Source organism: Zea mays, chromosome 8 (assembly GCF_902167145.1).
Source record: "Zea mays cultivar B73 chromosome 8, Zm-B73-REFERENCE-NAM-5.0, whole genome shotgun sequence".
Classification (NCBI taxonomy): Eukaryota; Viridiplantae; Streptophyta; class Magnoliopsida; order Poales; family Poaceae; genus Zea; species Zea mays.
This window is the reverse complement of record NC_050103.1, coordinates 69,734,343-69,806,431: the sequence shown is the minus strand read 5'-3', so window position 1 is coordinate 69,806,431 and position 72,089 is coordinate 69,734,343. Positions and strand designations below refer to the sequence as shown.

Sequence of the window (72,089 nt, the reverse complement as noted above, 5' to 3'; positions counted from 1 at the left end):
GCAGGTCACACTACACCTGTGTTCGCATGGTTTCGTGCCAGGCTATAAGGTCTGGTATCTCCATGGTGAAGATGTTGAACGAGCAGCAGAAGTAGAAGTTGATGATGCTGAAGATGATGTTGATAGGATGGACCAGATGCTTGAGGATCTGCAGCCTGAACTGGCACCAGATCATCATGATTCACCTACACCGGAGGTTCAGAAGTTCTTCGACCTACTCAAAGCGTCAGAAGAGCCTCTTCACGGGCACACTGACGTGACCGTACTGGAATTCGTGACCCGGCTGATGTCAATCAAGTCCAAGTATGCATTCTCAATTAATTGTTACAAGGAGCTTGTGGATTTGATTAGCGAGGTTCTTCCTATGGGTCACAAGATGCCCAAAGACATGTACCAGTCCAAGAAATTGCTTGAAGGTCTTGGTATGGAGTATGAGAAGATTGATGTTTGCCAAGACAACTGTATGCTTTTTTGGAAGGAACATGGCAGAGAACAGAAATGCTTAAAATGTGGGAAGTCGAGGTACGTGGAGCTTGTAAATGAAGATGGGGAGAAGGTGGTGACAAAGGTTGCACATAAACAGCTTCGGTACATGCCTCTCACTCCTAGAGTGAAACGTTTGTTTCTCTCGAGGAAGACCGCTATGCACATGAGGTGGCATAAAGATTGTACGGACAGACAAGATGGGTTAATGGTGCACCCGTCAGATGGTGATGCATGGAAGGCTCTTGACAAATTTGATCCAGATTTTGCCAGCGATGCAAGAAACGTCCGTATCGGCTTGGCAACTGATGGTTTCACGCCGTTCAATATGACCGCTGCGTCGTATTCATGTTGGCCTGTCATTGCCATACCGTACAACCTTCCACCTGCTCTATGCATGAAATATGAGTTTATGTTCCTATGTCTTGTTATACCTGGGCCTGAGCATCCTGGCGTACGCCTCAATGTGATGCTTCAACCACTGATTGAAGAGTTAAAGAAGCTATGGCAAGGTGTGGAAGCCTATGACTGCTTCAAGAAGCAGAAATTCAATCTTCGTGTTGCATATCTGTTCTCGGTTCATGATTTTATGGCGTATGGTATTTTCTCTGGATGGAGCGTGCATGGTAGATTGACGTGTCCTTATTGTGCTAAAGATACAGATTGTTTTCGTCTTAGTGCTGGTGGCAAGATATGTTACTTTGATTGCCATAGATGTTTTCTACCCTTCAATCACCCCTTCAGAAGGCAGAGAAAGGAATTTAGGAAGGGCACCATTGTCACGAAGGGACCGCCCAAGCGACGTAGTGGGATAGAAATTACAGAAGAGCATATGAAACTTGTCCTAGACGAGAGTGGGAAAAGGTATCAAGGTTTTGGTGAGGAGCATAACTGGACTCACATATGTGGCTTGTGGGAGCTTCCTTATGCTAAGTCATTGATTTTGATGCACAACATCGACGTCATGCATCAAGAGAGTAACTTTTGCCAAGCCCTCATAAATACATGCATGGATTTCCTTGATAAAATGAAAGACAATGACAAGGCACACATGGACTTAGCAGTGATATGTGATCGTCCAACCCAAGTGCTTAGAGAAAACGGAGGCAAACCAAAAGCTGACTATTGTCTGAAATCTAAGCAACGGAAAGAAGTGATGAAGTGGATGAAGGATATTAAATTTCCCGATGGTTATGCCGCTGGTTTTAGAAGATCTGTGAACTTGAAGACAATGAAGATGAATGGACTTAAGAGCCATGACTTCCACATAATTATGGAGAGGCTCATGCCTGTAATGTTTCGTGGGTACATTTCCGAAGCTGTGTGGAAAACGTTAGCTGAAGTTAGCTATTTCTACAGACAGTTGTGTGCTAAAGAAATCAGAAGAGATGTGATGGAACAGCTAGAGAAAGAGGCACCGGTGCTTTTGTGCAAATTGGAAAAAATATTTCCACCGGGTTTCTTCAATCCTATGCAGCATCTCTTTATACATCTTCCATATGAGGCTAAGGTCGGTGGTCCTGTTCAGTATAGGTGGATGTTTCATATAGAAAGAGCATTAAAGAAGCTTAGAGCAATGGTGGGCAATAAGGCAAGAGTTGAAGGATGTATTGCGGAACAATTTAAACTAAAGGAGGTAGCACACTTCACAAGTTGTTACTTTGCAGAAGAACATAATGTATTTGCTCGAAAGAAAAGGTACCATGATGATGAACGAGAGATGCCTCCGTGTAGTGATCTTTCGATTTTTCAGACAAACGGCAAAGTCGTTGGTCCACCCAAGGCATATCACCTAAGTATGGAAGAACGGAAGTCTGCTTTACTGTACATGTTCACGAATATGCCTGAGGTGGAGAAATACTTTGTGTAAGACTTGTTTTCTTAAACTGTTCATATGTGAATTAGTTTATGTTATCAAATATCTCATGTCATACAATAATATTTGACAGCGAGTTTGATGAACAAAACATGAGGTGTCTCGGTAGGCCAACAGCGAGAGACATAGACAAATTGCGATGCGATGGTATGCATGGGCGACCTAATTTCATTATGTGGCTTCGGGACCGTGTAAGTCTTAATTATGTGGCTCCGAGAGCTAATTTAATTTAACTAATATTACAGAATTTGCTAATGCTTTGTGGCATGATTGACAGTTTGGGGAGGAAATGAATTTGAATGATGACTTACGTCAGTTATCTATTGGAAGTGTAACTGCCAAAAGCTATGGACGTTACGACGTCAATGGATATCGCTTTCGTTCAAGCATTTTCGAATCAAGTCATCCTATGGCCGCCACTCAAAATAGTGGAGTCGTTACTAGGGCAACCGACATGGAAGGACACGAAGCCTGCTATTACGGGAAAATCAAAAATATAATCGAGATTACATTTGCTGGAAATAAGCCTTTAGCGCTAGTTTTCTTTGAGCGTAAATGGTATGACCCGAAGTATTATAGGACCGAATTTGGGATGACACAGATCCAACCTGAGAAATTGCATCAAGGACACGACACGTATATCCTTGCCCATCAAGCAGACCAAGTTTATTTCTCGACATATCCATGCAAAAAGTTGTCTAAATAGAGGGTTGTGTACAATGTAAATCCCCGCGAACGCCTATACACTCCTGGTGAGGACAAATATCAAATTGGTCACCTTGAGCAGGTTGATGAGGTGTTTCAAGAAGAAGAGTTGCCAACTAGTTTTCATATTGATCCTGCACCGACATTAGATTCACTAGTTGCAGACATTAACGACTTAAATTTTCCCGAGAGACGGAGAAGACAACCTGTTAGGAGAAAAGTTACATGGCGACCTCTGCATAGAAGAGAACAAATAGATCCTGATTTTGATGATATTTAACAAGTAAAGTTGTTTTGTTATTTCATTTGTTTATATTTTAAGTATTATGTCATTTTTGATGCACTAATGAATAATTTCTTATTTTTTATGCAGGATGCCGCCAAAATCAAAGAAGTCAGTGAAGGGGTTGTTCAAGGGCCTGGGCCTTTTTCAGGGCAGTTCTTCGAGCAGCAGCAGACGTCGAGAGCTGTTGAGCGCGGTACATGGAGATGAGGTAACATATCTTGTACAAATAAATTTGTTTACATATTTACAAATAAATCTTGAGTTGTATGTACAAGGATGAGCAGCACACTGAGGAGCAGCACATTGAGGAGGAGGAGCACAATGAGGCTGAGCAGCACAATGAGGAGGTGGAGCACAATGAGGAGGTGGACCACGTGACATGGGACCAGGCCGCACAGCATCACCAGCCATGGGACCAGTGGGACCACCAGAGAGAGCAGCAACAAGCGTGGGACCAGTGGGGCCAACAGGGCGAACCGGCTGACAACCCGATGGATGATGGCTCGAGAGGCTCTTCAGCGACACGCACACGTCGCTCAAGAAAAAGCCACTCAGTAAAGCCTCGTCACGCGATAGAGCGAGAGGCTGATAGGACTTTAATCATGCCACATGGAGATCGGTGAGTGTAATATATTAACTTATCTAATATAACTATTATGTGTATTGTTAATGTTTTTGTGTAATGCAGGAATTGGGAGGACCTGTCCTTTGACGACAAGGGACACCACACTCAGGTTAACCTTACGTTGGGTTCTCTTTGCCGCCTTCACTACCCTGGTATAGTGAAGGTGTCAAACGGTGATACCGAGGATGAGGTGCTCGTCAGTACCTGGGATGAGTACAAGTTTAAAAAGGAACGAAACCACATCGACAGACAGGGACTTGTGCGTAATGACTTTTGGGTATGAATTCTTTATTATTTTTGTTATGTTTCTTAATATTGTAAATCTATGACTTATACCATTGTATTTGTATTCTTTATGTTGTAGCTTCGATATCGGTTGCCTGACGGAGAGGATTACATGGGGCACGCTGAACGTGTCTTGCAAAACAATGCAAAGAAGCTGGTGAAGGATGCCATATACTATGCGAGAATTCAGGCTACAAACCTGTATTTTCAAAAGCATCCGGAAGAAGCGGGCCCCTTGAATAAAAAGGAAGGGTCCTCAAAGATATATTTGACTGAGGATCAATATCGTGAGGTTAGTATTCAATTTGTTTTACCCTTTATATTTATTGTTGTGATTGATATAATATGTAACATTGTGTGTGTGCAGGTGATGGTTCCATGGATGGCGCCCGTGCCTGATGCGTACTATGCTTGGTGTCGATATTGGGCTTCCGAAGGCTTCCAGAAAGCGTCAGCGCATCACAGACAATGTCGAGGAACCAATCCTAACCACAAGTTTGGCGGTGACGACATGATACGAAAAGCTAAAAGAATGGTAAGTTTGATCTTTCTATGTCGATCAACAAATAATACGATTGCTTATGAATGTTTTTTGTTTATACAGGAAGCTACGAGTGGCCAAAAGCCTAGTGACATTGAGGTGTACCAGGAGGGCCACAAAGGACCAGACCCGAACAACCCTGACCAGCTCTGCAGCCAGACAGCCACGGATCGCTTGGTGAGTTTTGGCTCAAAAGTTCAAACGTTCAAAGTATATAAATTCCTGCATTTGTAAGGTTGTGAATGATGTATAGGCGGCATATGGGGAGGAGATGGTTCGTCGCCATGGCCCTGACTACGACTGGCGCCATGAACCGGTGGATCCCTCGGTGGTGTACGCAAGTGGTGGTGGCAAAGCGCATGGACGGTAAGCTCTAACTTATGAAATTATATGGTTGACACTAAATTGATTATGCAGTAATAACATTTTTTGAATCACTTATAGATACACACTCTTCGACGGATTCATTGACTCGTCGTCGGTGAGATCTCAGAGGACGGGTTCATCTTCCCGTAGCTCATGCTCTCGTCGACCGAACGAGCAGGAGTTGGAGATTATGAGGATGCGTGAAGAGATGAGACAACAACGCGAATTTATGGAGGCTTGCAATGCTCATAATCAAGCGATGTATCAAGTGAGTACACATAATCCGAACTCTAAATTATTATATTTCAATACAACATCTTCAGTAGTAACACATATGTGTTTAACAGTTAATGCAGCAACAGGGCATGACATCAAATTTTCCACCGCCACCACAATGGAGCCAATTTGCAAACACACCAGTTCCACCACCACAGTTCACCACCCCTCCGACACATATACCTGCACCTGGAGATAGGGTACGTTTGATAACTCTCCATTAATTTATACACTTGTATACTTTTTGATATTTGCATTTAACATGTTGATATTTGCTAACTTGCATAGGTTACGCCTGAAGCGGGTGGCAGTGGGTCTGATCCAGCAGTAGGGACTGGATTTGTTGACTCGCTCTTCGCGTTCCCTCCTCCTAGTGGTGAAGGCGGCAGCGGTCAAAGCTCTAACCACCCAAGTGGTGGTTATCTCTAAACACTTAAACTTATGTTTGAAATGTCGTACTCGTTGGTGGATGTTATGTTTCAATACTATGTCGTACTCGTTGTTTGATGTTGGTGGATGCTATGTTTGAATACTATGTCGTACATGTTGGTGGATGTTTTAATTATAAATGCAAGTGTTTATGTCTAAATGCATGTGTTTGTGGATGTCGTATCTCTATATGTGTTTGTAATGTGGCTGTTATATGTGATTATGTTTGATATATGTTATGTGTGCAGAAATAGTGACATAATTTAGTGCTGTTTTTGTAGCAGTATAGAGTAATTCCCGTCGGCCCAGTTAATTCCCGTCGGCTATGGTCGAACCGACGGGAATTAATTACTAACTCCCGTCGGCCCAGTTAATTCCCGTCGGCCACGCAGGGCCGACGGGAATTAATAACTCCCGTCGGCCTGGGGAACCGACGGGAATTAATTAATAACTCCCGTCGGCGAGCAGAACCGACGGGAATTAGCCGTAATTCCCGTCGGCCACTATCTAGCCGACGGGAATTAATTATTCCCGTCCGCCGCCGACGGGGATAACCTTATCCCCGACAAGGGACGCCCATCGGCCTGAAATCGACGGGAATAAGCCCTAAACCGACGGGAATTACTTATTCCCGTCGGTTTAGGGCTTATTCCCGTCGGTTTCAGGCCGACGGGAATTAAGTGAATTCCTGTAGTGACTCTGCGGCGCCTTGGAAGTCGGCGCGCACAGTTATGATTCCTTGCGGTCCTGGCATCTTCAGTATCATGTACGTGTAATGCGGAATGGCCATGAATTTGGCCAATCCTGGCCTTCCAATGATAGCGTTGTACCCGCAGTCGAAGTTCGCCACTTCGAACCTCAGGACTCGGTTCTGTAGTTCTCTGGAGTTCCGAAGGTGACAGGCATGTAGATGTGGCCCAGCGGGTATTACCCTTCAGTCGGCACAATGCCGAAGAAGGGAGTGTCCGACTCATGGAGCTCTTTGAGGTGAACTCCCAAGCCTTGGAATGTCCGGGGGAAGGTGACGTTGATGCTGCTTCCCCCGTCCACTAGCACCTTCTTCACCCGGCTCTCTCGGATCACCGGATCGACGAGGAGCGGGTATTTGCCTGGATGGTCGAAGTTGAGCCATTGATCCTCCCGAGTGAAAGTGATCGGGTGCTCCGACCACCGGTATGGGGCGGGAAGACCGATGGTCGCCACCAGTATCTGGCGGTCGTTGAGCTTTTGTTGTCGTTTGTTCTCCTGCGACTCGTGCCCGCCGAAGATGACGTTGACCTCCCTGTCAACGCGCGGGAAAGCTCCTCCTCCTCCCTCCTCCTGCTGATGGGGTTGTCGTGGTTCATCTGGTCCTCCCCTCGGCGGAGGAGGAGGTAGAGGTTGGAAGGGTCGGCCGTGCCCGATGGAGTGCTTGAAGTCCCGGCAGTTACGAAGAGTGTGGCGCATGTCCTTGTGGTACGGGCACTGGGCGTCGAGGATGTCATCCAGCGTGCGCTCGCCTCCGCGAGGTCCTCCTCGGGCGCGAGAGGCAGGTGGTCCGGCGGCGTGCACTTCTTCGCGAGGCCTCTTCTCCCAGCGTTTGTCGGGTTGCTGGTTCGCGTCGCGTTGTGGTGCTGCAGGTGTGGGCTTTGCTCCTCCGATGAGGTCCTGGGCTCGCTCGTCGGCGGTGATGTAGAGGTCGGCTTCCCGGAACAGCTCCTCGGAGGTAGTCGGTGCCTTCTGTAATATGGCTCGGACGAAGGCCGAGTCATTGGATCCTCTGTAGAAGTCCTCGATCACGGCTGCCTCCGTGACCTCGGGGATACGATTTCTCATGGTCTGGAACCTTTTGAGGTACGACCGGAGAGTTTCGTCTCCCCGGCGCTTGATGGATTTGAGGTCACACGGTTGCGCCGGTTTGTCAGAGAGGGACTGGAAATTGGCGGTGAAGCGCCGATTGAAGTCGCCCCAGTTGTCGATGCAGTGTCGGGGTAGATGTCGCAGCCATTACAGCGCGTCTTGCCCAAGGACAATGGGTAAGTACGCGGTCATCACGTCTTCGGATGCCCCGGCAGCTCGAGCAGCAGTGGTGTAGACGGCTAGCCAACCCCCTGGATCCTGCTTAGGTTCATATTTGTCAACATTGGATACCTTGAAGTTGGGAGGCCATTGGATGGCCCTAAGGCGTGGAGTAAGAGCAGACACTCCGCAGGTGTCCTCCTGTCGTCGGGGATGATGTCTGTCCCGGGGAGGGGAGTAGTTGTTGTGGTTCCTCGACCGACCCCGGGTAGTACCGCCAGTTGCGGCCGTTGCCGACTCAGTTCTGGTGGCCTAGCTCCGAGCTGGGATGCCATGATCCCTGTCGTACTCCTCCCAACGGCGGATCTCGTTCTCATGTTGTCGTTCACGCGAAGCATTGATGGAGCTTCGCGCGTCTCGGCGACTGTTGATGGGTGTCGTAGATCATTCGGCGAGTGAGCAAGCGGTAGGAGATGGTTGGCTGCCTGGGTGAACAGTCGTCGGTAGCCCTCGGCGTCGGGAGTCCGAGGGAGTCCATCATCTATCCGAGCTAGCACTCCTCCAACTTCGCTCGGCGTGTTCATGGCTCGGGCGAAGTCGGGGTTCAGGTTGCGCCCGAAGAATGGATTCTCCCGGCGTTGCCTTGCATCTTGCTCGGCTTGTTCCTGAGCCCAGCGGCGATCACGCCGTCGGGAGTTCCTTCGCTCTCTGAAGACACGTTCCTCCGGAGTTTCTCCTATCTCCGAGACCTCGTCCCGCGAGACAGGTTGCTCCGGGTCCCGTTCTCCGGCCGTGTGATGTCGTCGAACGTTCCTGCGCCGGTTTCTCTGTCGGCGGGATTCTCGTTGAGGTGGTTCTTCTCCGGGTGCGGTCGGCTCGTCGTCAGAGACGGTAGGCGACTCCACTCTCCCGATGAAGAGGACGTCGGGATAGAATGGCGCTGCTGTCGTGGCGACCTTCTTTCCGTTCTCCTTTGAGGGCGGAGGAACGGAAAGAACGACTTGCTTCTCCTTGGTCTCCTTCTTCCTCGCGATTTGTGTCCATTATTTTGTCGGGGAAGTAGACAGTGGAGTTCTCCGGGTCAGCGGGCCCTCGGCCCCTGACTTTCCGGAGACAATCTTTTTCCGGAGAGCTGGAGGTTGTGCTTCTCCGACATTTTCGAAGTTTGTTGGAGGAGACTTCTTTTCCGGCGGATCCACAATGCGGTGTAGAGTTCCTTCTTCATCTGCTACGGATGAGATTGTTCCGAAGCAGAATACGGATCCGGGACGGAGGGTGATCTTGCTGTGGAAGGTGACGACCATTGAGCTAGCTTGGATCGTCGACACACCCCCTACCTGGCGCGCCAGCTGTCGGTGTTTTGGGTCCGACCGCACACCCGAGGTTGCCCCTCAAGGTGTTTTTAGGAGTAGGACGGTGTCGACGACTGTAGCAAAATGGTTCGTGCCAGTTGCACGAGGGACAGTGGACAAGGTTTACAGGTTCGGGCCGCTTAGAGATGCGTAACACCCTACGTCCTGGTGAGTATGCTGAGTAAATGAGGTTACAAGAGAGCTCTCTGAATTGAGAATACAGAGAGTCGAAGTGGGTGGCTAAGTAATAGGGTCGATCGATCTGAAGGGGTGCCCCCTAGGCCTTATATACTCGACCGTGGGGCAATACACGTGGATGTGATAACAATGTGTAGCTAAAAGATGGTGAACTGTTTGAGTTTATCTCCCTATAGTTCTGCTCTGCCGACTTATCCTTGCACGGCTCCGCTGCATGGGGGCTCCAGCGCGGGAAAGTCGGATCTGTGTTGCGGTCGCTCGCTCGACATTGTGGGCCGTCCGGGTTTGCACCAATCCGGCCCCATGTCGATCTGCCTTTCTGGTTGACCCTCCCCAGGCCCACGAAAGAATGACCTTACGATTTATTGGGCCCTTGGGCCTTTCGTGAGGTCTTTTACTCTTTTAGTGGACCCGGGGGATATCTATCCCCCACAATATGAACTCCTCACCGGTAAAAAGCCCAATGTTTCTTATTTTAGAGTCTTTGGTAGCAAATGTTTGATTCTTGTTAAAAGAGGTAGAAAATCTAAATTTGCTCCTAAGGCTGTAGAAGGCTTTTTACTTGGTTATGACTCAAACACAAGGGCATATAGAGTCTTCAACAAATCCACTGGATTAGTTGAGGTTTCTTGTGACATTGTGTTTGATGAGACTAATGGCTCCCACGTGGAGCAAGTTGATCTTGATGAGCTAGATGATGAAGAGGCTTCGTGTGTCGCACTAAGGAACATGTCCATTGGGGATGTGTATCCTAAGGAATCCGAAGAGCCAATTCAAGCACAAGATCAACCGTCATCTTCCATGCAAGCATCTCCACCAACCCAAGATGAGGATCAAGCTCAAGATGATGAAAATGAAGATCAAGAGGATGAGCCACCTCAAGAGGAGGACAATGATCAAGGGGGAGATGACAATGATCAAGACAAGGAAGATGATCAAGAAGTACAGGGTCAAAGACCGCCACACCCAAGAGTCCACCAAGCGATTCAAAGAGATCACCCCGTGAACTCCATCCTCGGCGATATTCATAAGGGGAACCAAGTGGGTATTCTGCAACAAGCAAGATGAGCATGGTGTGGTGATAAGGAACAAAGCCTGACTTGTGGCCAAGGGATATTCACAAGTCGAAGGTTTAGATTTCGGTGAAACCTATGCACCCGTAGCTAGGCTTGAGTCGATTCACATATTACTTGCCTATACCATGTATTTAAGCTTTACCAAGTGGACGTGAAAAGTGCCTTCCTCAATGGACCAATCAAGGAAGAGGTATATGTTGAGCAACCTCCCGGCTTTGAAGAAAGTGAGTACCCTAACCATGTTTACAAACTCTCAAAGGCGCTTTATGGGCTCAAGCAAGCCCTAAGAGCATGGTATGAATGCCTAAGAGATTTCCTTATCACTAATGGCTTCAAAGTCGGCAAAGCCGATCCTACACTCTTTACTAAAACCATTGCAAAAGATTTGTTTGTATGCCAAATTTATGTTGATGATATCATATTTGGGTCTACTAACAAATCTACTTGTGAAGAGTTTAGTAGGATCATGATTCAAAAATTCGAGATGTCTATGATGGGGGAGTTGAAGTATTTTCTAGGATTTCAAGTCAAGCAACTCCAAGAGGGCACCTTCATCAGTCAAACGAAGTACATTCAAGACATACTCAATAAGTTTGGAATGAAGGATGCCAAGCCCATCAAGACACCCATGGGAACAAATGGGCATCTCGACCTCGACATGGGAGGTAAATCCGTAGATCAAAAGGTATACCGGTCGATGATAGGACCTTTACTCTATTTATGTGCATCTCGATTGGATATTATGCTTTCCGTATGCATGTGTGCAAGATTTCAAGCCGATCCTAAGGAGTTCACCTTAGGGCCATGAAAAGAATCATGAGATATTTAGTTTACACACCTAAGTTTGGTCTTTGGTACCCCAAGGGATCCACTTTTGATTTAATAGGATATTCATATGCTGATTGGGCAGGGTGTAAAATTGATAGGAAGAGCACATCAGGGACTTGTCAATTTTTGGGAAGATCCCTGGTGTCTTGGGCTTCAAAGAAACAAAACTCAGTAGCTCTTTCTACCGCCGAAGCCGAGTATATTGCCGCAGGCCATTGCTATGCACAATTACTTTGGATGGGACAAACACTCAGGGACTATGGCTACAAATTGAGCAAAGTCCCTCTCCTATGTGACAATGAGAGTGCAATCCGCGTGGCAGATAATCCCGTTGAACACAGCCGCACTAAGCCCATAGCGATTCGGTATCACCTTTTGAGGGATCACCAACAAAGGGGGGATATTGAGATAGCTTATGTTAGCACCAAAGAACAATTAGCCGATATCTTTACCAAACCACTAGATGAGAAAACCTTTACCAAACTTAGGAATGAGCTAAACATTCTTGATTCTCGGAATTTTGATTTAAACATTGCACACATAGCTCATTTATATACCTTTGATCACATCTCTTTCACTTTGGTACAAATGCATAATTCTTATTATTTATGTACCGAGGCTATGACTAATGTGTATTCAAGTGTATTTCTACTAAGTCATAGATCGAAAGGGAAATGGAGTCCTCGGCGAAGACAAGGCTTCCACTCCACTCTATCGGTATCATTTTGTGGCGGAACTGCCCGAATTATTCCAACTTAAGTGCCTAAGTCCCGCCTTAGAGGCTAGACCACACTTAAATGGGAATAACACGTCAATCCCTCGGATCTAGTCCGACCAGGCCACTGACAGGATCAAGTACCACATACTCACTCGATGGTGAGGCACAGAGCAAATACAATAAAGCATAAAACCATACATTTAGGAGTATTTAAAGTTATTACATCATCATCGGAGTTTTAGCAAAAGTAATCATCATTGTTCGGAATGCAGCGGAATAAAACTAACGATAAATAAACAGAGAGATGGGGAAGCCTGTCCCATCACTCCTCATGCTCCTCCTCAGCCGAGGCAGGGTCCCACTCGACTGTCCATCCCTGTGGCAAGATGGACGGCCAAGTCACTCCAGCAACCATGTCCTCCAGAGAACCTGTAAAATTATGCCACAAGCAAGGCTGAGTATACTAATACTCAGCTAGACTTACCCGGTGTGAGGAGTCTACTCCTCTACCTCTAGACATGCAATTGTTTGGCTGAGGGGTTTGGTTGCCAAAAGCACTAGCTGAGTCTATAAACCAAGTTTTAGCTTTGTCAAGTTTTAGTGTGACTCTCTTAAGACTAAATGTATACCTATCTAATCATACATGGTATCAAACATTTAGCAATCAACAACTTTTGCCAAGTCATCACATTTCCACTTGTTACTCAATGTAGCAGCATGGATCAAGCAGTCTCATTAGCTGCGAGAAGCAGACAATTCGAATCGAGTTTTTAAACCTTGCAAGGTAAACCTAAACACACGACGTGGCGAGGCACTCCGTCCCCACACACATCAACCGTCCCCGTCGATTCCCTGGCAACAGATCAGGGCTCACCGCCTTGGCATACAATGCCTCACTGACCCCGACTGCCGTCGTGCAGTGACCGCACTTGTACCCACCATAACCGGAATGGGAGACCACGTCTCAGGTTGCGTGAGGGGATATGTCTGCTGGTAGGTTCAATCAGGTACTAGGCTTACCGATTTACCATATTTCTCAGTATGTGCTTAGTACATTCAAACGCTTGACACACGGTACCGCACCTTAATCCTTATTCCAATTTCCGTCTCGTAGACAACGCATCCCCATGGACCGTTGTCCACAGACCACCATCATTATGATATCAAAATGGATACAACCAATTTCTTGACCTCGCACGAGTGCTACAAAAATCACTCGACTTCTACCGAGATCCCTGATTAATAAAGCAGCTACTCGCCCTAGCATACTAGTATCCATCTCAAAAGGTATCCTGAGTTCATGCAACTAAGGTTTCAGTCAACTCCTACACTTAAGTGCACAGTACAAGCCTGCAAACGTTAAGTGTAGTAAAATAGCATAATAAATAGGTTATGCATAAAACCGGGGCTTGCCTTCCAAAGCTGGGGCAGGCAGATCCTCTAGGGCAGGCTCTGGTGCTGGATCCGGGGCTACCTCCTGAGCAACTCCTTGCTCCGGCACGAGGATGTATTCTCCGTCAGCGAGGTTGCAATCTATCGAATGCAATGAGTAAGAAACATGTATGCTATGATTATGCAGGATTTAGAAAACATTATGCTAAATGAAGAAAACTAAGTTAGTGAATAACTTAGGGTTTCCTGGTTATAAGAGGCTCTTAGTGGTTTATGCTTACCAATTTAGGTTTGAGATTTTACCTAAGCATAATGAATTAAGACTTGGATTGCCTCTTAAATGTTTTAGTAGGCACTCAAGGGGTTTTGCTGGTTTGGTTAGGGTAACATTAGTCTCCACTATTAATTCCCCTTTTCATTTTCTATTTATGAATTTTAGTGTGGGTTTGAACTACAACAGTGATTTAACTTTTTCCAAAAATTCTGTAAAAATTACAGTGGGTTACTATTTGTCACTGTAGTCTGTCGTATAAATTTGAGGTTCAGAATAAATAGAATATGCCCTGGACAAAAATAACAAAAGTTGGGGCAAAGGGGTCACTTTGCACCACAACTCTTATCTAGGGGTGGGTTCTGTACTAAGAGTCATTTTTGCTGGTATCAATAGGTAATAACATGCTTTTGTGCCAAAAATCACTGAAGGTTACTTAGTGGTTATTTAGTTATGATTTTCTAAAGTTTAGTGCTAAAAAGATACTTATAACTAATTTGTTATTTGAAAAAATGTCAAACAACAGAACTCATAACTTTTAAATGTTTACAATAACAAAACATTAGTTATCCCAAGGTTTGGGGTGTTTTCTCCCCAGTGTTATTTTTCTAGGGTTTTCTAAGTTTTCCTTGTTTTTCTAATTTAAAAGGTATCTCCTTTCTTTTGTACTAAACAAAGGTATAATAAATTTTTCTAGTGAACTACACTCAATAAGGGAGCCAACAAAAATGTGGATGCTCCCTGGTTCTTATTTTAAACTACCTTTTATAATTTCTCTAACTTTAGGCTAAAAATGATTTAAATGGCAAACTCTACCTTAATTTGGTGTACAGAGGGGTTTATTATTTTTAAACAGGTTAGGAAGTGATTAAGTACTTCTCTGAATTTTCTTAACCCCAGTCTAATAGTGTAGCTATTCTTCCTTATTTTCTTTAGCTTTTGACCAGATAATCAATTAAATCATAACTCTAAAGTTTTCTGCAACACTTAGGGGTTTTATATTTTTCCTAAGTAGTTTATATTATTTAGGATCTGGCAAAATTGGTTTGACTTGATTTGGATGAACCAAACTGAAGTTATGAATTTCTCAAGTTCTGGTTGCATTTAAATCAGAATATTAAAAAGGTTTTGTGGGAATCTACTTTGCATCGAAGACCCTGGGTTCTTTCTAAACTAATCCCTTCAGTTATACCCCTGCGCCACTATTCCCTTGAGTCGCTGACAGCGCACAAAACCCCCTGGCCTTTTCTTCTTCTCCCCGAGGTCCCTCCCCTTATGAAAACAATAACCGCGGAAGGAAAAGGGGTGGCACGGCTTACCGGCGGCGAGAGAGGTCCGGCGAGGGGCGGGGTTGGCTCCAGGAGGTCCTGGCGGTCACAGCAAGGTACGGCTCGACGGTGATGGTGGTCGGAATCGGCCGGTCCACGTGCGCAGGCGGGTGAACTCGTCGGCGGCGAGTGTTCCGGCCTAACCACGGCGATTCCGGTCAAACCAAGTGCACGGGGAGCTTCATAGGGTGTTGATGAGTCGACACGTGCAAGGAATTGAAGAATAACTCACCGTGGAGCTCGGTCTACGTTCACCGGCAGTCGGGTGAAGTCCGGCGACCGTGGACTGGCTTCTCCGGCGAGGCAAAGTTTGATTCCTTGCTCGGGGAGCTTCACTGAGGCATGCACGGTCTACTCCGAGGGTCGGACGTGGCTGGGAGAGGCTCTGCTGGCTGGTCTATGGTGGCGGGGGATCGGGTGGCCGCGGGCACGCCGTGCGCGGGGCAATGCCGGTGATCTGGTGCTCCGGTGAGGTCGAGCGCGTGCGGAGGAGTACGGTCGAAGTCCCTGGGGGCTTTATAGGCGCGGGCGCGGGCAACGGCACCGGCTTGGCTTTGGCGCGATGCGGGGCACGCGGGGGCGGGCGTCGGGCGTGCTCTGGCGAGCTCAGAGCGCGTCGAACACGTGGCTCTTTGCTTCTGTTCTTGTTCTACCCTCTGCTGAGCGGCCAAAACATGCGAATCTTGCCCTAAGACCTGTGAGAGATCTCTTCCCTGCACCTAGGGCTACCTAGTTCATGTGAGTTCCAAGGGGAGATGTGGTCGAGTTAGAAAGATATGGGGGTGGGAAGTTGTCTTTGTCCTAGCTGTCCAAACCGATACAAATCTTGTGCCAAGTCGTGTCAAACGACTTAGGGTTGGGTTCAAACTTTTCCAGGGTGTTCTAGAGGTATTTTGGCGCCACTTTGTCAATTGGGCCAAGTGGTTTTGAGTTTGGGGTCAATGTGAACATGTTTGATCCTTGCAAAGGGTTTGGTTTTTGGACTTAGAAAATTCTGATTTTCCTTTTATGCTCATCCCTTTGGTGAACCTTTTGGGGTTTTTCTGAAATCTTTTTGGGGTCACTTTCTTACTATCATTTGTAGGGTATCAAGTGTACTACAACTTTTATAATTGGTCCAAGTCATGACCATGTGGTTTTCATAGCCTTTTGATCATACTTACTTCTAGTGCTCCACTTGTCCAAAGGGGATTGAATTAGGGTTTGGGCAATTCTCCCCATTATATGTGCATGATAAGCCAAGGTATGACTTCTAGGATGGGTTGCACTTTCTTAGGATCTTGAGCTCCAAATTTGGTGTACTTTTCCCAACTTAAGTCACATGTGATGATGGGCTTACTTGTGTAGTCTTGAGTGAAAAACTCTAAGTAACACCTGAGGTGTTACAGCCCTCCCCCCTTAAAGGAATCTCGTCCCGAGATTTTAGGTAGAGTCCTTTGGAGGGGTGCCAAGAAGGTGTGCTGGTGTGTTGTTCCTTCCTTTATCCAAGTTTCTCTAGTTAACTGCTCTTCGAATGTCATTCTCTTTGCGACTTCAAAAGGAAGTTTTAGATTCAAAGGGCAGGTGGGGGTGGGGTTTTGGATTACGTACCGACTCCTTTGGGCAGAAAGTCAGGGAAGCGAGAACGTAGAAAATCCTCAGTCTCCCATGTAGCCTCTTCTACTGAATGGTGACTCCACTGAACCTTATACATTCTGATCGACCTTGCCCGCGTTGATCTCTCCTTTTGGTCCAATACCTTTACGGGGTGCTCTTGATAAGACATGTCTGGTTCTATCTCAATTTCTGGTTCAGGTAGCACTTCAGTGGGTAAGCGGACACATTTCCGCAGCTGGGATACATGGAACACATCATGAACTGCAGACATGTGGGGTGGCAACTTCAATTGATATGCTACAGGTCCACAAGTTTCCTTGATCTCATAGGGTCCAATGTAGCGAGGAGCTAACTTGCCCTTGATTCCAAATCTCTGCACACCTTTGGTGGGTGACACCTTAAGATAAACATGATCTCCCACTCCATACTGTAGAGGCTTCCTTCTCTTGTCATGATAGCTCTTTTGCCTAGCCTGAGAAGCTTCTAGGTTCTTCTTAATGACTCTGACCTTTTCATCTGCTTCAAGTACCAAGTCTGGTCCAAATATTTCCCTCTCCCTAGCTTGTGACCAATTTAGTGGTGTCCTACACCTTCTCCCATACAAGACCTCAAAAGGTGCCATCTTTAGGCTGGACTGATAGCTGTTATTATAAGAGAACTCTGCCAAAGGAAGACACTTGTCCCAATCCTTTCCATAGTGTAGCACACATGCCCTCAACATGTCTTCCAAGATCTGATTCACCCTTTCTGTCTGACCATCTGTTTGAGGATGGTATGCTGAGCTTCTTACCACATGGGTCCCAAGTGACTCCTGCAATTGCTCCCAAAATCGTGCCACGAACGGTGCTCCTCTGTCAGATACTATAGTCCTTGGTATTCCATGCAAGCGGATTATCTGGTCAATGTAAATTTCAGCATACTTTTTCGTCCTGTGGGTGGTGTGTAACTGCAAGAAATGAGCTGTCTTGGTCAATCTGTCCACAATGACCCAAATGGAATCATGGTGCCGGGAGGTATTGGGCAATCCCACGATAAAATCCATGCAAATGTCCTCTCATTTCCAAGATGGTATGGGAAGGGGTTGCAAAGTGCCTGCTACCTTCAAATGACTGGCCTTGACTCTCTGGCAGGTGTCACATTCGGAGATATACTTAGCAATTTCCCTCTTCATTCTGGTCCACCAGTATAAGGATCTGAGGTCATGATACATCTTATTACTGCCGGGGTGCATGGAGAATTTTGAAAGGTGATCCTCATCCAATATCTTCTTTCTGAGCTCAGGGTTCTTGGGAACAACCAATCGGTCTCCAAACCATAGGATTCCTTTGCTGTCCTAACAGAAGCATTTGTATTTGTCCACCTTTTGTTTGATCATTTCCTTGATAACTTGAACACCCTTGTCACCAATCTGTGCCATGATTATTTGCTCATGTAAGGTGGGCTCTACTGAAATATAACTTAAAGCACCGGAGGAAACGACTTCTATGCTCAACTTGCACAACTCATCACATAAGGTGGTGACTCTTGCATCCATGTTCATACAATTGCACTGGGCTTTCCTGCTTAAGGCATCTGCCACAACATTGGCTTTGCCAGGATGGTAATGCACCTCCAAATCATAGTCCTTGATTAGCTCTAACCATCTTCTCTGCCTCATATTAAGATCAGCCTGGGTGAAGATATATTTGAGACACTTATGATCAGTGTAAATGTTACAGTGAGCTCCCATCAAGTAATGTCTCCATATCTTGAGAGCATGAACCACAGCTGCTAACTCCAGATCATGTGTGGGGTAGTTCTGCTCATGGGGTCTGAGTGCTCGGGAGGCATAAGCAATGACTCCGTTGTCTTGCATTAAGACACATCCCAATCCAGTACCGGAAGCATCACAATAAACTTCAAAGGGCTTGGTGTTGTCAGGTTGAGCTAGAACTGGTGCTGTTGTCAAGTGCTGCCTCAGTGTATGAAAGGCATCCTCACACTTCTGGCTCCATTCATACTTGACTCCCTTCTTCAACAGTTCAGCCATTGGCTTCGCAATTCTGGAGAAATCCGGAATAAATTGTCGATAATACCCTGCCAATCCCAGAAAACTCCGAATCTGCCGCACTGTGGTAGGAGGTTTCCAATCCATTACTTCTTGTACCTTCTCAGGATCAACTGATATCCCATCCTGAGAAATCGTGTGACCCAGAAATTTTATCTCCTTCAGCCAGAAATCACATTTGGACAATTTAGCATACAACTGATGGTCACGCAGTCTCTGAAGTACGATATGTAAATGCTTAGTGTGCTCGACTTCATTTTTGGAATACACCAGAATGTCATCAATGAAAACCACCACAAATTTGTCTAGTTCTGGCATGAACACTGAGTTCATCAGATACATGAAATAAGCCGGGGCATTGGTCAGCCCAAAAGACATCACCAAAAACTCATAAAGCCCATATCTGGTAGAGAAAGCTGTCTTGGGAATATCACTGGCACAGATCTTGATCTAATGGTAACCCGAGCGAAGGTCTATCTTGGAGAACACTTTGGCTCCCACCAACTGATCAAACAAAACATCAATGCAGGGCAGTGGGTATTTGTTCTTGATGGTCACCGCATTGAGAGGGCGGTAATCGACACACATTCTCAAACTCTCATGCTTTTTCTTCACAAATAAGGTCGGACATCCCCAGGGTGAAATACTTGGGCGAATGAATCCCTTGTCCAACAATTCTTGTAGTTGCTTTTTCAACTCTGCTAATTCCGCGGGAGGCATCCTATAGGGTCTCTTGGATATAGGAGCAGTCCCAGGTTGCAATTCAATCGCGAACTCTATGTCTCTGTCGGGTGGCATTCCCGGCAATTCGTCAGGAAAGAAATCTGGGTAGTCGCAGACTACGGAGATTCTCTCAACCGGGGATTCTATCATAACGAAGGCACAGGAACGGGTACAACCCTGAGTGGGCAGATATAATGTGGTTTCACCATAAGTAGGCGAGTGCACCTCAATGGCCCTTGCTGCAATATCAATTACTGCCTGATTTCTGGTTAACCAGTTAGTTCCCAATATGATATCCACGCTATCCAAACCCAAAATGAGGAGGTTGGTTTTGATTATCGGACTACCAAACTTTATAGGCACATTCTTGTTGATTTGGTAGGTGGCAACCCTGCCTCCTGGTGTTGAAATTGTAATACCCCCATTGGTGTGGTGAAAAGGTAATTGGCACTTGGCACTAAATTTGGTACTGATAAAACTGTGTGATGCACCAGAATCAAAAAGAATAATAGCAAGATAATTCAAAACTGAAAAGGTACCAGTCATGACGGGTGCTCCCTCTGGAATATCAGCCATGGTGGTGAAGTTCCGCCTGCCTTGCCTTACTTGCACCTTCTGCCTTTTGCCTTGGTTCTGGTTGGCATTCTGTCCCTGTCTCTGCTGGTTTCTGGGGCAATTCTTAGCATAATGTTCGGTGTTACCACAAGTGAAACACCTGTTGTCATTTGCCTGACGGTACTGCTGCTGCTGATTGTTCCTCTGCACTGGGGGCTGAGAGCGGGTGGGTGCCTGCTGCTGCTATTGGGGTCGAATCACCCAACATCCTTGCTGCTGCTGGGGTCCCCTGTTCTGAGTGTCAGAGACAATCCTGAAGCGCTGTGGCTGAGCTGAAGGTCCTGCCACAGGGGTCTTCCTCTTCTTCTCTGCTTGACGAGCTGTGATACAGTCCTCCTAAGAAATGGCCATGTTGACTAACTCATTATAGCTGTTGGCCCTGACTGTGTTGAGACAGTTGTGGAGCTTAGTGCTGAGCCCCCTCTGGAATCTGTCCCTCTTCTTCTCATCAGTATCTGCATGATACCCGGCATACTGGCATAGGTCATTGAAGGCCTGAGCATATTGTAACACTGTCCGGTTCCCTTGAGTGAGTGCCAGAAACTCATTGAGCTTTCGGTCCATAATGCCTGCTGGTATATGATGTCCCCTGAAAGCTGCCTTGAACTCTCTCCATTCTACTTCATGGTCAACTGGCTGCATAGCAAGATAGTGGTCCCACCATGTCCGCACGGGTCCGCGAAGCTGCTGGGTGGCGAACCTAACCTTAGTCGCCTCTGAACAAACTCCATTGAGTAGTGGGAATTTGGATTCCACCACTCTTAGCCATACATCAGCATCAAGTGGGTCCTCTGCCCTGGTGAACAACGGTGGCTGGGTACTGAGGAACTCCTGATAAGTGGCTGCTGCGGGGTGACACTGATGATCACCACCACCATAATGCTGAGGTGGCGGCTGACGCTGCGCCAACTGTCACAGAATCTCGTTCTGCTGAGCCATCAGCTCTTGCAGAGTAGGAGGCGGTGGCGGTGGCGGAGGAATGCGCTCATTCTGTCCACGACGCGCTCTCCCTGCCATCTGAAAAATCATGTATATTCTCAATATCACATTTCTGAGGTTCAAGGTTCAATCGTGGTGAAAGAGTCAAAAGGGTAAAACCAATATATTCTTGCATAATTATAAAAGATTCCACATGGCATAAACTTTTCTTCTTAAATTAAGGCTGACATCATTCATCAACCATGCTTCCAAAAGAGTTTGTCATGATTACATAAATAACTCAAAAGACTCAACTCTATCTAGCCTAGTACCCCAAGGGTGCAAAAGCTAAGCTAGCCTCGAGGAGTTTTACCGCCACAGACTTCTAACTCTATCTCCGCGACCTAGTGAGCAAACGAGGCAACGCTCGACTCGGGGGAAGGTGGTCTCCCTGAGCCAGCAGTGTCCAAGCTGGAGGCAGGCTCCTCTCCTCCTTCGATGTCGACATCCTCGTTGGCCTCCATGTCCTAGATCTCCTAGTGGTGCATATCCAGGTGCTGGTTAGCCTCCGCAAGCTGCTGCTGAGTGTTGATTAGCTGATCCTCGAGAACTTCAATGGTGTTCTCCCTGGTGCCCACTAGCTCCTCAAGCTCTTGGATTTCATTTGACAATTGTTCCACTTGCAAGTCTTTTTCCACCATCTCAGTGGACAAATCTACCACAAGTTCCTCCCTGTTATCCAAGGTGATCTTGGTAGCCTCCAACAGTGCCATCAGATGAGACATGGTCTCTCCTCGCATCACTTGTAGACGATACAGGGCATTCATGCACCGCACCGTCAAGTGAGCAGTCTGACCTGGGTAGATAGCCCATATATCCTTGGCATGCTCCACTCGATCCTTCCACATTGGGTCGTCCTCCTTTTCCGCAGGGAACAAACCAATGGGGTGAGTGGACAGCTCCAAGGGGTGGAATCCGCAGAAGGTGGTCAGTCCGTGAAGAGCAATTGCCTCGATAGTATCCTCGGCCCTGTATCCAAAGACTCAGAGTCCAGCGAACGCTAGCCTGGCTGTAGGGGATGAGGCTCTAGGGTCATCCTCACCCTACAACGGGGCACTCGGTGCTTCTCGAACAGCTGCACCGCATACTGGGGAGGCGTCGTCTAACCAGCTCCCTGAAGTACCTCCCACAAGATACGGGGAAACCCTCTCGTGCAAGTCCATCCGTGTGGGACTGTGCATTCCCTTCGTCTGAGGATCCGTGAGAAGTCATCTGTGTACGTTTCAGCGTAAGTGAAAAAGAAAAAGAAGTATAAAAGAAAAAGGAATCAAAACTTGGCCTCTCTCGGGTTATAACCATATTACATGGTGTAGTTTATCTTGTGCTATTATGCCTCGTATTGTTTTGAAATTCTTAATTAGTTACCAAGTCGTTTGATTACATGATGCATGCATGCTCGTCCTAAACGACCTCACATCAACTTAGAGGGAATAGGAAGGAACTCCCATCCCTTATTGTAGCATGTAGGGCTTACTCAATTAGCCACCTAGCTACCCCTCTATCATCCTAAGGCTCCACGTCCTAGGTCTATCCTGATCGTCCTACAATCTATCCAACATTTGTTTCTACTAAGTTTTACTTTGAAAAAGGATGGTATTTATAGTTTATTGATTCCTCTGTGATGGTACGAGCTCCGATACCAGCTGTGGCAGAACTACCCGAATTATTCCAACTTAAGTGCCTAAGTCCCGCCTTAGAGGCTAGACCACACTTAAATGGGAATAACACGTCAATCCCTCGGATCTAGTCCGACAAGGCCACTGACAGGATCAAGTACCACATACTCACTCGATGGTGAGGCACAGAGCAAATACAATAAAGCATAAAACCATACATTGAGGAGTATTTAAAGTTATTACATCATCATCGGAGTTTTAGCAAAAGTAGTCATCATTGTTCGGAATGCAGCGGAATAAAACTAACAATAAATAAACAGAGAGATGGGGAAGCCTGTCCCATCACTCCTCATGCTCCTCCTCAGCCGAGGCAGGGTCCCACTCGACTGTCCATCCCGGTGGCAAGATGGACGGCCAAGTCACTCCAGCAACCATGTCCTCCAGTGAACCTATAAAATTATGCCACAAGCAAGGCTGAGTATACTAATACTCAGCTAGACTTACCCGGTGTGCGGAGTCTACTCCTCTACCTCTAGACATGCAACTGTTTGGCTGAGGGGTTTGGTTGCCAAAAGCACTAGCTGAGTCTATAAACCAAGTTTTAGCTTTGTCAAGTTTTAGTGTGACTCTCTTAAGACTAAATGTATACCTATCTAATCATATATGGTATCAAACATTTAGCAATCAACAACTTTTGCCAAGTCATCACATTTCCACTTGTTACTCAATGTAGCAGCATGGATCAAGCAGTCTCATTAGCTGCGAGAAGCAGACGATTCGAATTGAGTTTTTAAACCTTGCAAGGTAAACCTAAATACACGACGTTGCGAGGCACTCCGTCCCCACACACATCAACCGTCCCCGTCGATTCCCTCGCAACAGATCAGGGCTCACCGCCTTGGCGTACAATGCCTCACTGACCCCGACTGCCGTCGTGCAGTGACCGCACTTGTACCCACCATAACCAAAATGGGAGACCACGTCTCAGGTCGCGTGAGGGGATATGTCTGCTGGCAGGTTCAATCAGGTACTAGGCTTACCGATTTACCATATTTCTCGGTATGTGCTTAGTACATTCAAACGCTTGACACACGGTACCACACCTTAATCCTTATTCCAATTTCTGTCTCGTAGAAAACGCATCCCCATGGACCGTTGTCCACAGACCACCATCATTACGATATCAAAATGGATACAACCAATTTCTTGACCTCGCGCGAGTGCTACAAAAATCACTCGACTTCTACCGAGATCCCTGATTAATAAAGCAGCTACTCGCCCTAGCATACTAGTATCCATCTCAAAAGGTATCCTGAGTTCATGCAACTAAGGTTTCAGTCAACTCCTACACTTAAGTGCACAGTACAAGCCTACAAACGTTAAGTGTAGTAAAATAGCATAATAAATAGGTTATGCATAAAACCGGGGCTTGCCTTCCAAAGCTGGGGCAGGCAGATCCTCTGGGGCAGGCTCTAGTGCTGGATCCGGGGCTACCTCCTGAGCAACTCCTTGCTCCGGCACGAGGATGTATTCTCCGTCAGCGAGGTTGCAATCTATCGAATGCAATGAGTAAGAAACATGTATGCTATGATTATGCAGGATTTAGAAATCATTATGCTAAATGAAGAAAACTAAGTTAGTGAATAACTTAGGGTTTCCTGGTTATAAGAGGCTCTTAGTGGTTTATGCTTACCAATTTAGGTTTGAGATTTTACCTAAGCATAATGAATTAAGACTTGGATTGCCTCTTAAATGTTTTAGTAGGCACTTAAGGGGTTTTGCTGGTTTGGTTAGGGTAACATTAGTCTCCACTATTAATTCCCCTTTTCATTTTCTATTTATGAATTTTAGTGTGGGTTTGAACTACAACAGTGATTTAAATTTTTCCAAAAATTCTGTAAAAATTACAGTGGGTTACTATTTGTCACTGTAGTCTGTCCTATAAATTTGAGGTTCAGAATAAATAGAATATGCCCTGGACAAAAATAACAAAAGTTGGGGCAAAGGGGCACTTTGCACCACAACTCTTACCTAGGGGTGGGTTCTGTACTAAGAGTCATTTTTGCTGGTATCAATAGGTAATAACTTGCTTCTGTGCCAAAAATCACAGAAGGTTACTTAGTGGTAATTTAGTTATGATTTTCTAAAGTTTAATGCTAAAAAGATACTTATAACTAACTTGTTATTTGAAAAAATGTCAAACAACAGAACTCATAATTTTTCTATGTTTACAATAACAAAACATTAGTTATCCCAAGGTTTGGGGTGTTTTCTCCTTAGTGTTATTTTTTTAGGGTTTTTCTAAGTTTTCCTTGTTTTTCTAATTTAAAAGATATCTCCTTTCTTTTGTACTAAACAAAGGTATAATAAATTTTTCTAGTGAACTACACTAAATAAGGGAGCCAACAAAAATGTGAGTGCTCCCTGGTTCTTATTTTAAACTACCTTTTATAATATCTCTAACTTTAGGCTAAAAAGGCTTTAAATGGCAAACTCTACCTTAATTTGGTGTACAGAGGGGTTTATTATTTTTAACAGGTTAGAAAGTGATTAAGTACTTCTCTGAATTTTCTTAACCCCAGTCTAATAGTGTAGCTATTTTTCCTTATTTTCTTTAGCTTTTGACCAGATAATCAATTAAATCATAACTCTAAAGTTTTCTGCAACACTTAGGGGTTTTATATTTTTCCTAAGTAGTTTTTATTATTTAGGATCTAGCAAAATTGGTTTGACTTGATTTGGATGAACCAAACTGAAGTTATGAATTTCTCAAGTTCTGGTTGCATTTAAATCAGAATATTAAAAAGGTTTTGTGGGAATCTACTTTGCATCGAAGACCCTGGGTTCTTTCTAAACTAATCCCTTGAGTTATACCCCTATGCCACTATTCCCTTGAGTCGCTGACAGCGCACAAAACCCCCTGGCCTTTTCTTCTTCTCCCTCGAGGTCCCTCCCCTTATGAAAACAGTAACCGCGGAAGGAAAAGGGGTGGCGCGGCTTACCGGCGGCGAGAGAGGTCCGGCAAGGGGCGGGGTTGGCTCCGGGAGGTCCTGGCGGTCACAGCGAGGTACGGCTCAACGGCGGTGGTGGTCGGAATCGACCGGTCCACGTGCGCAGGCGGGTGAACTCGTCGGCGGCGAGTGTTCCGGCCTAACCACGGCGATTCCGGTGAAACCAAGCGCACGGGGAGCTTCACAGGGTGTTGATGAGTCGACACTTGCAAGGAATTGAAGAATAACTCACCATGGAGCTCGGTCTACGTTCACCGACGGTCGGGTGAAGTCCGGCGACCGTGGACTGGCTTCTCCGGCGAGGCAAAGTTTGATTCCTTGCTCGGGGAGCTTCACTGAGGCATGCACGGTCTACTCCGAGGGTCGGATGTGGCTAGGAGAGGCTCTGCTGGCTGGTCTATGGTGGCGGGGGATCGGGTGGCCGCGGGCACGCCATGCGCGGGGCAATGCCGGTGATCTGGTGCTCCGGTGAGGTAGAGCGTGTGCAGAGGAGTACGGTCGAAGTCCCTAGGGGCTTTATAGGCGCGGGCAACGGCGCCGGCTCGGCTTTGGCGCGACGCGGGGCATGCGGGGGCGGGCGTCGGGCGTGCTCTGGGAGCTCAGAGCGCGTCGAACACGTGGCTCTTTGCTTCTATTCTTGTTCTACCCTCTGCTAAGCGGCCAAAACGTGCGAATCTTGCCCTACGACCTGTGAGAGATCTCTTCCCCGCACCTAGAGCTACCTAGTTCATATGAGTTCCAAGGGGAGATGTGGTCGGGTTAGAGAGATATGGGGGTGGGAAGTTGTCTTTGTCCTAGCTATCCAAACCGAGACAAATCTTGTGCCAAGTCGTGTCAAACGACTTAGGGTTGGGTTCAAACTTTTCCAGGGTGTCTAGAGGTATTTTGGTGCCACTTTGTCAATTGGGCCAAGTGGTTTTGAGTTTGGGATCAAGGTGAACATGTTTGATCCTTGCAAAGGGTTTGATTTTTGGACTTAGAAAATTCTGATTTTCCTTTTATGCTCATCCCTTTGGTGAACCTTTTGGGGTTTTTCTGAAATCTTTTTGGGGTCACTTTCTTACTATCATTTGTAGGGTATCAAGTGTACTACAACTTTTATAATTGGCCCAAGTCATGACCATGTGGTTTTCATAGCCTTTTGATCATACTTACTTCTAGTGCTCCACTTGTCCAAAGGGGATTGAATTAGGGTTTGGGCAATTCTCCCCATTATATGTGCATGATAAGCCAAGGTATGACTTCTAGGATGGGTTGCACTTTCTTAGGATCTTGAGCTCCAAATTTGGTGTACTTTTCCCAACTTAAGTCACATGTGATGATGGGCTTACTTGTGTAGTCTTGAGTGAAAACTCTAAGTAACACCTGAGGTGTTACACATTTATCCTTCACCGTCACTCCACACCACTCATCGATTGGTATAATCTTCACTCATATTCTATTCACCAATGGAGGAGAAAGTAAAAAGGGCTCTCAAAAGTCTCTGTTTTTTGCGGTTCATGCCAAAGGGGGAGAGAGTATTAGCCCAAAGCAAAAGGATCGCACCACCATAAATTTCAAAACTTTAGTTTTCAATTGGTATCTTGTTATTGATATATTTCAAATGGGTATGACATTTTCAATTGGAATAAGTTTTATCTAGCATCTCAAATATATTTCCAATTGGTAAAACCCTCTTGAAAACTAAGAGGAGAATTTCATTCAGGGGGAGTTTTTGGTTAAGTCAAAGAAAAAGCATTTGAAACAGGGGGAGAAATTTCAAATCTTATTCATCTACCTTTGACTATTTGCAAAATACTTTGAAAAGATTTTCCCAAAAGAACTTGCAAAAACAAAACAAGTGGTGCAAATGTGGTCCAAAATGTTAAATATCAAATCAAACTTATATACTTAGAAATGCTTTCATTTCAAAATAACTTATGCACATCTGTCAAAAAGCAAACTAGTTACATTTTTACACTTTATATTTGCTTTGGTTTGTGTTGGCATCAATCACCAAAAAGGGGGAGATTGAAAGGGAACAACATTTCCTATAATCGATTTTGGTGTTTGACGACCATCACAAACCTTGTGGACTAACCAGTCTGCCTAGTTGATCATTTCACAGGTGCATAAGTTCATCTACAACTATTCTAAATCGACTGTTCGGCCTAAGCGCGGACCGTCCGGTCGGTGAAAACCAGAAAAACCCGAAGGTGACGGGTTCGGTAAAACGGATTTTTAGCGTCCTCGCGGACCATCCGGGGTGCACGACCGGACCGTCCGCGACTGCTTTATCTGACATCTGACGACACATTAAATGCTTTATAGTCGTTGATATAGCCGTTACTGCTGACCATTGGGATTTCAGCTGTTGATGTACAGGGGTGGACCGTCTAGACCAGGGGCGCAGACCGTCCGCGGTTGGCAGAAATGAAGCAACGACTAGGAAGTGGTTGGGGCTATAAATACAACCCCAACCACCTCCATTCACTACATCCAAGCATTCCAATCCTTCACATTCAATACAAGAGCTAGCAATCCATTCCAAGACACAATCAAAGCTTCCTATCTCTCCAAGTTCCACAATTGAGACAAGTAATCATTAGTGATTAGTTGCTTGAGAGAGAGAGTAATCTGTGTGTTATTTGTCACTCTTGTCGCTTGGCTTTTGCAATCATGCTTTCTTCTCTTCCCATTCTTATTCTCAAGTGACTTGTAATCAAAGCAAGAGACATCCAGTGTGTGGTGGTCCTTGCGGGGTCTAAGTGACCCGTTTGATTAAGGAGAAAGCTCACTTGGTCTAAGTGTCCGTTTGAGAGAGGGAAAGGGTTGAAAGAGACCCGGTCTTTGTGACCACCTCAACGGGGACTAGGTTCTTTGGAACCGAACCTCGGTAAAATGAATCACTGTGTTCATCCGCTTTATTTCTTGGTTGATTTGTTTTCTCTCTTTTTCGGACTCGAATTTAATTCTAACGCTAACCCCGACTTGTAGTGTGTGCTTAAGTTTGTAAATTTCAGATTCCGCCTATCCACCCCCCCTCTAGGCGACTTTTAGTTATGAAGGGTCATGCATGCAAGTATAATTTTTGTTTGCTTTACCATTGGGTACGATGGTAGGTGTAACAATATCCTCCATTTCATCTGTAATACGCCAAACGAACGCTCAATGACGTTGCGAAGAGATGAGTGACAAAAATTGAATAACTCCTTCTTCCCACTTGGTCTAGGGCATTGTCGAAACTCTGGTACATGATACTTAGTTCCCTTGTAAGGAGCTAGGTAGCCATCACGGTTAGGGTACCCCTAGTCAATAAGATAAAATTTTCCTACAAAAATTTAGACCATTAGAAAATGAGAAAGCCATGACAATAAGATAACTTTGTAGTATATATATTTACCAGGAGGAGGATGAGGAAATTTGTCGCCATATTTGCGCAGAGCATCATTAAACACTCTCATAACATGAACTGACCCTAGCCATCCAGCGACCACAAAGGTAAACCTCGTATCGAAGTCACATATGTCCAATACATTCTGAGTTGTATACCCATGACACCCTTTATGTTGCAGCACCTTCGACGATGGGACAACAACACGCACATGTGTCCCACCTATAGCTCCAATACATTTATCGAAATGCGTTGAAAATTGGGGAGCTTGTACTCTTGGGTGCACAAAAGAAAATTCTGGATCTTTTGGTTTAATGATATCAGCAGACATCTTATAAACACAATGTAACACTTCTTCAAATTTTCTACTAATTGTCTCTTTTGACCTCTCAAAATGATTGGAAGCTTGTCTAATTGATTGAGGAGCACCAATGATCCACAATAAAATGGCTAAAGCTTCTATGGAACTCATCTGACATGTTGATTGCAATCCATATGTTGATGAGAGCACATCATGAAGACTTTCAAATATATGCTTACTCATTCTAAACATATTAAAGCACTCTCTAGGATCATTAAGTGTCCTCACTACCAAATCATATCCAGTGACTTGAGGTTCCCTACGGCTTCTTTTATTAAAGAAAGTAGCATCATAGTACATACCAAATGCAGACATGAAGGCACCATATTGTTCCATCATCTCAAGTTCAGCAAGAGCCACCTAAACTATGTCATCTATCTCATCCTCATCATTTGGGAAAAAATCAATTTACATAGACAATAATAAAATATCAACAAACTTAATCATTCAAGGCACATACATATGATCTGAAACACACAGAAGATTCATAAAAGGTTCATGATAGTGTACATAAAAGGTTCATGACAGTAGACACACATAGAAGGTTCATGACAACAATATATAAAAGGTTTGTGACACACTCATGACAACTCCTAACTCAATACAACCCATAGTCCTGACAATTTCTCTTTAACCAAGATAGTCTTCCTTCATTTGATTCAAAAGTAAAGAACATATATCTCGGTTTTCAGCTTTCACGAACAATTTTGTAGCCATGTAATGCTCAACACTTCCTTCAGGTGCACCACATTCCTTAACCAGATTCATCGCCTTCTTGATTGACTTTGTCCTTAATTCTCCCTCTAGGACCCTTTTTGTAGCAGCACTATTAGACTACAAAGTTCCCCACATGCCCCTCATAATCTTCAACATAGGGATTTGTCCTCTCTTCAATGGACTTGTTGCAGTACTAGTGTTGCACGTCCGCTTCTTTCTTGCTCCACTAGCTAGACTGGCAATATCCTCATCCAAGTCATCACCTTCGTCACCTTCATTAATATGCTCTCCAGGAATACAAGACGATGAACCATCAACAACACTATGCTCATACATTTGTTGAAGTTGATCAAGATTTTCTGGTGGTCCATATTGTAACTTCTTCCATTTAGAGTGAGTCTAGCAAAATTCAGAATGATTAGTACTTTTGTGTGTCACAAAAAACAAAAATAGAAGGCAGGTTTCTTGAGTACCTTTGTGTTTTACCTCCAAAAAGCTTCATCAGCAACAACAGTACCATTTGCCTGGCCAAGACATGTCTGTTTGTTGAGCCACAACCAAAAGCTATAGAGACCCTTCAACTGATCCCATCTATTTTTCAACTGAGTTTTAGAATGTCTTAAACCCGTTCTTAGATAATACCTCTCAGTTATGACATGGTAGCCTCTGGTAGTCATGAAGCCATTAACCCTATTACTCGCCTTTATTTGCTCAACACAAAGGTCACATAATGTAGTATTGTTGTATGGATCCATCCAATTTGCCTTGTCAAATGTCTCACCTGTCTACCATATGAAAAGACAGAGCAAACATGAATGTCCAAAAAATACATAGTGCAAATAGCCACCAATCTTTTTTCGTTTTTAGGAGACAAGCAAATAGTTCACACACATTATAGATTATGTACATATTTCAAAAAAACCAGTTATGAAAGTATTCTACATTTCTACTGAAAGGGATATAGTTGATGAATAAGCTTCACATAACCACAAAATGGAACCATATTCATGTGTCTACTGTATTATAGATTATATGATTCCAGCAAACAATCAGCTCTTTGTGATTTAATCAAGAATGGTACAACATTGGAATGATCATGTCAAAAAAGGAGTCACATGTGCAAATGAATCGTCATTGTCCTCTTGACTGTGAGAGGAATTTGGAGTTGAAATATTGGTACCACGACCACCGATGGCACCACGGCCACCTGAGGAGGAAGCACCAATAGGCCGAGGTATACCATGTCCACGAAAGGAGATGCTTCGTGCTGCACGACCACCTCTAGGACCCTCGCTGGTCATTTGTGGAACTCTGAGGTCTTTGCCTGTAACACCACGACCAATACCAGCTGATCAAAAATGACTGAGACCCCTGTGACCATGATGAACTGGAGTAGTGGGGTAGTTAGCAGCAGACTAGGACTGACGAAGGTCTTGAAATGATGTAATGTTCTGGAACTCCACGTCGCTGGAGTTGAGGTCCAACCCGTCCGTCCATTCTACCAAATCGCGGAGAAGGGATAAATCACTCCCTATGACTTAGCGCCATTTCATCTAAGAAAAGACCCCTGTTAACACGATTGGAGGGAGACTTGATAGGGGTTGTTTGGTACTCAGCCTCATCAGAATCGAAGAACATGGCTGCAATTAGAGACAAAACAGTTAATAACGAACAAGTATATAGAAACAAGCAAAAGATATCCCTATTGTTTTCCCTTTTCCATAGTGAAACAAGTCAACTTGAACATTTAATTTAAGTGTAGAGCTCACACATGCAATAGGAAATGAGACACCTAGAATTATGAGATATCGTCATCTCTGTGTACCCATTATTTTTGTTGGCACCGAACCAGGCACCAATCACTACGTTGAGAACCGGCGGCGGTGCCCTCTGTGGAGGCGCGGATGGTCCGCGGCTAGGGCCAGATGGCCCGCGACCTGGCGCAGGGCTCGGGTTCCTACCTGACGGGCCAGACGGTCCACGCCTGGAGGCCAGACGGTCCGCACATGCGCAGGGGCGGCAGAGTTCGTCGGGGAGGAGAGGTCCTAGGCCTTGTCTAGTGATCGGCAGGCCGCGCTAGACAACTCTAATCGATGTAGAGCCAAAGAGAGGGGAAGAATTGAGGTAGAGAAGGGCTAAACCAGAACTACTCCTAATGTATAGGGTAAAACGAGAGATATATTGATTATTGATGTCACACCCGAGTTTCGGGGCACCAAGACCCGGGCGCGAACATAATCACCAGGAGTGCTGGGACCAAGTCTCACACATATGATGAATCATGGCACAGGATCGAATGTCACATCTTTACTATATAATAGGAGTTCTATACAAAATAAATAAATAATTACATTATAAGGAGACAACGGTCCAGCAACCCAAGTTGACTAGGAGACGATGACCTAGACCTCTAACGATCTCGTCATAGCATCCTCCATGCGCCTCATCCTGCGGTACCTGTCCTTGACCTGTGGGGGGTGTGTGAGACAGCAAGAGTGAGCTCACATACGTTCATAGCTCAACAAGTTGTGGGGAATAATGTGCATGAACTCGCCAAAGGTGGGAGCTCACGTGAAGTGTAAGGCTTACCAAAGAGGATGGTTAGAGCTAAGCATTGCTTTTAAAGTTGGTCAAAATTTTATTAGCAATTACTAAGTATAAGTAAATACCAAACCCAATTAAGTAGTAGAACAAAGGTAACAACATCACCTGCGATGCAATGCATATGACAAATTGAATTTAGTTCAATAAATTAATCATGTGAGTGTCCGAGCTGCTCATGATCGTGAGCACGGCTAGTATACCAGTTTTACACTCTGCAGAGGTTGCGCATATTTACCCACAAGTCATGTTACCCCTCTGCCAAGAGATGACCAATCCCACACACCTCTACCGAGGAGGCGAGGCAGGGTAACACTATGAGGCCTTTACAAAGTTCCACTAGCTTCCGAAAACCCGCTACAGTTTATAGAAAGCTCCAGTGCAGGAATCCCTCGCCTGACCGCCATCGCAGCAAAATCAACCAAGGACCTCTCTACACTGACCACTCCCCTACTGCCCTTGCCCCTTTCGGGTAAGGTAGTCATCCACTAGCTTTCCTAGTTAATCAGCCAAGGGCGTCCCATTAAACCCTTGTGGTAGCACTGTTTTCCCGGGTGGTTCTCCATGTTCCAATTAACATAATGATCTTAACATGAACAGTAAATAACAACTGATAATAAAGATATAATCATGAACAAAATGTATCTCTATACCCAAAACCACATAAAGCAATAGCAGGTACTACCCAAAAAATCAGTGGTGAACAAGGTATAAAGATAGTCAAACTAGGGTAACCTATTGGGTCCCATCAAAATTAACCTATGAAGATCATTATGATTAATCAGAACATGACTGGGTAAAAAGAAGTGATCAAGGGCACAACTTGCCTGGGACTTGAGATTATAGGTACCAGGATGATCTTCAGGTGACTCGTGACCTCACTGCTAGTCGTAGCAATACAAACAAACATGGTATAGACATAATTAACATCACACCAAACATAGGAATAGACAATGTAATAATAATCTACGTGTTGCTACGAGATCGTGGGAACGAAACCACTAAATTCGGAGTTACAATTAAAGAGTTATGATTTTCCGAAGATCCACGCAATTTAAGCACTTAAAACTAGACCTTATGTTGATTTAATAGATCATGTGAGAAAATAACCTAAATGAATAATTAATTCAACTTTAAGTTAAATCATTATATAATTAGGGATCATATTTTAGCCAAACTATAATTATAAATAGATTAACTTGGATTTAGAGAGGTTAATCTACTAAACATAGGTTAAATGAATATCTAACTATAAAAGTATGAGATATGGTATGATTAATGTTTTTAGTACGTAGAGAATATTTTTATGAAGCTAACGCAACTGCAACGGAGTAAAACAGATTTAAAACGAGTAAGTTATGCCATAAACAAGTTTCCAGGTTTCTTAATTATTTATCTTAACTCTATAAAGGTTTCCAGGGGTATATTTAAAATGTCTAGGGACCCTATTGCAAGTTTTGCCTACTACCGAGGACGGCGATTTCTATTTCATAAAAGCACGGGGATGTTTTAGCAAAGTTGTCAGCCGAAAGGGTAAGAAGCAACCAGAGCCACTGGATTTAGAGGCTACGACCCAGATTAGATCTATACTGATTATAAACCTGCATCCTCTCTCAGTCGTTGGATCCAGAATCTACGCTCTACGACCCACGATCCGCACGCCCTCAATGAGCCGCACGATCCGGCCGCCCACATAAGATCTAACGCTCGGGATTTTATACGGTTCCAGACCAACCTTGCCCGCTCACTCACAGATCTGCGGTCACGATCTAACCGAGCTGAACCAGTACGAGGCTATTAATCTGAGCCGCCCATACCCGGATTAACGACCCGCGACACATCCCCCTATTCTCTTCCCCCCCCCCCCCCCCCCGATTAACCACCGGCGGCGGGGTGCGCTACCGCGGTGGCCGCCATTGCCGGCCAACAACCCCAACTGCACTCGGACATTGTAACTCCAATCCCGATGATGCTACGCGTAGAGGAGGATACCGCAAACCATGTGGTAGAGTTCTCACCGACGCGTGCCGTGACTACCAGTCTGGCCATGGCGGAGCGCGGATCCCCTGCGACGGCGAGCAATCGCCCAGCCATCGAGTCGTCGCAGTGGCCACCACCACCATGCCAAGGTGCCCGGTGATCAGGAGAAGCTAACCACCCACCAACCGAGGCGTTAGCACCAGTGCACCGGTGTTTTCCCCCATGGCGGACCAGCTGTCATCCTCCTGCTTCTCGGTGACGAGCGCCTCGCGTTGAAGCTTCCTGGCGCGATTGATTGATACCCCAAGCCGAGGCTAGGGTAGCTATTTTATAGGTGTGATGCGGCGGGATGGATATGGTCAAATCGATGGAATCCTAACAAATCCTCAAACTAAACGCGACATGGATCAGTCGTGCGTGCACCCACCGGAGAAGACGGCCCTGTCGTAGAGGTCCCACGAGTCAGGGAGAACACCGCAAGCAAGTGCGGGCAGAAGGCAACGGAGTCCAGGCACGTTTTGCTCAACGGAGTCCGGTTTAGCTGCACGAGCGCGAGGATTTCGTCGGAGTCCGTGCGGGGTCTGTTGCGCGCAGGCGAGAGATAGATATGACAGGGAGGACCCACATGTCGGCGAGACGGAACACTCCCAGGCGCGCGTGTGGAACCGGAGGCAGAAGTGGGCTGGCGGGGTAGGGAGGGAGTTGGGCCGGTTGCTGGGGAATTAGGCCCAAAGCGCGAGTTTGAGTCTTTTTCCTTTTTTATTTTTATTTTGTGTTTCTAAATTCAAATTCAAAACCAAGTCAAAATCTATTTTAAATTTAAGTTCTAGTGGTATTGTACAAACTAAGATTCAACATGATACAAGTTTATTCATTCATTATCTCTAAGCAATAAAATAATAATAATAATACTTTTAAATATGAAATGCACACACACATGATTCCATTTAAGAAAAGGTGATTATGAATGGGTAGATAAATCAGATATATGTATATACTAGGTGGGTGCCCGTGCGTTGCAACGAAAACATATCGTCAGCATAGGGAACGCAGCTCCTACCAATCTGGTATCAAAAGTCTCGACGATCATGAACTCTGTCGCTGCCCCCAAGCAGCAGCCGCCGCCAGCATCAGACGGCCCCCAGCAACGTCCAGCGCGCTGGTCGCAGCCCCCTGCTTCGTCGGGAGCCATGATGTTTCGCCGATACTCCCCCAAATACCCAGCCTCCTTGCCGGGCAGCCCCACTGAGGGCATGGCGGCCCCGTAGCCAATGGTACGCTGTACGACGTGGTAGATGGGCTGCTCTCCCAAGAGCGCAGCGGCCTGCTGCCCCACGTAAATGGACAAACAAAAAAGTTATTGCTACAAACTTATGATCAGCTAGACCAACAAAAAACAATGTAAATGATATATAAAGTTGTTATTATGAGTAAGTTAGAAAGAGCTACAACAATACGACAACCCCATGAGGCCATGATGCACAATAACAGAGATTCACTATGCATAAAACTCCCAAGTGAACAACACATGTGATGAATCTGCTACTGACGCTAGAGCTATCAATGCTCCCCCGTGCACCATTTGCTTGCCATTCTAGAATATGAACATGAGCAGTTAGCATTGTTTACTAACCATGATAACAAATATATTTGAAGCAATCTGAAACCTAATTCAACACAAGTAATTGCATACCTGAAGAAGAACAAGTAATTTATTCATGATTCCATCCAGTTAAGGCGTCAAAAATTCTGGTGTACAATTCTCACTAAAATTCAAAATCGCTGAAACAACATGTGCCTATAAACAAGAAGAGCAATACAGGTCAAAATAGATTGCCAGGTCCTAAGATGTATGACATGAACATGTAATCTGGTATAGTAGAATATAGGCATACAAATTGTATAAACTTAATATCTCAATGCACAGAAAAGACTTAAACAACATTCAGTTCAGAGGTCTGGCATACATAAAGTTAGTAGTTGCTTGGTAATCAAATTACTTTTTATCGAAGAAACTTGTAAGCTCAAAGATCAAAAGGGATTTGTTTGACATTTAGATGTGCTAGCTGCCCACATATATTTATATTTAAAACATGTAAACCACACACAAACCATATTGGTCTACATCAACCTGTTTATTGATGCAACCTCAATTAAAAATGTGATGTCTTACAATTTTTAATAATATGCAAATATGTCGACAACCGTACATTAATCTAATCTTTTTTAGCGATATTGATAAGTCTTTGTTGTATGTTTGCAGGGATGGCATAGCGGCATGAATTATCCTCGTAACTTAACAGATCAATTACAAAGTTCCTTCGAAGAATCTTTGTATCATACACACAAAGACATAAGAGAACAAAACGTCAAATTTATATTATGTAACTGAAATGTATGTTTGAACATGAAACAAACATACTCCATTCACCCTATCAAATTCCATTCGTCTAGCACTCCCCCACATGATCATAGCTTGTAGAAGAAGTAGCTGGTATTAACCCTATAGAATAATGTTTGGCCAACTATATCATATACAATGGTTATTATAGAAAAAATTTAAACTGTTGAGAACATGGTATTGAGAAAATACCCTTTTAAGTCAATTGGAACACCAGACCGAATTGTATGTTCCCACTTAAAAATATCATCTGCCCATCCAAAATGTTTCTTGTTGTAGGCAATCTTATATTTCTTTGAGGCCATGATAATTGCTTCCGCAAACCTCTTGTATGGCATGTGTTTACACCAATCTTGAGTGGGTGTAAAGTCTATAAAAGTTACGTGCTTTTTACCATGATCGATTACGAAAAGTGCGTAGCATCCATTGAATTTCCATGGCATAAGAACCTACAAAATATCAGTCATTAGGATTGCAACGAAGTGCCTTTTATAAATACATTCGAAATGAACACATACTTACATATTTACAAACAGTGATATAATAGTTCAATGAAGGCCAACAGTCGAGTGTTTTGGCTAACTCTTCTGTTGTAGGATCCTGATGGTACTTTGGAAGTTTACCAAAACCAACCATTATCTGGATAAATATATATACATTGCCACTTGAGGATTATATGTATAGATACAATATACTACTACATTATTGATTGGAAAAAAACTTACCCAGAAACGCATGTCCACATGAGGCACCTACAGCTAGCGTGGAAATGAACAAATAAAAAGAGAAATAACAAAAAACAATGAACTCATACAGCCAATAGGGTAAAAGAAAGGAAAGTACCTGCCAGCCGAGGAATCTGTAGCCGTAAAAGGCACACCTGTCAGCCGTCACACGAACTGCTGCTGCTTGTCCAGACACCTATAAAACACGGCACATCAGCATCACTGACTAACCAGATCCTCCACCATAGGTACCACATAAACACAAGTAGTCTCTTAAACAGGTATCGTGTATTTAATATGCACGTTGACAGCAATGATAGATCATATAAGGAGAAAATTCCAGAAATTACATGTGGAATCAAGAATGCACAAATATATTGCACGTATGTCTATGCCAATATAAATCATAGAATAGGGTTGCTAGTAGCACAAGAGCCAATCCTGGTAATTTCACAACACATATACGTTGTAGGTGAATTTTATTCTGCATATTCGTTGTGTCTAAAGCTGCCATAAAATTCTGAAACGATGATGTAAGGAAAATGCTTTGTACCATAAGGTCAGTCTTAGGCAGAAAGAATCAAATAACTATGATGCAGTCAGGCTGCTTTTGAAAAATAAAATCCTTATGAGGCGAATACACGAATCATCAATAACCAGCAACACGTGAACTGTATATTGTAACCACATGAGTACACAATACATAGCGCTCATCAGTGTCATTGGATAGATTTTAGGCTTAAAGACTTGCCGCTGGTTACATTGGAAGAACTCCTAAATGAGGATGAAATTATTCAGGAGTGCAAAGCACTGAACTCAATACTCATAAACTTGTAATTTTCTTATTTGTTGTGAGCCACCAAGTATCTGTTTGCTTGACATATTATAAGATCACAAATGGGATACGCTAGTTACAACTTATATTTTGTTTGACTTATTAAATGTCGCAAGACTACTTTCTAATTGCAGACAAATTCCATATTGGGTAGGCGTCTCTCACTTTTTTTTATCAATTTCAGATTGCTCTGTAGATCACATTAGACACAGTTTGGTTTGCTCGAGCGGGTGCTGGGCCTGGGCGGTTGCGAGCTGGGAATATGGTTGTGAGCTGATCTGGACGCTCCTTTTTTATCGAAAGGTTTTCTAGGTTGAGTTGATTTCTCTGCTTCATCTGAAAACAAGTAGTAAAATTTCTTTGCCCAACCTGATGCACTTGCTTATGGAAAGGTACATATTGAATGGTTGGAACAAAGTTTTGTGTATACACTGTTTCACACAGTTTCTTGCTATCCTTGCTGCAACTGACTACTTGTTTTCAGACTCCTGAAGAGTTGCATAGTGAGAAAGTTCCAAAAAATCATATCCCTCATCCGGTTGTGACTGCTCACTTATTACTTAAATTAAACTGATGTGTAAGTATTACACTTAGATACATATATATATATATATATGTGTGTGTCTTCTGATTGAGCCCCCTCGGTTATCCTTATGAACAGACTTTTAAGGGCAACCGGCCATCACTAAGTTTGCGTCTGCCTACACTATCCGCATATGAGGTTGGACAAGTTAGCCACAACTCAAGAGGACATTATCAATACATCATTTATGCAAGTCGTTCAATCCTCAACAGGATTTTGTGCTCATTTGGGGAATTAACAGTACCTATACTCTTCAGCTTTTATCCATCTATGAGCACCGGATTGCAGTTTAGGGCTTCATATGGGGAATTAACTCATTTGATCAGTGGGGAGTGGAGCTAGGGAAGGTATGTGCATGATGTTCGTCTTGTTCAATTACATGAACTGGGCCACCATTCTGCAAGTGCCATATAATTTTCTCCCCATGCTGACATGATTGAACTTGGGACCTGATTTTAATTACGTTATCCCTGGAATTTGATGTTTTCAGTCACTCGCTTCTCAAGTGAGGAAACAGCTGCATGGAACCCGGATGGAAGGAAAACCTGTTGAGGGTTTTAACCACATCACTTCAAGTTTGCTTGCACGATATCTTGCTGTACGCTCCTTTGCTATGTCATGTCCACTAATGGTCATAATTACTCACATTTCACCATGATCTTTGGGAGCCATATAACCTTCTCTCCCCCGATTTATGCTGAAATGGGGGCCTTGAGTTGCTCCAAGATGTAAAAAAATTGCACCATGTTATTAATGGATCTTTAGAATTAACATCTACGATTGATTTGCTCTGCTGGGAAGGGAGGTTATAGAATTAATATCTACGATTGATTGCTCTGCTGGGAAGGGAGGTTCTGATCCACTGCAATTTATGCTACAGGTTAGAGCTCTTTGTGAGAAGGCAAAGGAGATTCTGATGGAGGAAAGCAATGTTCAGGTTCGCTGTTTTGTTTGCTTTGGCTTGTGTCATCAGCAATTCCATTTCATTACCAGTTGAGATATTATTTTGTTTGGGACCGGTTAACTTTTCTTCATGTCTAGCGTAAGCTTTCACCCGACCCAATTAGCAATAAAAAATTGTTTAATTCCCAGTCCACACTCTACCCCACCCCACCTTGCACAAACTAAATTTATGCATGCTAACTAAATGCGTAGATTTATGACATCTTATATTGTGCCTTCATCCCCACACATCATCGTCAAGTTCTGATGAAAGAACCCTGAACCTACCTTTTTAAGCTTTTTTGTAAAAAAATTAGTGGTGGGAAAGGAACACCTGAAGTTTCTGAAACGTATAGCTTTAACCAACATTTAATACAAGAAGATAAGATGGACCCTTTCGGATAATCTGCGCTGTTTATATGCTGGATCCACAGATGCGGCTCTTACTTGGTCGTGTTATTTGACTTTTGCCGATTTGTTTTGTTATCATTGTTGCAGCCTGTAAAGAGTCATGTTACTATATGCGGTGATATTCATGGACAATTTCATGATCTTGCTGAACTCTTCCGAATTGGTGGAAAGGTACCTCACTATTTTCTGTTCATTTGCTTCTGTTTAATCTCTGATTTAGTAAGGAACATGTTCAAATTTCAGTATCTTGAAACTTTCACATCTACGAGTGTCCAGATATGAACTACTTGTTTATGGGAGATTATGTTGACCGTGGTTACTACTCTGTCAAAACTGCCACAGTAGCACAGACATGTCTATGTTCATCCTCATATGTAGTGCTTGTTTGAACCAAACCAAACTGCGCTGAAGGGCCCCTTCATGTAGTAGTCAGTGGCGGATCCAAAGGGGGGGCAAAGTGGGCCATGGCCCCCCCTCAATTTTATACACCCCTTTATACCTAATGATTATTTAGTATTAAATGTAGAAAAAAATCGAAGTTTTAGATAGTATAAAGTCTTGTTCTAAATCTCTAAAACTAATAGCTAGTTGCTAAAATTACCTAAGAGGTTTAGAATGGATCAACTAATTGTTAGTTATACCCCTCAAATAAGTATTAGTTGTTAGATGTCCCAACCCAGCTAAAATCAGTTAACAATTAGCTCTAGAGGTTTGGAACATAGCCTAAAACAACCATGTTATGAGCCTGCTCGCCGGATCCTCTCGATCCAGTCCTTGCATCTACCAGTCTGACTCTAATCTTCCCAACAGCACCTAAACCAGTCTGCTCGCTGCCTCGTTTCCGCCGCCGATCCATTCCCTTCCTGACGCCACCCGACTTCGCCCCTTCCTGACGCCTCCGTCCTTTGTCCTGTTTTTATCGTGACGTCGATCCGCTCGACAAGCTAGATCTCGCTCGTCGCAACGATATGACTTGTCCCCTACAGTCGGCGGACTTGACGAACTAGAAAATCATGGCTCTCATGTGATCTTTTTGGCCCCCCCTAAATTTTGGTCCTGCGTCCGCCACTGGTAGTAGTGATTTGGTTACATCGTTCAATGCCTCTAGAAGTCTATAGTCGTGTGTAGTTCATGAAAATATATGTTGACTGCTGGTAGTGTAAGAGGGAATTGGAGAGTAAAGAATGTGTATGTGGATTCATTTATTTTTCTCTGCTGTGGTCTCATGAAGTATGATAGAAAGAAAAAGGAACAACAGCTGCTTGCAGGATTAGTGCCAAGAAACGCAGCGAAAAAGCCCGCAATCTCCGGCACGCACAGAACGAAGCTTCCTATTCTCTTATCCACTTAGCTTTGTTCATGCAGGTAGTTAATTTCAAAACCATTGTGCAGATCGACTTTAGTTCATACAATGTTGGTGATGAAGACTATTGTGGTTATGACTATAGCCTTGTAGGGCAGCTTTCAGAAGTTAGGATTGTTTACCTCAACCGTTTTGTTCAAGAGGTATGGTGTTTCTAGCTTATTTAGTTTCTTAATCCTACAAATGATTTAATCTTTCTCCCTCCCTTCGCTTGGTGTGTGCAGATTATCAGTTATTTTATGGGACTTGTGCCAAAAAGTTCTGATGCCGTTGTAAAGCTGAAAGACAATAAGACTAACTCAGAGAAGTGGGTTAGCAAAACCGATATGGAAGGGTCACCTGCTCTCACATTGGATGTTTCATTCAGCAGGCCTATAATTGTTATGCCCCGTGAAACTGATAGTAATAAATTATGGCCCCAGATTGGTCTGTTGACACCTAACTGTTTGGGCCCCAGAGTTGGTAAAAGTTTTTAATGCAAGAAACTATTTGCTACTATCAACGAACATCCTTGACTTTTTATGCAAATAAATATAGCTGCAGAACCAACTTGTCAGTTTTTTAATAATTAAATGTGTCGTCATCATATTTGATCTCCATAAGATGTACAGCGTCTCCTTTAATTATCAAGGGAGAAAAATTGCACTTGGAATGGTCTTGAATCTTAGTATCAGTTCTATGTGACTTGAGACACTCAGCCAAGTAAGAGTTAGCCCCTCTTACGGTGTAACTGTTGAGTCATTGTGTAATCTCTATATTGCATTTTTTTATATATGAAATGGCAATTTTATAATGCTTAGATTCCCGCTTAGTTTACAATGTTAAAATTGTACCTACGTCTTTTGGATTATGTGGAATAGGTTAGACGTTCTCCCTCTTATCAATCAAATCTACCTGATGCACTTGCTTATGGAAAGGTACATATTGAATGGCTGGAACAAAGTTTTGTGTATACACTGTTTCGCACAGTTTCTTGCTATCCTTGCTGCAACTGAATACTTGTTTTCAGACTCCTGAACAGTTGCACAGTGAGAAAGTTCCAAAAAATCTTATCCCTCATCCGGTTGTGACTGCTCACTTATTACTTAAATTAAACTGATGTGTAAGTATTACACTTAGAGATATATAAGTGCGTGTCTTCTGATTGAGCCCCCTCAGTTATCCTTTTTAACAGACTTTTAAGGGCAACCGACCATCACTAAGTTTGCTTCTGCCTACACTATCTACATATGAGGTTGGACAGGTTAGCCACAACTCAAGAGGACATTATCAATACATCATTTATGCAAGTCGTTCAATCCTCAACAGGATTTTGTGCTCATTTGGGGAATTAACAGTAAAGTTTTTAGAGTTGTCCAAACTACAGAGCACGAAGTATTAATGATAGCTGAAAGTAGAGCTGAAGAAGGGCATCTATTTGAAGGATGGACCGAAGGGGTCATCAACTTTCCTCCAACGTAGGTTAACTCATAAAAGTACATAAGTGATGATAACAAATCTGGAAGGAGAACTCATGGCATACCTTGGTCGAGGCCTGCGCGGTTGAGCAATATTAGAATTCCTTCCTCTCCGGCAGGCAGCGGGGCAAGCTCCTTTTCCTTTGGATGCTCCTTCCTCTCCAGCGACGAGGGCGTGGGAACGTAGGGGAAAGAGGAGATAGAAGGGGTATGCAGAAGCTCCGATGGGATATGGTTGGTGGCTATCGGATGAGGATGTTGGCATGGGATGCGGGGTTATGATCAACGGATTGGGCGCTATGTCAACTGGAATCGCGGCGTAGGTTGGCGGCTGAAGTGGCCACGCCGGGATTTGCGGGCACGGGTCGACCATGGCGTGCGGCACCCGTCGGGCGGGCGTTAGGCCGGTTCGCGGAGGTCACGGCGGCTGGTGTGGCTGCAGCGGGCGGGATTGCGGCTTGCGGGCGGGTATTTCGCGGCGTTCGCGGCGGCCGTGGCGGGATTGCAGCGGGCAGTTCGCGGAGGTTACGGCGGCTGCTGCGGTCGTGGCGGAATTGCGGCTTGTGGGCGGGTAGTTCGCGGCGGCTGTGGCGGGATTGCGGCGGGCGGGGTCACGGCGGCTCCTGCGGCCGCGGGGGAATTGCGGCTTGCGGGCTGGATGGCGGGGGGCGGGCTGGATGGCGGGCGGGAGTGCAGTTCGCGGCGTTCGCGGCGGCCGCGGCGGGCGGGAGTGGAGGTCACGACGTTTGCGGCGGCCGCGGCGGGCGGGCTTAGGCGGGCAGGCGGGCGGGGGCAGTCTACAATAGGTTCTTAATAGTTGTAGATATATATATATATATTCAAAAGTTAATACTTATGTCCTAAAGGAGAGGTTAATGTATAATCTTCATCATGAATTTATTTTAATTCAACCATATGTATATTTTTGTAGAGGGTGCTTTAATGGAATAATTTAAAAATCTTTTTTTCTTTTCTATTTTATATTTTCATTTATAATTTGAGGTCGAATAAAATGTATCCCAGCATAATCTTAAGCATGGGGTGCACACTCCTATTTGCTTATGGGTTACTCGACTAATAATGCTCCATTAATTGGCTATGAAGATACAAGGGCCCAAATAAATTTCCCAAGGTTTCAAAAATCCTCAAATATATTTATTTATTTATTTTATCATCGTCTTTTTCCTTTGACCAATTTTGGGCTTTACAATTGATTCCATTGTTGATGTTTAATCGGCCGTAGTCCTCCATGTATACAAAGAGGGGAGATCTGGACCCGTTACAATCCGTATCCCGAGCTAAATTCGCGGTTTTAGCTAACAAATCCCGCAAGAAACTCGGAACCCTAATTGATTCTGCGCGCGCGGACCGTCTGCACCACCAGTGTGGACTGTCCGGACCACGGACCGTCCGACCCTAGGGTCGAATCGTCCGCCCATCTAATTTGGTGCCCAACATATGCCCCCTGCCTTTTGGCGGAGCTGAGCGAACCAAAAGCAACTAACTCGATGTGATCACATCGGTTTCCTTAGGCAACTTGCCACATACTAGGATGGTACTGCTTGGGGAAACACCCGTTTAACGCCTTGGGCAAGTCTTTGCCTTGTAATGTTGCAACAAGTAGGCGTTACTGGACATCACCTGTGTGACCTTGTAAGGGCATCCCCAGCTTGGCGACCACTTCCCAATCTTCCGGTCTTTGCTCCTTAGAGGCAAGACGATCTTCCATACTAGGTCCTCTACCTAGAACGATTTAGCCTCGGCCTTCTTGTTGTGAGTTTGGCGACCATGATCTTGTCCTTTTCTATTTCTTTTTAGGCTGTCACTCTTTTTTTGGTGACTTCATCAATATTTTCCATCATTGAATTATAATAATCACCGACAGTTAGATCAGTTTGCTTGGTGAACCTGACATCATTTAAACTTATATCTATAGGTAACACTGCTTCCTGCCCATAGACAAGCTCGAACGGAGATACTTTAGTAGCACGGTGTTTAGATATTTTATGAGCCCATAAAGCTTCGGACAAATCTTATGCCAATGCTTAGGATGATCAGATATCTTCTTTTTTATCAGGCTAATCAATGTCCTATTACTGGACTCGGCCTGTCCATTGGCCTGAGCATAATATGGAGATGGATTGAGCAATTTAACTCTATATAATTCAGCAAACTCACATACCTCCTTTGACATAAAAGAAGCCCCCTGGTCTGTAGTTAAAGCCTAGGGAATGCCGAATCTATGAATAATATGCTCAGTTATGAACTCAATTACCTCTTTGTGTGTCATGTTCTTCAGAGCAACGGCTTCAGTCCATTTGGTAAAGTAGTCAGTGGAAACTAACACGAACCGATGCCCTTTTGACGATGAAGGATGAATCTCTCCTATAAAGTTCAATCTCCATCCTCTGAAAGGCCAAGGTTTGATGATAGGATGTAATTCGACTGCGGGGGCCAACTGTAAGTCACCGAATTTCTAACATACTTGACATCCTTTGTAGTACTTGAAACAATTAACTATCATGTTAGGCCAATAGAAGCCAGATCTTCGCAATGACCACTTCATCTTTGGAGTCGATTCATGGGTACCACAAATCTCCTCATGTACTTCATCCATGGCTAATATAGCATCACCTAGGCCCAAGCATTTAAGCAGGACATCATTGACCGTTCGGCGGTAGAGTTCATCATTCATTAAAACGTACTTGAAAGTTGTACGTCGAACGTTCCTATCTGTCCTAACACTAGGATTTCGTAGGTAATTAGTTATAGGTGTCATTCAATCAATTGCATCGGCTTTGTTATCAGCCGAATCAATCAGGAGAACTTTCCTAGCAACGTTGACGGTTCGGCTCCCACACCCGGACGGTCCGAGACCTGGGAATCTGGCGCGACATCGTTTATCAGATTTTCGATGCTGTGAAATTTTCCTCGCTTTATCCGATAACTTGATGCATCCTACGCTAAATTGTTAGCTCTGACATTCTCAACCCTGGATATGTGTCGAATGTTGAATTCATCAAAAGAATGAATTATGCCCCAACATTTTTCAAGGTAACTATTTAGAGTACCATCTAAACATTGATACTCTTCTAATACATGTTGGACAACCAGCTGAGAATCACCAAATGCCTTAACATGTTTGACTCCCATACAGTTTAGAAGCTCCAAGCCAAACAAAAGGTCCTCATATTCGGCTTGATTGTTAGCGCAGTAAGTTTTAAATCGGCTAGAGAAGTCGAAGGAGGTGTTACTTGGTGAAACAAGCACGATGCCAATTCCTTGTCCTTCATTGCAAACCTATTCATCAAAATATAAAGTTCAGGGAGTAACAGTGAGGTATGATATGTCTAGTTTATGAGCATCATCAATCTGATGTTCCACAATAAAATCTGCTATGACTTGTCCTTTCATAGATTTCAATGGTTCATAGGCCAAGTCATATTCTATAAGTGCATAAGCCCATTTACCAATTCTACCACTCATGATCAGGTTTTGCAACATGTATTTGATCACATCAGTTTGACCAGAAACAATGCAGTGACTAGATAATAAATAACACCTACATTTGGTGCATGCATAAAACAGGCATAGACATAACTTTTAAATGAAAGTGTACCTCATTTTAGCGTCCACCAGCCTTTGACTTAGGTAGGTTATCACATGCTCCTTTCCTTTGGTCTCTTGTGTTAGAACAACTCCAATAACTTTACCTTCGGCTGCAATGTATAATCTGAACGACACTCCTACCTGTGACACTTTTAATATGGGAGTCGAAGACAAATATCTTCGAATAAGGTCAAATGCTTCTTGTTGTTTTGTCCCCTAGGTGAATTCGGCATCATTTTTAAGCCGAAGAATAGGGGTGAAGGCATCGAACTTCGTGGCTAGATTAGAAATAAACCTTAATAAATAATTTATCATACCAAGGAACTTCTGCATTTCAATCTTACAGGTCGGAGGTCCCACATTTCGAATGGATTTAATTCGATCAAGGTCTATCTCTATACCATGTTCATGAATGATAATCCTAAGAACTTACCAGCCGACACTCCAAAAGCACATTTACTTGGGTTCATTTTTAGACCATACCGACGCATTTTGTCAAAGGCTTTGCGCAAATCAGCTATATGAGAACTAAACTCAGCCGATTTGACTACAATGTCATTAATGTAGACTTCCAAAGTGTTTCCCAACAACTCGTGAAAGATCAAATTCATAGCCCTCTAATAAGTAGTGCCAGCATTTTTTAGACCAAATGTCATGACAACCCAATCAAATAAACCAATGAAGCCTGGACATATGAAGGCCGTTTTAGACGCATCTTCTTCGGCCATGAAAATCTGATTATATCCGACATTATCATCAAGAAAGCTAATAATTTTATTTCCTGGCGCATTATTAATCAACGTATCGGCTATAGGCATAGGATATTCATCTTAAGGAGTTGCTCTATTTAAATTACAGAAATCAATGCATACTCTGAGCTTACCTGATTCTCTATTTTCTACCGGCACAATATTGGAGACCCACTCCGCATATCTGCAAGGTCTAATAAAGTTAGCTTTCAACAGTCAGTGAATTTTGTCCTTTATTCGTGGGAGCAAGTCTGGACAAAATGTTCTGGTCTTCTGTTTGAAAGGCCTGAAACCAGACTTAATAGGCAGTCGATTCTCTACTATCTCTCAGCTCAATCCTGACATCTCAGTATAATTCCAAGGATAGCAATCAACATATTCTTTTGATAGTCCGATCATTTCATCTCTAGGATCAGTCTCCAGGGTCTTGTTTACAAAAGTCGGCCTTGGAGTTTTACCATCTCCTATGTCGATCTCCTCCAAAGGATCAACCGATGTAAACCCCTATCCTAACTTGTCAAGATCTCTGAATTCATCTATTATGCCTCCCTCAGAGGAATTGGGTGGTCTCTACGTGGCTGTGGACTGTCCGGTCTCAAAGGCCATACCGTCCGCGACACTGGATCCATGTTGCGGCGATTGCCCGGCCTTAAGGGCCGAATTGTCCTGCGAAAGACCGGACCGTCTGGCCTTAGGGGCCGGACTGTCCACGACCTGGGCTGAACCCTGCGAATCTACTTGCCTTCCCTTGGATCGTCCGGCCTCTGGGGCCCGGCAGTCCTCGACCGGGACATGTTTTTTATGGGTGTACTCATCATTTAAACTTCACTTGGGATTCAGCCGATTTTCCATCGGCTCTAGCATTACAGGGGTGAAGCCTTTCCTATCTATACTTATGAATTGATAATAAAAAAAAGTCAACTCCTGTGATACATGTAGCGGTCTCATAGGTCCAAAGTATAGGGGCATCAGCCACGGTGATGCAGGTCGATGCATCAACATGCACTTGTTCTACATCATCGTCTACCCATTGTAGTAACATTTGATGTAAAGTAGAAGGTACACATTAATTAGCATGAATCCAACCTCTGCCTAAGATTAGACTATAATTTCCTTCTACATCAGCAACGAAGATTGCAGCAGCAAGGGTCTTGGTCCCGATGGTTATCTCAACGGACGTGACTCCCTTAGCTTTGATAGAAATATCAGTCCCAACACCACTGAGCGTCATATTAGTCTTGACAAGTTTGTCGTCTTGCTTTCCTAATTTTCTATACAATGAGTAAGGCATTAAATTTACGGTCACCCCTCCATCTACCAACATCTTAGCTATCGGTATCCCATCGATATGACCGAAGAGTGGCTTTAAATGGTTGACCGATTCTTTTGGTTTAGTGAAGGCGGCCACTTTAGGACCAAAATCAAACTGAGCAATGACAGGTTCATCGTCACCGATAATAGTACAATCGGCGGAGAACATAATAACATTGACGTGCATACCTGAGTGTTCTGGCGTATCTCCGTAGTCGACCAAGTCTTCTCCCAGCAGGTCGTCCTCCTCCATAGGTGTTGGCGCGCCATTGGGGGAGTGGGGGAGTCCTGGCGTAGAGCGGACGGACCGAACTCAGGGGGTCGGACGGTCCGTGTCATCCACGGACGGTCTAGCCTTTATGGCCGGACTGTCCGCCGTGCTTGCAGAGACTTGTAACGTTGTTGTCTCATTTCCTATCTCCGTGGCCATTTGATTTACTTCAACGGCCTTTGGCCTCCACCTCTTTTGCGGTGGTGGGTACTGTGGATGCGTGTCATTAAATATTTTTCTGCTTCTTTTTTCTTGCTCTCTTTTGCTCTCAAGCGCCACAATTTTCGCTTTTCATACCGTGTCAGTCCCGACGGGCACCATCGAGGCATGGAGTATTTTGAGTCGGCTGTTTTGCTACCAGTTATGTCTTCTTCGCCTGTATTGGCCGATTTACCAAGAATCATTAGCCCTTCATTATTTCCCTGTATGACGACATCTGTTGTACCTATTTTGATGATGTGCCCTTTTGTCGTCCTCTTGGTGGTTGTAGGTATATGCCCCCATACCAGATTGGTCGGCCTTTGCGGCCGGTCCGGCAATCTTGTTGGGCCTATGCCTGGTGACCAGATTGAGGGACACTGAATCGGTCTTGTACTGGAGGCACCAACCTGTCGAATACAGATGTTTGGGGTGCCCCCCAAGCGTGGTATTGTGGCATCCCAAATGGATGTGGTGGCATGCTCCACATTTGATTCGGGACGTATGGCGGTGGTATGCATGTATATTGATACAACACAGGTGGATATGGGGGTGGATGTGTCCATGCAGGCACGTTAGGTTCTAATTGGACATTATGACCTCTCGTCTTTTCTGATTGGTGAGGTAGTCCAATCGGTCTTACCTGTTGTCGCTCCTAAGTGTGTTAGCGATGTTGCTTTGGTGGCCGGTCACTTGAGTCAGCCTTCTTTTTCACATATTTAGACAATAATTGATTAAAGGTTGGGCCGAATTTGACCAGTCGACCAGCTGCCTTTAATGTGTTAGTTTTCCACGTACCGATTTCTGGTCATCGTGGTTTGAAGGTACGTGGTCGTCGTGGCTCCTAGGCGTTGCCGAACCATCCGCTGGAATGATCTAGACTGTCCGATGATGTCCCAGATCGTCTGTGTCTATGCGCCAGACCGTCCGTGATGCGCAGGATAGGGACCCACGCCTGGTTACCTACCCGCGTCTGCCCCCAGCGTTGGAGGTCGTGATGGTAACCTTTCGAGTCTCCCCTCCATCGGGAGTCCTCTCCGCCACCACTTTCCAGCAAGAGTTTTTATTATTTTCATTGGCTTTTCGTGCGTCGCCAATGATGACCTCCTTGCCTTTGCCCTTATCGGCTGCGCTGGGCCGAATCAACACTTTTTTGCCATCGAAGTTGATCATATTTATTGGGAAGGGCTCTGTGTCCACCTGCATTTTCTGAAATTTCAATCATCCCTCGTTAATGGCCGATTGGATTTGTCGTCGAAATACATTACAATCATTAGTGGCATAAAAATGAGTTGTGCCACTTGCAGTATGCGCTACGTTTTAGTTCATCGGTGGGTGGAACAGTATGGTTTATTTTAATGTTACCTTTTTTGAGTAATTCATCAAATATTTTGTCACACTTGCCAACATTAAATGTAAATTTAACCTCCTCTTGTCGTTTCTTTTGAACCGGCTGTAAGAAGGAACAAGCCGAAGATTTGGCCTATTTTGGCCAAACCAATTCAGCAACGTAAACCTCTTTTGACTCATCGTCCGAGCTACTCTGGTCACATTCTACTATATGGATGTTGTGACGAATCATTTTGGCAGTTTCTTTGATTCCACTTTCACAAGCCAAAGCTCTCTGGTGTAATTGTGCTAGCGTAAAAAACTGGACGCCTTCTAATCTTTCTTTTAAATAATAGCGTAATCCATTAAAAGCTAATCCTGCTAGTTATTTTTCTGCCAACTGGATTTGGCAACATCGTTTTTGTCGGGGACCATAATTAGGGGTACCCTCAAGACGCCTAATTCTCAGCTGGTAACCCCCATCAGCATAAAGCTGCAAAGGCCTGATGGGTACGATTAAGTCAGGGATCAGTCCACACGAGTGACTCGATCACGCTTCACCCGAGCCTAGCCTCGGCCAAGGGCAGCCGACCTCGAGAGACTTCTGTCTCGCCCGAGGCCCCCTTTTTATGGCGGACACATCACCGGCTCGCCCGAGGCCTTGGCTTCGCTCAGAAGCAACCTTGACTAAATCGCCACACCGACTGACCAAATTGCAGGGGCATTTAACGCAAAGGTGGCCTGACACCTTCATCCTGACACGCGCCCCCGGCAGAGCCGAAGTGACCGCCGTCACTCCACCGCTCCACTGGCCAGTCTGACAGAAGGACAGCGCCGCCTGCACCACTCCGACTGCAGTGCCACTCGACAGAGTGAGTCTGACAGGCAGTCAGGCCTTGCCAAAGGCACCACGGCGAACTCCGCCCCGCCCGACCCCAGGGCTCGGACTCGGGCTAAGACCCGGAAGACGGCGAACTCCGCTCCGCCCGACCCCAGGGCTCGGACTCGGGCTAAGACCCGGAAGACGGCGAACTCCGCTCCGCCCGACCCCAGGGCTCGGACTCGGGCTAAGACCCGGAAGACGACGAAACTCCGCTCCGCCCGACCCCAGGGCTCGGACTCGGGCTAAGACCCGGAAGACGACGAAACTCCGCCTCGCCCGACCCCAGGGCTCGGACTCCGCCCTGGCCTCGGCCGAACGACTTCCGCCTCGCCCGACCCCATGGCTCGGGCTCGGCCACGGCAACGGAAGGCAGACTCAACCTCGGCTTTGGAGGAACCCCCACGTCGCCCTGCCTAGGGCACAGACCGCCACGTCAACAGGAAGCGCCATCATCATCCTACCCCGAATCGACTCGGGTCACGGAGAACAAGACCGGCGTCCCATCCGGCCAGCTCCGCCGGAGGGGCAATGATGGCGCTCCACAAGCTCTATGACGACGGCGGCCCCCAGCTCTCTTACGGAAGCAGGACGACGTCAGCAGAGACTCGACCGCTCCAACAGCTGTCCCTCCGCCAGGCTCCGCCGCACCTCCGACAGCCACGACATCACGCCAGCAGGGTGCCCAGATCTCTCCGGCTGCCACATTGGCATGTACCTAGGGCGCTAGCTCTCCCTCCGCTAGACACGTAGCACTCTGCTACACCCCCCATTGTACACCTGGATCCTCTCCTTACGACTATAAAAGGGAGGACCAGGGCCTTCTTAGAAAAGGTTGGCCGCGCGGGACCGAGGACGGGACAGGCGCTCTCTTGGGGCCGCTCGCTTCCCTCACCCGCGTGGACGCTTGTAACCCCCCTACTGCAAGCGCACCTGACCTGGGCGCGGGACGAACACGAAGGCCGCGGGACTTCCACCTCTCTCACGCTCGACTCCGGCCACCTCGCCTCTCCCCCCTTCGCGCTCGCCCACGCGCTCGACCCATCTGGGCTGGGGCACGCAGCACACTCACTCGTCAGCTTAGGGACCCCCCTGTCTCGAAACGCCGACAGTTGGCGCGCCAGGTAGGGGCCTGCTGCGTGCTGACGAACAGCTCCCCGTCAAGCTCCAGATGGGCAGTCTCCAGCAACCTCTCCGGCCCGGGACGGTGCTTCGTTTCGGGACTCTTGAGTTCATGTCCTTCGACGGCAGCTACGACATGATACTTCTTCCACCGCCGCGCGACTACGACAATGGCGGCCGACAACCCGCCCGCCGGCGGCGGAATCGACGACGTCTTCCCCGCGTGGTGGAAGGGCAACATTCGGGCTCGCTCCGTTCTCTCCCCCGCCAACGGAGGAGGAGGCGAGGCCGTCAAGGCCAGGTGGGAGGCCGCGCTTCGTCGGCCGTCGAGCGAATCGACGCCCCCGACGCCCCGACGGAAGGCACGCCGGACGTCGACCTCGCGTTCAAGACGGAGGCAAGCGCCGTCCCCCCGCGGCACGCTGACCCCGAGCAAGAAGACGACGCCGGCGCGCTCGCGGAAAGCCTGCAGGACGTCGCCCTCGAACCAGAGTTGACGGTGCAACCAGTCCCCGATGTGACTACGTCGCTCCTCGTCGACAAAAAGGTACCGACTAACTCCCATCTTGCGTCATTTCGACTCGGCCTCAACCCGCCAAACGACCTCGTTTTGGCGGGCGCTCTCATTGAGGCGAGTGCAACCCCACTGAGGTTCCGTATGCGGTCGCCTTGGGACCGACTGACGGACGTCTCGACCTACGGGCCCTCTGGGTCCGAGGAAGATGACGATCCCAGCATCGCTTGGGATTTCTCCGGACTTGGCAACCCCAGTGCCGTGCGGGACTTCATGACCGCATGTGACTACTGCCTATCCGACTGTTCCGATGGAAGCCGCAGCCTTGGCGACGAGAGCTGCGGCCCAAGCCGCGAATGTTTCCACATCGAGCTAGGGGATCCCTTCGAAGGCAACCATCTTGGCATGCCGGAGGACGGTGATCTCCCTAGGCCGGTGCCTCGCGTCGACATCCCACGGGAGCTAGCTGTGGTCCCCGCTCCGGCGGGGGGTTACGACCCACAACTCGAGCAAGTCCGCGAGGTGCAGGCCAGGCTCAATGAGGGAACAGGAGCGCTTGAGCCGATCCGTCGGGACGTCGGACAGGCATGGGTGGGCCAACCCCTGGCCGGAGAAATACGTCACCTGCCCCAAGGTCTCCAGCACCGCGTCGCCAACGATGTCAGGATCAGGCCGCCGCCCGCATCCAGCGGGGTTGGTCAGAACCTGGCAACCGCAGCGATGCTCATCCGCGCGATGCCGGAGCCGTCAACCACCGAGGGTCGGCGAATCTAGGGAGAACTCAAGAATCTCCTGGAAGGCGCTGCGGCCCGGCGGGCCGAGAGCACTGCCTCCCGAAGGCAAGGTTATCCCTCGGAACCTCATGCCGCGACTTCCCGATTCATGCGGGAAGCCTCGGTCTACACCGGGCGCACGCGCAACACCGCGCCTGCGGCCCCGGGCCACCTCGGCAACGAGCACCATCGACGCGACCGTCGGGCTTGCCTCGACGAAAGGGTGCGCCGAGGCTACCACCCCAGGCGTGGGGGGCGCTACGACAGCGGGGAGGATCGGAGTCCCTCGCCCGAACCACCCGGTCCGCAGGCCTTCAGTCGGGCCATCCGACGGGCGCCATTCCCGACCCGGTTCCGACCCCCGACTACTATCACGAAGTACTCAGGGGAAACGAGACCGGAACTGTGGCTCGCGGACTACCGCCCTGCCTGCCAACTGGGTGGAACGACGACGACAACCTCATCATCCGTAACCTCCCCCTGTTCCTCTCCGACACTGCTCGCGCCTGGTTGGAGCACCTGCCCCCGGGGCAGATCTCCAACTGGGACGACTTGGTCCAAGCCTTCGCTGGCAATTTCCAGGGCACATACGTGCGCCCCGGGAATTCTTGGGACCTTCGAAGCTGCCGGCAACAGCCGGGGGAGCCGCTTCGGGACTACATCCGGCGATTCTCGAAGCAGCGCACCGAGCTGCCCAACATCACCGACTCGGATGTCATCGGCGCGTTCCTCGCCGGCACCACTTGCCGCGACCTGGTGAGCAAGCTGGGTCGCAAAACCCCCACCAGGGCGAGCGAGCTGATGGACATCGCCACCAAGTTCGCCTCTGGCCAGGAGGCGGTCGAGGCTATCTTCCGAAAGGACAAGCAGCCCCAGGGCCGCCCATCGGAAGAAGCTCCCGAGGCGTCTGCTCCGCGCGGCGCCAAGAAGAAAGGCAAGAAGAAGTCGCAATCGAAACGCGACGCCGCTGACGCGGACCTTGTCGCCGCCGCCGAGTATAAGAACCCTCGGAAGCCCCCCGGAGGTGCAAACCTCTTCGACAAGATGCTCAAGGAGCCGTGCCCCTACCATCAGGGGCCCGTCAAGCACACCCTCGAGGAGTGCGTTATGCTTCGGCGTCACTTCCACAGGGCCGGGCCACCCGCCGAGGGTGGCAGGACCCGCGACGACGACAAGAACGAAGATCTCCTAGCAGGAGAATTCCTCGAGGTCCGCGACTGCTTCATGATCTATGGAGGGCATGCGGCGAATACCTCGGCTCGGCACCGCAAGCAAGAGCGCCGGGAGGTCTGCTCGGTGAAGGTGGCGGCGCCAGTCTACCTAGACTGGTCCGACAAGCCCATCACTTTCGACCAGGCCGACCACCCCGATCATGTGCCGAGCCCGGGGAAATACCCGCTTGTCGTCGACCCCGTTGTCGGCGATGTCAGGCTCACCAAGGTCCTGATGGATGGGGGCAGCTGCCTCAACATCATCTACGCCGAGACCCTCAAGCTCCTGCGCGTCGATCTGTCCTCCGTCCGAGCAGGCGCTGCGCCCTTCCACGGGATCATCCCTGGGAAGCGCGTCCAGCCCCTCGGGCGACTCGACCTCCCCGTCTGCTTCGGGACACCCTCCAACTTCCGAAGGGAGACCCTGACGTTCGAGGTGGTCGGGTTCCGAGGAACCTACCACGCCGTGCTAGGGAGGCCATGCTACGCGAAGTTCATGGCCGTCCCCAACTACACCTACTTGAAGCTCAAGATGTCGGGCCCCAACGGGGTCATCACCGTCGGCCCCACGTACAAGCACGCGTTCGAATGCGACGTGGAGTGCGTGGAGTACGCCGAGGCCCTCGCCGAGTCCGAGGCCCTCATCGCTGACCTGGAGAACCTCTCCAAGGAGGTGCCAGACGTGAAGCGCCACGCCGGCAACTTCGAGCCAGCGGAGACGGTTAAGGCCGTCCCTCTCGACCCCAGTGGCGACACCACCAAGCAGGTCCGGATCGGTTCCGGGCTCGACCCCAAATAGGAAGCAGTGCTCGTCGACTTTCTCCGCGCGAACGCCGACGTCTTTGCGTGGAGTCCCTCGGACATGCCCGACATACCGAGGGATGTCGCCGAGCACTCGCTGGATATTCGGGCCGGAGCCCGACCCGTCAGGCAGCCTCTGCGCCGATTCGACGAGGAGAAGCGCAGAGTGATTGGCGAAGAGATCCACAAGCTAATGGCAGCAGGGTTCATCAAAGAGGTATTCTATCCCGAATGGCTTGCCAACCCTGTGCTTGTGAGGAAGAAAGGGGGGAAATGGCGGATGTGTGTAGACTACACTGGTCTCAACAAAGCATGTCCGAAGGTTCCCTACCCTCTGCCTCGCATCGACCAAATCGTGGATTCCACCGCTGGGTGCGAAACCCTGTCCTTCCTCGATGCCTACTCAGGGTATCACCAGATCCGGATGAAAGAGTCCGACCAGCTCGCGACTTCTTTCATCACGCCGTTCGGCATGTACTGCTATGTCACCATGCCGTTCGGTTTGAGGAATGCGGGCGCGACGTACCAGCGGTGCATGAACCATGTGTTCGGCGAACACATCGGTCGGACAGTCGAGGCCTACGTCGATGACATCGTAGTCAAGACAAGGAAGGCTTCCGACCTCCTCTCCGACCTTGAAGTGACATTCCGGTGTCTCAAGGCGAAAGGAGTCAAGCTTAATCCTGAGAAGTGTGTCTTCGGGGTGCCCCGAGGCATGCTCCTAGGGTTCATCGTCTCCGAGCGAGGCATCGAAGCCAACCCGGAGAAGATCGCGGCCATCACCAGCATGGGACCCATCAAGGACTTAAAAGGGGTACAGAGGGTCATGGGATGCCTCGCGGCCCTGAGCCGCTTCATCTCACGCCTCGGCGAAAGAGGTCTGCCTCTGTACCGCCTCTTAAGGAAGGCCGAGTGTTTCGCTTGGACCCCCGAGGCCGAGGAAGCCCTCGGCAACCTGAAGGCGCTCCTTACAAAGGCGCCTGTCTTGGTGCCCCCGGCGGACGGAGAAGCCCTCTTGGTCTACGTCGCCGCGACCACTCAGGTGGTTAGCGCCGCGATTGTGGCCGAAAGGCAAGAGGAAGGGCATGCATTGCCCGTTCAGAGGCCGGTCTACTTCATCAGCGAAGTGCTGTCCGAGACTAAGATCCGCTACCCGCAAGTTCAAAAGCTGCTGTATGCTGTGATTCTGACAAGGCGGAAGCTGCGACACTACTTCGAGTCTCATCCGGTAACTGTGGTGTCATCCTTCCCCCTGGGGGAGATCATCCAGTGCCGAGAGGCCTCGGGCAGGATCGCAAAGTGGGCGGCGGAAATCATGGGCGAAACGATCTCGTTCGCCCCTCGGAAGGCCATCAAGTCCCAGGTGTTGGCGGATTTCGTGGCCGAATGGGTCGACACCCAGCTGCCAACGACTCCGATCCAACCGGAGCTCTGGACCATGTTTTTCGACGGGTCGCTGATGAAGACGGGGGCCGACGCAGGCCTGCTCTTCATCTCGCCCCTCGGAAAGCACTTGCGCTACGTGTTGCGCCTCCATTTCCCGGCGTCCAACAATGTGGCCGAGTACGAAGCTCTGGTCAACGGATTGCGGATCGCCATCGAGCTAGGGGTCAGACGCCTCGACGCCCGCGGTGATTCGCAGCTCGTCATCGACCAAGTCATGAAGAACTCCCACTGCCGCGACCCAAAGATGGAGGCCTACTGCGACGAGGTTCGGCGCCTGGAAGACAAGTTCTTCGGGCTCGAGCTCAACCACATCGCTCGGCGCTACAACGAAACCGCAGACGAGCTGGCTAAGATAGCCTCGGGGCGAACGACAGTCCCCCCGGACGTCTTCTCCCGGGATCTGCATCAACCCTCCGTCAAGCTCGACGACGCGCCCGAGCCCGAGGTACCCTCGGCTCAGCCCGAGGTACCCTCGGCACAGCCCGAGGTACCCTCGGCACAGCCCAAGGTACCCTCGGCCTCCGAGGGTGAGGCACTGAACGTCGAGGAAGGGCAGAGCGGGGCCACGCCAGATCAAGATTGGCAGGCCCCGTACCTGCAATATCTCCGTCGAGGAGAGCTACCCCTCGACCAAGTCAAGGCTCGGCGGGTAGCGCGACGCGCCAAGTCATTCGTCTTGCTGGGCGACGAAGAGGAGCTCTACCATCGCAGCCCCTCGGGCATCCTCCAGCGATGCATCTCCATCGCCGAAGGTCGGGAACTGCTGCAAGAAATACACTCGGGGGCTTGCGGCCACCACGCAGCGCCCCGAGCCCTTGTCGGAAATGCTTTCCGGCAAGGCTTCTACTGGCCAACGGCGGTGGCTGACGCCACTAGAATTGTCCGCACCTGCGAAGGGTGCCAATTCTATGCGAAGCGGACGCACCTGCCCGCTCAGGCTCTGCAGACAATACCCGTCACTTGGCCCTTCGCTGTATGGGGTCTGGACCTCGTCGGTCCCTTGCAGAAGGCGCCCGGGGGCTACACGCACCTGCTGGTCGCCATCGACAAATTCTCCAAGTGGATCGAGGTCCGACCTCTGAACAGCATCAGATCCGAGCAGGCGGTGGCGTTCTTCACCAACATCATCCATCGCTTCGGGGTCCCGAACTCCATCATCACCGACAACGGCACCCAGTTCACCGGCAAAAAATTCTTGGATTTTTGCGAGGATCACCATATCCGGGTGGACTAGGCCGCCGTGGCTCATCCCATGTCGAATGGGCAAGTAGAGCGTGCCAACGGCATGATTCTACAAGGGCTCAAGCCTCGGATCTACAAGGACCTCAACAAATTCGGCAAGCGATGGATGAAGGAACTCCCCTCGGTGGTCTGGAGCCTAAGGACGACGCCGAGTCGTGCCACGGGCTTCACGCCGTTTTTCCTGGTCTACGGGGCTGAAGCTATCTTGCCCACTGACCTGGAATACGGCTCCCCGAGGGCGAGGGCCTACACCGAACAAAGCAACCAAGCTAGCCGAGAGGAATCGCTGGACCAGCTGGAGGAAGCTCGGGACAGGGCCTTACTACACTCGGCGCGGTACCAACAGTCCCTGCGACGCTACCACGCCCGAGGGGTCCGGTCCCGAGAACTCCAGGTGGGCGATCTGGTGCTTCGGCTGCGGCAAGACGCCCGAGGGAGGCACAAGCTCACGCCCCCTGGGAAGGGCCATTCGTCATCGCCAAAGTTCTGAAGCCCGGAACATACAAGCTGGCCAACCATCAAGGCGAGATCTACGGCAACGCTTGGAACATCAAACAGCTACGTCGCTTCTACCCTTAAGATGTTTTCAAGTTGTTCATATACCTCGCGCCTACGCAAAGTTTAGTCGTCAAGGAAGGGTCGGCCTAGCCTCGGCAAAGCCCGACCCTCCCTCGGGGGCTAAAAGGGGGGAGACCCCCTCTGCGTCGAATTTTTCCTCGAAAAAGGATCTCTTTTTAGCAGGATTTCTTTCGTGCTTCTTGACTGCTTCGGAAAGCGGATCCTGGAAACGACGGAGTACACGTAAGCAGCCAAGGCTGACCGAGCCGAGGGACTCCTACGCCTCCGGGATACGGATACCTCACTCATCACCTTCTGCGATAAGTAACTTGCACTCGGATAAAGCGACTCCATGGACCGAACAAGTCTTCACGTTCGGAAGCTCTCCTGCCGAAGCAGTCCTTCAAGCTTTCTCGACTAAGTCGGGGACAGGGCCTCATGGACGGGTGAAAGTACGCGTAAGCGGCAAGGCCGACCGAGCCGAGGGATTCCCACGCCTCTGGGATACGGATACCTCACTCGTCCCTTCCGCGAAAAGCAACTCTCGCTCACACAAACATCCCTGTTACCGACAGAGTCCAGATGCTCGAAACAAGAGGAAAAAAGGCGCAGCTTCGCAAGCGTGGCGAGGGTGTGTTTTTTCTGGCCTCGGCGGCCGCAGAAAGCACACGCTACAAGATGATCTGATCCTGCAGGCTCGGGTCTTCACGCTGAAGGGAGCCGTAGCACCCTCGGCATCGACGACGTCTCCAGCAAAGCCCGACCCAGCCTCGGGCGGCGACGCGGCCCAGGGACTCCTCCGGGAATCCGGCCCGACCCAGCCTCGGGCTTCACCTTCGCCGTAATAATCGCGTCAGAAAAGGTACGCCACGTCGTCCGATTTCGTATCCTTTTCCGTTTTCCTCTTTCTCTATCTCTTGCAACAGGGACCGGGAAAGGGGGATACCCCGAAAGGGATCCTTCTCCACGAAGGAACCGGGCTCCGAGCCCCCCACTACTGATCAGGGGTTCGAAGGCTGGCCCTCCGAAGGGTTCAACAGCCGCCTCAGATCGCGTGGGCCCGACACCCACTACTGGTCAGGGGTTCGAAGGCCAGCCCCCCGAAGGGTTCCATGGCCGCCTCAGGCTACTCGGGCTCCGCGCCCATTACTGATCAGGGGTTCGAAGGCTGGCCCCCGAAGGGTTCACAGTCGCCTCAGACACCGAGCGAGGGATGACCAGGGGTACGTTCGATACATAACCAAGGCTCGGGCTGCGCTCCCGAGGTACCCTAGGACATTTCCGAGACCAGCGGGAACGATCTTGTAACGGAATCCCATCGGAGGGAGGCATCGAGCCCTCGGACCCCGTCGCCAGGGGACCGGGTCCGGCAAATCACCCGCAGGTACTTTTGGGCGTGCCTCTGGGCCCCTAGCCGACCCCCAACGAACGGGGCACGGACGTCCACTCGGATTACCCGCTTGCAGCTCACCGGAGACACCATGTTCGGTGCCCATCGAGGGTAGCATGGCGCACTCCCCCCTCCTCCTTGCGGAAAGGCAACGTAGGGGCGTATGTAAAAAGTCGAGTCTGTCCCTGATCGCCCTCTCGCCCTGTGCAGAGGCTCGGGGGCTGCTCTCGCAAAAACCGGCTCCGGCCAAATCGTTGACAGCGTCAACATACCAGCCCGAGAGCTTGGACCCCGACCGTGCACCCGGGCTACGGCCAGTTCGCATGAGGGAACGACCAGACCAGCCGAAGCATTGCGCGAGGTATTAAGACCTCGAAGGAGTGTAACCACTCCTCCGAGGCCTCGGGGGCTACACCCGGCGGGTGCGCTCGCGCGCACCCACCGGAACGAAATGCAACCGAGAAAGGCTGGTCCCCTTGCAAAAAAGTGCGACAAAAGCCTCCAAGCGAGTGCTAGCACTCCCTTCGAGGCTCGGGGGCTACTGTCGGGGACCATAATTAGGGGTACCCTCAAGACGCCTAATTCTCAGCTGGTAACCCCCATCAGCATAAAGCTGCAAAGGCCTGATGGGTACGATTAAGTCAGGGATCAGTCCACACGAGTGACTCGATCACGCTTCACCCGAGCCTAGCCTCGGCCAAGGGCAGCCGACCTCGAGAGACTTCCGTCTCGCCCGAGGCCCCCTTTTTATGGCGGACACATCACCGGCTCGCCCGAGGCCTTGGCTTCGCTCAGAAGCAACCTTGACTAAATCGCCACACCGACTGACCAAATTGCAGGGGCATTTAACGCAAAGGTGGCCTGACACCTTCATCCTGACACGCGCCCCGGCAGAGCCGAAGTGACCGCCGTCACTCCACCGCTCCACTGGCCAGTCTGACAGAAGGACAGCGCCGCCTGCGCCACTCCGACTGCAGTGCCACTCGACAGAGTGAGTCTGACAGGCAGTCAGGCCTTGCCAAAGGCACCACGGCGAACTCCGCCCCGCCCGACCCCAGGGCTCGGACTCGGGCTAAGACCCGGAAGACGGCGAACTCCGCTCCGCCCGACCCCAGGGCTCGGACTCGGGCTAAGACCCGGAAGACGGCGAACTCCGCTCCGCCCGACCCCAAGGCTCGGACTCGGGCTAAGACCCGGAAGACGACGAAACTCCGCTCCGCCCGACCCCAGGGCTCGGACTCGGGCTAAGACCCGGAAGACGACGAAACTCCGCCTCGCCCGACCCCAGGGCTCGGACTCCGCCCTGGCCTCGGCCGAACGACTTCCGCCTCGCCCGACCCCATGGCTCGGGCTCGGCCACGGCAACGGAAGGCAGACTCAACCTCGGCTTCGGAGGAACCCCCACGTCGCCCTGCCTAGGGCACAGACCGCCACGTCAACAGGAAGCGCCATCATCATCCTACCCCGAATCGACTCGGGTCACGGAGAACAAGACCGGCGTCCCATCCGGCCAGCTCCGCCGGAGGGGCAATGATGGCGCTCCACAAGCTCTATGACGACGGCGGCCCCCAGCTCTCTTACGGAAGCAGGACGACGTCAGCAGGGACTCGACCGCTCCAACAGTTGTCCCTCCGCCAGGCTCTGCCGCACCTCCGACAGCCACGACATCACGCCAGCAGGGTGCCCAGATCTCTTCGGCTGCCACATTGGCATGTACCTAGGGCGCTAGCTCTCCCTCCGCTAGACACGTAGCACTCTGCTACACCCCCCATTGTACACCTGGATCCTCTCCTTACGACTATAAAAGGGAGGACCAGGGCCTTCTTAGAAAAGGTTGGCCGCGCGGGACCAAGGACGGGACAGGCGCTCTCTTGGGGCCGCTCGCTTCCCTCACCCGCGTGGACGCTTGTAACCCCCCTACTGCAAGCGCACCTGACCTGGGCGCGGGACGAACACGAAGGCCGCGGGACTTCCACCTCTCTCACGCTCGACTCCGGCCACCTCGCCTCTCCCCCCTTCGCGCTCGCCCACGCGCTCGACCCATCTGGGCTGGGGCACGCAGCACACTCACTCGTCGGCTTAGGGACCCCCCTGTCTCGAAACGCCGACAGTTTTCTTGTATCCTAGAACCTCCAGATATAATTACTAAGTCTACTAAATCTAGCTCATAGTCGCCGGAGAAAAAATGATCATGAAATTTTTGTTCTAGATCTCCCCACGACAATATGGAATTAGGAGGGAGTGTGGCATACCATGTGAATGCAGTTCCTGTTAAAGATTATGAAAATAAACGCACATGGAACGCCTCTGTGTCGGCCAATTTTCCTAATTGTGCTAAGAACCGGCCTATGTGCTCGCGCATGCTCTTCCCCTGGTCACCCAAAAATTTCGCAAATTCGGGTATCCTGGTTCCCTGTGGGTATGGGTGGTGGTCAAATCGAATATCATAAGGTCTCCGATAAGACTGCCCACAGGGACCATACTAACTCCGAGCTTATCTCAGAACTTCCTGGTTATTTCTTTCCTTACTATATCGATAGCAGCCGGTGGGAGACCATCGGCTCTTTGGTCCAATATGGGTGAGGTTGTTTGGATATTGGTATGTTGCCTTCCCCCATTGGTTTGGGTTTTGTGGTGTATTAATATTTGCCCTATGCGGCTCATAGGAACGACTGTCTCTTTCCGGTCTTCTATGGGCCGGAAAGTACTCACTCCTATGTGTTTGTCATGCTATATTATGGTGCTCGAGTGTTGTAGGATATGACGGGAAGTTTAGCTGGGATGGATGAGGATTTGGGTAACAATTTTCCTCAAAAAACTCTGCGTTGGACCGTCCGGTTAAATACACGGACCGTACGGCTGTGTGTGCAGACTGTCCGGCCATATGGTCGGACCGTTCGTTGTTGTATGCGGATTGTCCATCATAGTATGCGGATGGTCCGACTAGGTGGTTTAGGGTTTGTGCAGTATGTGGCGGCTTGAGTGCATGTCTCGGTAATTCGTTTCTAAAAATGGGACCGGGCTCCGCTGGCCCAGATGGTCCGCGCTCACGTGTGGACGATCCGGACATGTGTAGAACGGTGAATTTATCACCGATTTGCGTGGGAGGCTGTGGCTGCCCGGGGTACGTGTTTATCGGCATCCCATAAAGGGTTTGTGACTGGTCGTGACAACCTGTAGTCGATGAATCATGCGTGTTTTCCCCAATTCAACCTCATGCGAAGGAAAATTTGCAATAGTAGATTTATCAAACGCACACACTAACCGTTTATAATCATTTTGCATAACCCCTATAATCTATTGCATTTGGTCTCATTGCTCATCTATGTAAGCTTTAAGAGATTGGAGTTTGTTTGTGTCGCTTACCTTGGGGTAGCCGTATTAGGTCGGAGCGAAGCTAGATCTGTCGCCCGTTGTCTGAATGACTTTGTTGTTCCTGTCCACTTTGAAGTTGGCCAGGAACTTCGCCTTCGCTTCCTTGATCAGTTGCTCCTAATGCTCCTCGAACTCAAGTTGTTCTTCAGCCGATAAGGTTTCCCAAGTCGGCTCTATGATATTGCTGGTGGAAACATCAGTGCTATCTTTTGAAACGACCATTAAGAGCCGATCTGACAGGTCTATATGCGAATTCCCTAGTGGAGTCATCAAAAGTGTGTTGCTGCCGATCCGGACGCCAATCACTGCGTTGAGAACCGGCGACGGTGCTCTCTGCGGAGACGTTAGGGGCCAGACGGTTCGCGACCTGGCGCAGGGCTTGGGTTCCTGCCTGACGGGCCGGACGATCCACACCTGGAGGCCGGACGGTCCGCGCGTGCGCAGGGGCGGCGGAGTTCACCGGCAGTGCCTAGATCTCACTCTCGGGAGGGACCCCGTCTAGGAGGAGAGGTCCTAGGCCTTGTCTAGGGACCAGCAGGCCGCCCTAGACAACTCTAATCGACGTAGAGCCGAAGAGAGGTGAAGAATTGAGCTAGAGAAGGGCTAAACTAGGGCTAAACTAGAACTACTCCTAATGTACAGGGTAAAACGAGAGATATATTTATTATTGATTCGATTGTTGATGTTTAATCGGCCATAGTCCTCCATATATATAGAGAGAGGGTAGGTCTGGACCCGTTACAATCTGTATCCCGAGCTAAATCCACGGTTTTAGCTAACAAATCCCGCAAAAACTCGGAACCCTAACTGATTCTGCGCGCGCGGATCGTCTGGCCCTAGGGTCGGACCGTCCGCCCGCCTAATTTGGTGCCCAACAATTTTCCTCGAAGGGGTGTGTACTATTGTATCTTTGGAATAGTTGGAATTAGAACGATAAGCACAAATTTCACATTTAACAAAAACAAATAGAAATGGGGCATCGAAGGACAAAAAATATGACTGCAAGATGTGAAACAATTAGCGTTTCGGGTCAACTACAAATAGGTCCATTGACCTCTACTGATTGCTCCTTTTATTGGATAGATCCACACCCATATGTGCTAATCCAACTTCAACGACATCATCCACTCCATTGACATGGACGCTGATGTGATCACCATCTAGCCAGTCGGATGAGAAGCTATTGTTCGTGTTCCGTGAGGGTGTGAAATATGGAGCTGGCATTAGCCCTGGTGTCTACGCAATCCACTCTCCCAGGATCCCCTCCACCGAGGTGATCGAGGACCGCATCAACAAGATGCTTGTCGTGCTCACACCAGCATCCTCTGGGTGAACCCCTCCCTAAGCTAGAGCGGCAATCTGATACAGCTATACACACAATCTGATATAGCTACAAAGTCGATATGTTTGCACCTTGTGGGCCGGCAGCTTACAGCGACGACGCAGTGGACTAGCAGCGTCGTAGGGCTCCAGCAGTTGCGGCGAAGTCCAACGACGGCGGAGGGGATCAGTGGCTGCGACGGTGGGGGGTCATTGATGGCGATGAAGGGGACTAGCGGAGACAGACTGCTGACGAGAAGACGCCGCCCGCCCTATCGGCTCGGCATCGACGGGAAGCGTGGCGCCTAGCGCTCTCGCGGTCGTGGCTTGGTGGGGAGAAACAGAGGACTCGTTAGCTGCTCTTATACGGTGTGGGGTAGCTAGACAACTAATAGATATTTGGGATATAACGAATTATTAGTTACACTTTTAGTTGGACTGTTTGGTTGTATATAGCTAATATTAACAGCTAACCATTAGTTATATTGCATTCAAACATCCCTTCGTCTAGCTAACCACCAAACATAGCTAGGCTGGATTTTACGGAAAACTAAGAATTGTAGCTAGCCTCACAGTGGAAGTAGATCTGCTCGGACCTAGAAGACGGCTTAACGAGAAGACAATAGCGTCAACGTCCACACCCTGGTGCCCCCGCCTCGCGTTTCCTGTGATGGAACCTCCCAAGTCATTAGTTCCATCTATAGTTGTCCTTGTCCCACAGACTTCAGACAACCCCGCAGGTGCACCTGATCACTTGATAAGTTCGGTATCTGAATTCCTTACCTTCCCAAGAGCGTTTCACCCGTCACGCAGACATTACAATTCATCGGAGATAGGTAAATGCGGAAACAGTTATAATAACTTACTTTATTGAAAAGTAAGACATAATTATATAGTTACAGACCAGAACCAAAATATATGAGTGTAGAGTATTATTATTACATAACATGGGAGGCAAAAACCCCTCCCAAATAAACAGTAAAAGTTTTTAACGGAGGGTCTTTCCTCCTGCAGCTTTAGTCTTGATTCTCTTCTTTCGGTACCATCTTGGAACAGAAGCAACAAAAGTTTGCTGCTTCTTCACCTAAAACAACATGGGACAAAGCCCTGAGTACGAAGTGTACTTTCGCAAGACTTACCCGACAAAGTAAAAGACTCTCAAGGATATGCTGGATTAAAGGGAGTCAAGGTAAGGCTTTATCAATAATCAATGACTCTGTTTGCCGAAATGCTTACTAATAGTGAATCCTTAAAAATCCAGTTTTATTTGTCAGGTTAAGTAAAATTATCTGCAACTAGAGTTCTTTCTACCCTAGTTCAATCACTTGACCTAGACTAGCCAATTTCTTAACAACCCTTCAGCTTCACTGGATTTCTACGTATAGGGCAGTGACCAAGTCTTCATATCCTCGAAGTTACGGCGATCCGAATTGATTATACTCAGCTGAGGATCTCCAATCACACGACATATGTAGCACTTAACCCTTGCATATGTCAACTCGCCACCGGGGTTCTTAAGACCAGATCAGGTTCACGTCAACCGAGAGCATAGATACACCATCGTCCAGCCTCTTGCCACGGAGGGTACACGCTACTCTCGCCATCTCTCCACTCCCATTGTGTGTTATCTTATTCTGGTATTAGTCTGCCCGAGGCAAAGCTTACCCATGACGAGGCATGTGACCAGTTAAAGGGTCCTCGGTCAGCAAGCCTACATCGAGACGGTCCTTAATCGACTCAGACGGAGACACTGCACCGAGACTCTCTTCTCGTGGAAGTCAACAGCCTGGTCTCAGCTTAATCATTTCATCCCAAAGTTTGGTACCTCGCAGAGGTACATCTTTTCCGATGTTGAACCCATCATGGCCATGATAGATCCACCATCAAGTTTTATTTTCGAAAACATCCCTCCCACTTTGCAGCATCATCTTTTGTGAAAACAAAACATTTTGTTTTTCTAGAGCAAAGCTAAGCATAAGAAAAACCTTTTGTAAAACAGGGACTTAAGAAGTAATCCAATCCAAGGAAGGAAATCCAGGAATTGGTTTAGCACACAACTCCTATTACCTAATGTGTCAAGCAAGTGAGAAAGATTTTAAAAGGAACAAGGAGGTGGCAAATGCACCGGGGCTTGCCTTGTGTTACTGGTGAATCAGGCTCTGTTCCGCAGATATCAAAATAAAAATAGTTGCCTGCCTGATGTTCTTCAGGTGGTGGTGGTGATGAAGTCCTTGTCCCTTCAACTTCTATTTCCTCTTCGTTTTCTAAATATAGCCAAATATAATAATGAATGCTCATGTAATGCAAATTAAGATGCAAAGATAATAAAAGTTTATTATCTATGGTCTTGAATACAACTTTCCTTCATGGATCTCCGAGAACTTAGGGTTTTCAGAGTCAATAGTGAAGTTCATATGGCAGGAGGCTAGGGTTTTGGGTTCTAAGTATCAAACATGGTCCAAATCATACCAAACTCTACCCAAGGCTTCTAAATATTATTTAAAGTTTACCCTAAAAGTTTAGTGGATTTTGGATTTATTATTTATTCCCAAAAATCCAGAAACATGGTTTTTTGGCTGTTTTAATTGCCCCAAAATTCCCTATTGGAACAAAAATCATGAAACTATTTTTATTAAATACTATAGGAAATTAGAAGTCTAGTAAAATTGGTTTGGTGTTTTTAGCATTTTTATACAATTTTCTAGAATTTCTTTAGCTCTAGCAGAAATGGAAAAAGAAAAGACAAGAACAGTATTGGACCGAAACCGGCCCAAGTCAGCCCAACATAGGTAGAAGCGCGGCCACGTGCAGACTTTGTGAATAGACCCTCGTCGTTTTGAATAACTCGAACTGAGTTCCCTGCACTATTTCTGTGAGTCGCTGACAGTTTACAAGAACCTCCCCCATGTTCTAATTCTTTGCAGGCCGAGGTCCACGACGGTGAACAGCACGGGGCCGAACTCCGGTGAGCCTACGCCGGTCGGATACCGCAACGGCTAGGGCTCTCGTGCGGCAGACACCAGATTGGACTCGTCCTGCCCATTTCCCCTCAATCAATTTCACCAACGGGGCTTTGAATCAACCGGTCCACGGAAACAGTGCGGATGATCGGATGGGTAAACGCGTTCCGAACAACCGATGGCATGGCTGACAAAATTGAAGCTTGGGGAAGCTTCACGGGTTCACCAGAGGTTATGTACACGCTTGAATTTGGACTAGGCAAGAGTAGAAAAGTGGGTCGACCGAGAGGGCGTCGCGGCGGCGTTCTACTAGACGATTTGGTGTTCCGGAGTGTAGGCTTCGGTAAAGTTTAATTGGCCGGCTCCGAGAGCAACAGAAGGTTGAAGACAAGCTAGAACAGGAAGCAATTTGGTAGGTACTAACCCGATGAGTGCTGGCCACGGAGGAGTCCTTCACGGCAGCGCGAAGAACAGGGCGGAATGGATTTGTGGACGGTGTGAGTTCTTCTGGTGAAATTGAGTCAATTGCTCAAGTGCTTGTGTGCGTGATGTGGTGAAGAAGCAGAATCTGAGCTCAATTTATAGGCCGATGGCCAGAGTTGGATGAGACTCGTGGAGCTGTAACCGCGCTGGCGAGCTCACCCGCGCGGGCAGAGCCACGGCGATGGTCCGGCGACCGTCGATTAACCAGGCAGTGCCACCGCGACGTTTTAACGCCACGTCGTGGATGATCTTTACCGTGGTCGTAGACCCATCCCCAACCGCGGTGGCAATCTTATCTCCGGCGAGATTTTTCTGAAATCCGATGAACAGTGCGCTAATCCGCCTGATTTCAACCGGCGATTGCTCCTAATTTCGTGTGGTTGCTCGCAGACTAATCCATATCAAACTTGTACCCTGATCAACATTCTTTCATTGTGCTGTAATGACTATGCCAAAAATTCTTATGGATCGATCAGGCTAGAGCGCGCAAAATGGTGCGATAACATTGAATCCTGATCAAAATTCAGATTCAGTGAACAAATGCAGATCAGGTCGACTGACAGCCTAACTTGATGCTCATTTTATTCCAATTTCTCTTCAGTACTAGTGCTTAGTCACTTAAGTAAACTTGTTCTCCTATGATAACTCAACAACTTTGATGTGTTGATCTAGGGAAAACTTCTCATAATTTTGAAGACACATGGCTTCAAAGTTGAGCCAATTCTCTGAAATTCAGACTTAGCCATTGGAGTATAAGTGTGGCTCTTTTGCAAATAAGTCCAAAACTTAGGGCTTAAGTTGCAAATCCACATACTTGTGAACCACATGAGTTAAGATGCTCTAGTTTCATGGTTTTTACACTTTAGTCCAAAAGTGCACTAGTTTTGCACTTAGCCCCTACGGTTTTAGTCTAGGGTTTTCCGGGTTCTATTTAGGGTTTTTGGTGATTCTAGGGTTTGGATGCTACTTAAGTTCATCCATGGTGACATTTTATGACCATCTTTAATGAGTTTTGAAGTTTTCTCTTATTAGGCTTTGTTTTACCCTTTTGATCCCAATTTACGGTTAAGTACCCTACTCTAGGGTTTTACCCACAAAATGTCATATCAATACAACTTTGTTTGAAATTTTTGCCTAGTGAATGCACTCTAAGTGTAACAAAAACATGATATGCCAATGCTTATGATGTTATACTCAAGTTTTAGTGGCAGTAACACCAGGGGTGTTACATCCTTTCCCCCATAAAAGAATCTCATCCCGAGATTAAAAGTCCTAGGATAAGTAATGGAAAAGGAAACGCGACATATCTTTATTTCCTTATTTTTGGTACATGGCAGGGGTGGTATGGGGCTCATTCCTTTATTACAACAATTGTATACACTTTACAAATTACATGAGGCTAAAAAGCCTGGGAAATTCTTTTCTAAAAAGTCCTGAGTTTCCCATGTAGCCTCATCTTCCGTGTGTTGGTTCCACTGTATCTTGTAAAACTTGAGAGTTTTCCTTCGGGTAATTCTGTCCTTTTGATCCAAGACTCGAATAGGGTGCTCTGAATATGTCAAGTCTGGTTCTAAGGCAACATTCGTTACTTCAATAGTTCGATCGAGAACCCGAAGACACTTCTTTAATTGAGACATATGGAACACATTATGCACGACATACAATGTTTCGGGTAATTGGAGTTGGTATGCCACTGGTCCATATCTTTCAAGGATAAGAAAAGGACCAATATACCGGGGTGCAAGCTTCCCTTTTGCCCCGAAACGTGATACACCCTTCATTGGTGAAACTTTCAGGTAGACATAATCTCCAACTAGAAAGTACAAGGGTATCCGACGTTTATCTACGTAACTCTTCTGACGAGCTTGAGCTTCTTTCAAATTATGAATTATTCGTTGAACTTTCTCTTCTGTCTCCTTTACCATATCAGGTCTGAAGAAATTTCTTTCACCTGGTTCAGACCAGTTTAATGGAGTACGACACCGTCGTCCATATAAAGCTTCGAAGGGTGCCATCTTAATGCTTTCTTGATAGCTATTATTATATGAGAACTCCGCTAATGGTAAACAATCATCCCATTTCTATGGTAATTCTAGAACACAGGCTCGCAACATATCTTCAAGTATTTGATTTACCCTCTCAGTCTGTCCACTGGTTTGAGGATGATAGGCCAAACTATGGAGCAACTTAGTATCCAAAGCCTTGTGAAGTTCTTCCCAAAATTTGGACATGAATTGCGGTCCACGATCCGACACTATGGTCTTCGGAACACCATGCAAACTGAGAATACAGGCAATATATAACTCTGCATATGTGGCCATTGTATACTTTACCCTGACTGGAAGGAAGTGGGCGATCTTTGTAAGTCGATCAACAATAACCCAGATGGAATCATACCCTTTTGTTGTCCTGGGTAACCCTACAATGAAGTCCATACTTATATCCTCCCATTTCCATGTTGGAATAGGTAACGATTGTAATGGACCAGCAGCTTTCATGTGTATGGCCTTGACACGTCTACAAGTGTCACATCTTGCCACATAGCATGCAATTTCAACCTTCATCTTTCTCCACCAATAATGCTGTTTTAAATCATGATACATCTTAGTGCTTCCGGGATGAATAGAATAGCGACTAAGATGTGCTTCATCTAGAATTTACTGGCGGATCTCATCATCCTTAGGCACAACTATGTGGTTGTTAAACCATACAACACCTTGATCGTCTCTTCTGAAGCAGTTGGCTTTACCAGCCTCTATTTTCTCATGAATGTGTTTCATTCCCTCATCATTTCTTTGTGCGTCAATTATTCTTTGTAGGATGACTGACACAAGCTTCAAGTGATTTGAAGTTCCATGCTGAATCATTCCCAGGTTTAGCTTCTCCATTTCTTGGCATAAAGTAATGTCAGAAGTTTCTATCGTCTAACAATGGCAAGAAGCCTTGCGACTTAACGCATCTGCCACCACATTAGCCTTGCCCAGGTGATAATGAATCTTTAAGTCATAATCCTTGATCAGCTCAAGCCATCTGCTTTGTCTCATATTAAGCTCTGACTGGGTAAAGATGTACTTCAAACTTTTATGATCTGTATAAATGTGACAGACATTCCCCAGCAGATAATGACGCCATATTTTTAGGGCATGAACCACAGCAGCTAACTACAGGTCATGAGTTGG

The 72,089-nt window shown here is 47.5% G+C and overlaps 1 protein-coding gene and 2 long non-coding RNA genes across 4 annotated transcripts; 2 read left to right on the top strand and 1 right to left on the bottom strand.

The window, feature by feature from the left end:
* Window positions 1–36,709: 36,709 nt before the first annotated feature.
* LOC103635332 (uncharacterized) lies at window positions 36,710–37,975 on the bottom strand. The gene is made up of 4 exons (XM_020543278.2): window positions 37,778–37,975; window positions 37,575–37,691; window positions 37,245–37,501; window positions 36,710–37,154 (listed from the first exon to the last, which is right to left on the bottom strand). The coding sequence occupies exons 1-4, from the start codon at window positions 37,787–37,789 to the stop codon at window positions 37,121–37,123; spliced, it is 420 nt and encodes a 139-aa protein (XP_020398867.1). The 5' UTR covers window positions 37,790–37,975; the 3' UTR covers window positions 36,710–37,120.
* A 1,296-nt stretch (window positions 37,976–39,271) lies between these two features.
* LOC103635330 (uncharacterized) lies at window positions 39,272–39,764 on the top strand. 2 transcript variants are annotated; one of them, XR_557306.2, is made up of 3 exons: window positions 39,272–39,342; window positions 39,453–39,542; window positions 39,686–39,764. It is a non-coding gene; the product is annotated as an uncharacterized lncRNA (long non-coding RNA). The 2 variants fall into 2 exon arrangements; XR_557305.2 differs by lacking the exon at window positions 39,272–39,342 and having other exon boundaries at window positions 39,349–39,542.
* Window positions 39,765–39,945: 181 nt separating this feature from the next.
* On the top strand, window positions 39,946–40,884 carry LOC103635331 (uncharacterized). The gene is made up of 3 exons (XR_557307.2): window positions 39,946–40,132; window positions 40,636–40,719; window positions 40,818–40,884. It is a non-coding gene; the product is annotated as an uncharacterized lncRNA (long non-coding RNA).
* The last annotated feature ends 31,205 nt before the right edge of the window (window positions 40,885–72,089 follow it).

Coding starts and splice junctions, on each gene's coding strand:
- LOC103635332 (XM_020543278.2), bottom strand. Junction 37,502..37,574: donor ATATCACTGTTTGTAAATAT/GTAAGTATGTGT, acceptor GATATTTTGTAG/GTTCTTATGCCATGGAAATT. Junction 37,155..37,244: donor GTTCCAATTGACTTAAAAGG/GTATTTTCTCAA, acceptor ATTATTCTATAG/GGTTAATACCAGCTACTTCT.